The sequence below is a fragment of the Bombina bombina genome, chromosome 3, assembly GCF_027579735.1.
Source record: "Bombina bombina isolate aBomBom1 chromosome 3, aBomBom1.pri, whole genome shotgun sequence".
NCBI classification, from domain to species: domain Eukaryota; kingdom Metazoa; phylum Chordata; class Amphibia; order Anura; family Bombinatoridae; genus Bombina; species Bombina bombina.
The window spans coordinates 887213534-887285622 of record NC_069501.1 but is presented as its reverse complement, the minus strand read 5'-3'; the positions used below and the strand labels follow the sequence as shown (position 1 = coordinate 887285622).

The following is a 72089-nucleotide window of genomic DNA, read 5'->3' as shown; positions in this document are numbered from 1 at the left end:
TGGTGGAGTCAAGGGAGGAGCTATATAGACAGCTCTGCTGTGGTGCTCTTTGCCACTTCCTGTTAGCAGCTTTTTTCTGTTTAGCTAGCTGCTGCCAAATTCATCAGATTTCAGTCGGACAACATCTCGACTGTAGCCTATATCAATCATCAAGGAGGAACACAGAGTTCTCTAGCGATGATGGAGGTAACCAAAATTATCCGATGGGCAGAGGATCACTCTTGCCATCTCTCAGCAATCCATATCCCAGGGGTAGAGAACTGGGAGGCAGATTTCCTAAGTCGTCAGACTTTTCATCTGGGGGAGTGGGAGCTCCATCCGGAGGTATTTGCCCAGCTGACTCAGCTATGGGGCACACCAGAATTGGATCTGATGGCGTCCCGACAGAATGCCAAACTTTTGTGTTACGGGTCCAGGTCCCGGGATCCCCAGGCGGTACTGATAGATGCTCTAGCAGTGCCCTGGTCCTTCAATCTGGCTTACATATTTCCACCATTTCCTCTCCTCCCACGTCTGGTTGCCAGAATCAAGCAGGAGAGAGCTTTGGTGATTCTGATAGCGCCTGCGTGGCCACGCAGGACTTGGTATGCAGACCTGGTTGACATGTCATCTTTTCCACCGTGGACTCTGCCAATGAGACAGGACCTTCTAATCCAAGGTCCGTTCAAGCATCCAAATCTAATTTCTCTGCGTCTGACTGCTTGGAGATTGAACGCCTGATTCTATCAAAGCGTGGTTTCTCTGAGTCGGTCATTGATACCCTGATTCAGGCTAGAAAGCCTGTCACTAGGAAAATCTATCATAAGATTTGGCGCAAATATCTTTGTTGGTGTGAATCCAAGGGTTACTCATGGAGTAAGATTAGGATTTCTAGAATTTTGTCCTTTCTCCAAGAAGGATTGGAGAAGGGATTATCAGCTAGTTCCTTAAAGGGACAAATATCTGCTTTGTCTATTCTTTTACACAAACGTCTGGCAGATGTCCCAGACGTTCAAGCGTTTCATCAGGCCTTGGTCAGGATCAAGCCTGTATTTAAACCTGTTGCTCCGCCATGGAGCCTAAACTTGGTTCTTAAAGTTCTTCAAGGGGTTCCGTTTGAACCTATGCATTCCATAGATATTAAGCTTCTATCTTGGAAAGTTTTGTTTTTAGTAGCTATCTATTTGGCTCAAAGAGTTTCTGAGTTATCTGCTTTACAGTGTGACTCACCTTATCTTATTTTCCATGCAGATAAGGTGGTTTTACGTACCAAACCTGGATTCCTTCCTAAGGTTGTTTCTAATAGGAATATCAATCAGGAAATTGTTGTTCCTTCAAAGAAGGAATGTCTGTTGCACAATCTTGATGTGGTTCGGGCTTTAAAGTTCTACTTACAAGCAACCAAAGATTTCCGTCAAACATCTTCATTGTTTGTTGTCTATTCTGGTAAGCGGAGAGGTTAAAAGGCTACGGCTACCTCTCTTTTTGGCTGAAAAGCATCATCCTTATGGCTTATGAGACTGCTGGCCAGCAGCCTACTGAAAGAATTACTGCTCATTCTACTAGAGCAGTGGCTTCCACATGGGCTTTTAAAAATGAGGCTTCTGTTGAACAGATTTGTAAGGCGGCGACTTGGTCTTTGCTTCATACTTTTTCCAAATTTTACAAATTCGATTCTTTTGCTTCTTCAGAGGCTATTTTTGGGAGAAAGGTTCTACAAGCAGTGGTGCCTTCCGTTTAAGGAACCTGTCTTGTCCCTCCCTTCATCCGTGTCCTAAAGCTTTGGTATTGGTATCCCACAAGTATGGATGAATCCGTGGACTCGATACATCTTACAAGAGAACACAGAATTTATGCTTACCTGATAAATTTCTTTCTCTTGTGATGAATCGAGTCCACGGCCCGCCCTGTCTATTTAAGACAGGTAGTATATTTTTATTTAAAAAACTTCAATCACCACTGCACCCTATAGTTTCTCCTTTTTCTTCCTAGCCTTCGGTCGAATTACTGGGGGGTGGAGCTAAGGGAGGAGCTATATAGACAGCTCTGCTGTGGGTGCTCTCTCTGACACTTCCTGTAGGGAAGGAGAATATCCCACAAGTATGGATGAATCCGTGGACTCGATACATCACAAGAGAAAGAAATTTATCAGGTAAGCATAAATTCTGTTTTTTACCTTGACTTTAAAGTAAGTCATGGGTTAATTTGTATAACAGGTGCATGTAATTGATAATTAACTATACCTTTAAATAGAGGTTTCATACACAGCATTAGTTATGCCAGTGAACAAGGGCTTACACTAGGCCCGAAACATTTTTGGCTGCTGTTGTTCAATTCAGTTACAAGACTGTAGCTGATTTTTTCATGTTTTTACATGCAAAGGATTTTTAAACATATTTTTTCTATACAATAAAGTTGTGATAATTTTTTTATACATTGTTTCATTTTTTATTTTTGGTCCGGAGATGCGGATAAGCAGAGTGTATATATTATTCATTTTAGACAGAATTATATATTAGATAGCCTGAAAGGGATGATTGTGACAGATAGCAGATAAAGGGATACTCTAAAGCACATCAAATAGAAAAAAGTCATACATCAGAGGTTGAGTATGCACAATTTATGTGACTCAGCTTTACACTTGATTGTTATAACATAACACAAAAGAGGCTACATACACTTAGTAAGCTATTGCAAAGAAATAATTAGGAAAAAGTTAGTGTTAGGGGGAGGAATGCAGAACTATGTACCACTTTTAGATATTTGATTTACACTTTAGAAATTATTTTCTATAAGGGAGATTTACTTCATCTACCAACTGAAAGTGAAGAATACCAATGTGATCATGTGTGTGGCATTGTCTTTCAACTGTGCTGACTTCTACAACATTTAAGGACACCTTTACATTGTAAGTATACACAATGTATGGCCCAAGACTGAGGGGTGGGGGATTTTGGCCACTGATCCATCATATGGCACACAATTAGTTTACATGTATTAGTCAGTTTAGACAGAATTAGATATTAGACTGAAAGGGATAAATGGGACAGATAGCATATAAAGGGATACTCTGAAGCACATCAAATTGACAAAGTCATACATCAGAGGTTGAGTATGCACAATGTATGTGACTCAGCTTCACACTTGATTGTTATAACATAACACAAAAGAGGCTACATAACTTAGTAAGCTATTACTAAGAAACAATTAGGAAGTAGTTAGTGTTACGGGGAGGGATGCAGCACTATGTACCACTTTTAGATATTTGATTTACAATTTATTTTCTATGAGGGAGATTTACTTAATCTACAGATTGAAAGTGAAGAATACAAATGTGATCATGTGTGTGGCATTGTCTTTCAACTGTGCTGACTTCTACAACATATAAAGACACCTTCACATGGTAAGTGTACACAATGTCTGGAACAAGACTGGGGGATGCAGGATACATCCTGTGGGAAACACTTATGTTTCCTCTAATTTCTTTTAGATGGTATTTCACAATCTTCTATTTTGAAAGTGATGAGTGTGACACTGTGGGGCCTAGTTATCAAGCTGTCAACCTCAAATACGCTGGAATTCTGCAGCGTATTTGTGGCGAGGCTGATTCGCCGTAGTTATCAAAGGCTCGAGACCGGCAAAATTAGAATTTTGTGACGTAAACTTCGATCCGCCGGACTCAGTCCGACACAGATCGATTCTTACGTCACTCCAGATGTTCCGCACACAAGTGCGGCACATTCTCACTACTTTTGCTAGTTATCAAAAAACTAGCAGGTACGCTCGGCACTTTTACGCCCCAGCGTACCTGGTTTTCAAAGCGCCAGCCTGGAGGCGGCGGATACCATAGGAATCAATGGGAGTCTGACCATAGCGAAAGTACAAGTTCGCTGCTGACAGACATCCCATTGATTCCTATGGGAGCTGTCTACACCTAACACCCTAACATGTACCCCGAGTCTAAACACCGCTAATCTGACCCCCCTACACCGCCGCAACTAAATAAAGTTATTACCCCCTAAACCGCCGCTCCCGGAGCCCACCGCAACTATAATAAATGTATTAACCCCTAAACCGCCGCTCCCTGAACCCGCCGCAACCTATATTAAATGTATTAACCCCTATCCTGCCCCCCCTAGACCGTCGCCACCTATAATAAATTTATTAACCCCTATCCTGCCCCCCACTACGCCGCCGCCACTGTAATAAAATTATTAACCCCTAAACCTAAGTCTAACCCTAACGCCCCCCTAACTTAAATAATTAATTAAATAAATCTGAATAAATTAACTCTTATTAACTAAATGAATCCTATTTAAAACTAAATACTTACCTTTAAAATAAACCCTAATATAGCTACAATATAATTAATAATTATATTATAGCTATCTTAGGATTTATATTTATTTTACAGGTAACTTTGTATTTATTTTAGCTAGTTAGAATAGTTATTAAATAGTTATTAACTATTTAATAACTACCTAGCTAAAAGAAATACAAAATTACCTGTAAAATAAATCCTAACCTAAGTTACAATTAAACCTAATACTACACTATCATTAAATTAACTAAATAAACTACCTACAAATAACTACAATTAAATACAATTACATAAACTAACTAAAGTACAAAAAATAAAAAAAGCTAAGTTACAAAAAATAAAAAAATAAGTTACAAACACGTTAAAAATATTACAACAATTTTAAGCTACTTACACCTAATCTAAGCCCCCTAATAAAATAACAAACCCCCCAAAATAAGAAAAAAAATCCCTACCCTATTCTAAATTAAATAAATTTCAAAGCTCTTTTACCTTACCAGCCCTTAAAAGGGCCATTTGTGGGGGCATGCCCCAAAAAGTTCAGCTCTTTTGCCTGTAAAAGAAAAATACAACCCCCCCCAACATTACAACCCACCACCCACATACCCCTAATCTAACCCAAACCCCCCTTACAAAAACCTAACACTAATCCCCTGAAGATCATCCTACCTTGAGTCGTCTTCACTCAGCCGAGCCACCAATGGAACTGAAGAGGACATCCGGAGCGGAAGAAGTTAATCCTCCAAGCGGCGCTGAAGAAATCTTCCATCCGATGAAGTCATCATCCAGGCGGCGCTGAAGAAGTCTTTGATCCGGCCGATGTCATCTTCCAAGAGGCGCTGAAGATGTCTTCTATCCGGGTGAAGTCATCTTCCAAGCCGGGTCTTGAATCTTCCTTCCGCCGACGCGGAACCACCTTCTTCACCGACGGACTACGACGAATGACGGCTCCTTTAAGGGACGTCATCCAAGATGGCGTCCCCTCAATTCCGATTGGCTGATAGGATTCTATCAGCCAATCGGAATTAAGGTAGGAAAATCTGATTGGCTGATGGAATCAGCCAATCAGATTCAAGTTCAATCCGATTGGCTGATCCAATCAGCCAATCAGATTGAGCTCGCATTCTATTGGCTGATCGGAACAGCCAATAGAATGCGAGCTCAATCTGATTGGCTGATTCCATCAGCCAATCAGATTTTTCCTACCTTAATTCCGATTGGCTGATAGAATCCTATCAGCCAATCGGAATTGAGGGGATGCCATCTTGGATGACGTCCCTTAAAGGAGCCGTCATTCGTCGTAGTCCGTCGGTGAAGAAGGTGGTTCCGCGTCGGCGGAAGGAAGATTCAAGACCCGGCTTGGAAGATGACTTCGCCCGGATAGAAGACATCTTCAGCGCCTCTTGGAAGATGACATCGGCCGGATCAAAGACTTCTTCAGCGCCGCCTGGATGATGACTTCATCGGATGGAAGATTTCTTCAGCGCCGCTTGGAGGATTAACTTCTTCCGCTCCGGATGTCCTCTTCAGTTCCATCGGTGGCTCGGCTGAGTGAAGACGACTCACGGTAGGATGATCTTCAGGGGATTAGTGTTAGGTTTTTGTAAGGGGGGTTTGGGTTAGATTAGGGGTATGTGGGTGGTGGGTTTTAATGTTGGGGGGGGTTGTATTTTTCTTTTACAGGCAAAAGAGCTGAACTTTTTGGGGCATGCCCCCACAAATGGCCCTTTTAAGGGCTGGTAAGGTAAAAGAGCTTTGAAATTTATTTAATTTAGAATAGGGTAGGGATTTTTCTTATTTTGGGGGGTTTGTTATTTTATTAGGGGGCTTAGATTAGGTGTAAGTAGCTTAAAATTGTTGTAATATTTTTAACATGTTTGTAACTTAATTTTTTATTTTTTGTAACTTAGCTTTTTTTATTTTTTGTACTTTAGTTAGTTTATGTAATTGTATTTAATTGTAGTTATTTGTAGGTAGTTTATTTAGTTAATTTAATGATAGTGTAGTATTAGGTTTAATTGTAACTTAGGTTAGGATTTATTTTACAGGTAATTTTGTATTTCTTTTAGCTAGGTAGTTATTAAATAGTTAATAACTATTTAATAACTATTCTAACTAGCTAAAATAAATACAAAGTTACCTGTAAAATAAATATAAATCCTAAGATAGCTATAATATAATTATTAATTATATTGTAGCTATCTTAGGGTTTATTTTACAGGTAAGTATTTATTTTTAAATAGTAATAATTTATTAAAGTATAGTGTAGTGTTAGGTGTAATTGTAACTTAGGTTAGGATTTATTTCACAGGTACATTTCTCTTTATTTTAGCTAGGTAAGCTATTAAATAGTTAATAACTATTTAATAGTTATTGTACATGGTTAAAATAAATTGAAAGTTACCTGTCAAATAAATATAAATCCTAAGATAGCTAGAATATAATTCTTATTTATATTGTAGCTATATTAGGGTTTATTTTAAAGGTAAGTATTTAGTTTTAAATAGGATTCATTTAGTTAATAAGAGTTAATTTATTTAGATTTATTTAATTAATATTTAAGTTAGGGGGGCGTTAGGGTTAGACTTAGGTTTAGGGGTTAATAATTTTATTACAGTGGCGGCGGCGTAGTGGGGGGCAGGATAGGGGTTAATAAATTTATTATAGGTGGCGACGGTGTAGGGGGGGCAGGATAGGGGTTAATAGGTTTAATATAGGTTGCGGCGGGTTCATGGAGCGGCGGTTTAGGGGTTAAACTATTTATTTAGTTGCGGAGAGGTGCGGGATCAGCAGGATAGGGGTTAATAATTTTATAATAGAGGGCGACGGTGTAGGGGGGGCAGGATAGGGGTTACTAGGTATACTGTAGGTGGCAGCGGTGTCCGGGAGCGGCGGTTTAGGGGTTAATACATTTATAAGAGTTGCGGCAGGGTCTAGGAGCGGCGGTTTAGGGGTTAATACATTTATAAGAGTTGCGGCGGGGTCTAGGAGCGGCGGTTTAGGGGTTAGTAACTTTATTTAGTTGCGGGGGGCTCCGGGGGCGCCGGTATAGGGGGTAGAACAGTGCAGTTTAGTGTGAGTGCTTAGTGACAGGCTAGCAATAAAGCTGGGAAAAAGCCGAAGGGCAGCGAGATCGGATGAGTGATAACTGTCACAGTCCGCTGCTCATCGCCCCGCGGCTTTTTGACAGCTTTATTTGATAACTTAGGCGAACGTATTCAAGGTCCGCGGCGGCGAAGGTAGGCGAGCTTAGGCGGGCGTATTGGGCCGGCAAAGCCAGAAAAGTAGACGGCTTGATAACTACCCCCCTATATGCAGATAAATTAATATTTGGACTATAATCAACTTTTAAAGATCATACATTAGGTTAGTTTGCACAATGCATGCTATTGGTAAGAATCATAGGTGGAATAATGGGGCAATTATTTATTAATATATTGAATGTGTCTAACAATTAGTTTTCACAATGTCCTATTTTATTAAAATTTATTTCATATACGTTAAGCCTACTTTGTGCTAGAGATGACTCAGATTGTGACCGATCATCCAGATAAAGGGATACATTTCATCTGAAATAATTTCATCGGTGACATTTACGTATTTTAGTTTTTGAAGGGACAGGAAATATTACATTCAATTATGTCCCTCATACAATTGAATAATTAGGAATATTTGCCCAAAATAGGATATTAGACATTCATTTGTCTAAATTTAAATGTTAATATGTAAGTCAACTTTTGTTTAGATAATTTAATGTGATTAATTTCAAATTATGTATATATAAATATCCAGTCTGAACATGGCTTTAATATCAGAACAAACACTACTTTAGAGCATAGACAGAAGATGACTTTAGAATTATTATACTTACAGATACAAAATGTATTAAGACACTAACAAGCACATCCTTCTAATATTAGGACATGGAAAGAAAATAATATTCTCATGACTGGTTGTTAAATTACCTATTTTACAAGCACATGCCTGCTATTATATATAACACAGATACCTTTTTAAATTAACTTTAAAATATCAACACAGCTCCAGCAGATGAGTGTTTAAGTCTTGTATTTTAACATAATGAGGGTGGAGTTAGATACAAGGAAAAAGAAATCCGCCAAGGATAACAATGTATAAAACTTCACTTTTATTGCTGTCGATATCCAACATAAAAACAAATGGTTCAGGAACAACCGGGTGAACAATCACAGAGAGAGCAATGTAAGCAACCGGCTTACGCATTTCGGCAACACCTGGCTGTAATCATAGCCTGCTGGTTACCTGTCACCTGTGTTTCTTTAAAAAGGGTTTATAGTCTATGAGATGTGAAGTAGAGCGCTGATAAAAGAAGATACCACACAACTTACAATATGAAAAGATCCTCCGTTCTTTTCAGATTTAGTTTAACATAGAAGGGATTAAAGTAAGTGCGCTAAAGAGCTGAAGGTATCAAATATAGTCTAGATCCTTTTGGGTAATACTTATATTAAAATTTTCTAAAAAAAAATTTTTGGAAGTATATTGACCGTCTTAGAATATATATGCCTGTGCCTTATATTTTTATTTTTAAGCTGCACCGTGGGGGACAATACCTCTATCTAAAAAGGTGAGAAATAGTGTTAGTATGAGCCAATATAGAAATGATGAATATCAGTGATATTTGTTGTTATTAGTGTTAACAATTATTTTAATACTAATTAGAGTGATCTAAACCTAGGAAAAAATCCTATTAAGAGATATCATAGAGGTGTCTCTATCTGGAGTGAATAGACTATTGTGAAATAAAGACTGGTGAAAATTAAACTGAAAACTGGTGAAAAAAGGATAATAAAAATAATAATAAAAATAAAAAATAAAATTCTTAATGACTACTGAGTGTGACTACAATGCAAATAATGATACAATTAAAATTTTATGAATATTATGTGATAGTGTTGGCACCAGAGAGGGAATATCCTAAAAGAAGTGTCCTACGTGGTTTAACAAAAATTACAATGGTTGGCAAGGCCTAAAACCCACTAAAAAAATATAGACAAATGTGCATAATACAAAATCTATTTATTATCCACTAAAATATTTTTAAAATTAGTTAAAATATTACAAGGGGACGTCTCCCGAAAATGCAACAGTCATAAGAGATAAAAAATAAAATACTGAATGAAGCGGTCTCTGTGTGTAAGCAACAAGTCACCAGGGACTGTATAAAAGAAAAAGAAAAATGTGTTACTTGGTTAAAAGCTCTGAACATTCACTTTGTTCCTGAAACAGACTTGTAGACCAGAATAAAGTCTCTTACACAGATGCAATCCAAGCAATTGATACAATCTTAAAGTCTTTTGTACATATGCTATTCCAGCAATTGATACAATTTTAATGGCTGCGCAAAGTGCCGTAGATAGTGATTTTTTTCAGACAGTATTTATGCCTTAGAATAAAAGTGATTATAAACTTCCTCTTAGTTTGACACAGTCAGTTTACCTTATTTGCTTGTGTGTTTTAGTCGCTTTACCTTTTAGTCTTAGACGATCCTCCGGAGACAATGTTACAAGAGTTACCTCCAGGCTGAATCAGTACGCCGCATGTGTCTTGGCGTCTGACGTCATCGGTATACTTCACAGTTGTCAAAACAGACTTGTGGCTTCAACGGATGTAATATCAAAATGCGGTTAGAGGGCAAGTTATTACTTCTGAGACTGATGTAGTTCCTTGCACTTAGTGCTAATGCACGCAGGGATAGAATGAGCTCAGGCACAAATAAAATGTCCAAATTGCGGAATAACCCGGGTTACCTCAAAAATAGTTAGGATTACTTATAATTCAGATGTCATCATCTGTAGAAGTAGCACAGTCACTTAGATCGACGCATTTCACTCACCAGGGAGCTTTATCTTGATAAACAGATATAAATACTGATATATGTTCACAATTGATTACAAATCATGTTATTTCGATTTAGAAGTACAAAATTCATAAATATAAATTCAAATATACAATGTAATGAATACAATTTCTAAGCATAAATACATCAAAGAAATTGATATATATATATATGTGTGTACATATTTAATTAAAGAGTGAATAATAGTATATAACAAAAATAGGATTCCCTACAGATTGATCAAAATATCTACATCTTAATTTCATGAACACCTATTTATATACTGCGTGTATGTATATATATATATATATATATATATATGTATATTAGAGACATATGTAAAATAGAACAATTGATGTAAAAATAAATGACGATCAATACATAAATCTATAAATAAATAAATAACTCAAGTTGATGAAAGTATGTACAAAGGCGGAAAATATGTATTACACTTTATTCCCAATAGCCATGTATATACAGGAGAAAAGTATAAATTATGCTTTATTCCCAATAATTAATAAGGTCGTAGTCAGAATTGAGACCATGGGGAAAACCTGTATTTGACTTAAACACCCAAAACATCTCACGTTTATTGAGCAATTTAAGCCTTTTACCACTTCCCTTTGGGGTACACACCTTTTCTATGACACACCATTTGAAAGATGTTAAATCCTTGTGATGCTTATTAACAAAGTTCTGCACTATATGTGTATTGGATTTACCCACATTAATAGTAGAAAAATGTTCCCTAATCCTAGAGGAAACATCCCTAGTGGTCAAACCCACATACTGCACTGACATTGATCACAGGTGATCAGATAAATAACATACGTGCTGTTACAGTTGTGACAATCATACATTTTATAAATTTCACCTGTTGTCATAGAAACAAAATAATCAGACAAATGTGCAAAGTCACAAGGTTTGCATTTATGATATCCACATCTAAACATTCCATTATGAAGTAACCATAAACTACGATTGAGTTCAACTTTGGGTAGTTTAGTTGGAGACACGTAATTGCCTATAGTCCTACATTTTCTATAGGAACATCTTAGGTAGGCTTGATTGAACAATATTCTGGAGTCTCATCTGCTGACAAGATTGAGAAGTGCTTCTTTACAATTTTACATATGTCTTCATACTGAGCACTATATTCGGTTACAAAGCTGACTCCTTTATGGGAATCAACCCCCTTGTTCTTTTTCTTGTCTATCAGTAGAGAGTTCCTGTCTAACTGGTCTACCTCACGTCTGGCTTTAGTTATAACGTGCTTTATAACCTCTAGCTTCAAGTCTTTGGGTCAGACTATTTTCTTCCTGTAAGTAATCCTCATATGCTGAGCAGTTCCGTCTAAGCTTTATAAATTGACCCTTGGCCACTGCATATGGGACATGGTGGGGATGGCAGCTAGTGGCATGAAGAAGGGTATTACCAGTAATTGGTTTGTGGTACACCCTAGAGTGTATATGGCCCTCAGTAGTAGCTTATAGTGTGATATCAAGAAAATGAATAGACTTTCTCTAGAACTCATAGGTAAATCTCAAGCCAATAGAGTTGCTGTTAAAGGGCCACTGTAAGTAAATATTTTCTATGCCTGTTACTAACTAACTACCCCAAATACGCTTTTTATCAATAGCATTTCATTAACATATCTCTACTGTATATCAGAAATCTTGTCTGCAAATGTAATTGTTTTCCAAACCCACTCTGTGGGTATCCTTTGCTCTGTACCAATCCGTTTACAATACCTAGGTTTCAAAATGGCGCTTTAAACACAAAGTTATTTGTTTAAGTATTTTGAACACTCAGTGCTGAAAATAGTGGGCAGGATAACGTGACATCATCGGCGAATAAAGGATATAACTTTTAGAACGTTATGAAACTTCGTTTTGGAGAAAATATAGGTCAGTAGGTTTTAATTAATGTTGATTAACTTTAATATGTTAGTTGTTTAGCTTAACAATTATAACAGAAAGTAATCCTTTAAGGTAATCCACAAATGCCAAAACCTGATCAGATGTACCTATCCAGACCAACAAGAGGTCATCTATAAAATGCTTGTAAACTTGAATATTCCCTCTGTAGGAATTAGTATCTTCAAAGATGTGGGACTGCTCCCACCAACCTAAAAATAGGTTGGTGTAAGAGGGGGAATTTAGAAGTTAAACTAATATCTGTACATATTATTATATGTTGTCTACATAACAACTTTTTTTATGTCACTTTTAAGAAATGTGTAGGGTGAACTTGCTAGATTAAAGTGACAGTCTAGCTTAATTTTCTATTCCCATTCTAATATCTATCATTCACGTCTTTAAAAACTTTTAATATATTCTTAAACTAAATATAGCTTAGTTATTATGTTATTGTTAGTTGCAGGATAACATAGGTAGATCAAATGATCTTTAAATAAAACATGATAGCTATGCCATATTGATGAGTGTTCACTCTAGTGGAGTCATTTGAAGGGACACTTAAGTCATATTTTTTCAACTTCTATTTGTTAACAATTATCCACTTTACCTGCTGGAGTGTATAAAATTGTTTACAAGTATTTCCATTAAATTAAACAAAAATATTCCAGTATCCTTTATATATCCGTAGTCAGTCATGCAATAGTTCAGGTAAATACTCATTACTATGTAATAAGGTATAGTCTCATTAAATCTTCATAGGCTCAATGTGGACAGTCGGTAAAGGGTTACGTTAAGGGCTTACCTCCTCTGCTTCTTTTCTAACGCTGCTCGGTTGTCTTTACTGCCTCCAGACTCGGCTGGTGGGTGGCTCGGCAGGTGCACGTTCGCCTACACTGCTCCATGAGTACTCGCCCTTACAGTTCAACCCCTCAGTGCCACTTTTTCAGAGAGGCTTGGTCTCTGAAAACTTCTTGCTGCTCCTTAGAATCTGCCACTTTTACCGCTGCCAGTCTTCAGCCCTCTTACATGATGTCATCCTCCTCTGACCATATGGTTCTTGTAGGTGGTTCTTTTTTCACAGGTGTCCGGATTCTTTAGCTACCTTCGTCTTAGACGATGTGGCCTGAACACTTTTCTTTGTTTTACTGAGAATTGCTGTTTTTACGATGTTACAATAAAGGATTGAAGATTTTATATATGCACCTTTGTTTTGAGATCTTCCTTTTTGCTGTTTTTTAAGTACAGGTAGCCCTCAGTTTACGCCGGGGTTAGGTTCCAGAAAGAAGGGTTGTAAATCGAAACCATTGTAAATTGAAACCCAGTTTATAATGTAAGTCAATGGGAAGTGAGGGAGTTAGGTTCCAGGCCCCTCTCAAAATTGGCATAAGTAACACCTATTACATTATTTTTAAAGCTTTGAAATGAAGACTTTAAATGCTAAACATCATTATAAACCTAATAAAATAATCACACAACACAGACTTTACTTGCATTTTTCTGCAAACAGTTCATTCTATGCATTCCAATATGGACTGATTTATAGACAGGAAGATCTGGTTAAACTGATTAATTTCAGCTTGCTTGGCTTGCATATCTTTGCTGCAACACAAGTGGACAGCTCCACCTACTGGCTATTTTAATAAATGCACTGCTTCTCAATGCTTTTCAATAGCAGTCACATGACTGAAAAAAAGGTTGTTATTCTGAAACGGCGCAAATTGAACCGTTGTAAACGAGGGCCACCTGTATTTCCATTACCCTTATTTTTTTATTTTAAAATAGTTTATTTATCCTGTGGTATCCCTACCTATTCATAAGGTTTTTGGCCTTAAGGCCAAGCTGTGTAAACACAGACATCATAAGAAATTACACTCCCAGTGGGGTATACAAGAGATAAGGTAATAAAATGTTAATAGTCAAGTATTGGTGATTGTTTTATATACAGATATAAGATAAAGAAGCATGTATATGTACACAATGTGATAAAGTTAAGAGATCAGATTATATCTACAAGCTCTAACCATTTTATTTTGTTGTAACTTCAAAAGACAAAATAAGAATTCATATACACAAATAAACCGTAAAAATAGAATTTCATACATTTTATACTCTGCTGCTGATATAAAAAAAAAGGAATTGGAAACACATTAAGGGACCAAAATATTATCTTATACTGTCCCTTTAAGAGTCTGCACTGATTCATTAAAAAGCTCCCTCAAAGGACGGAAATAAGTGGCTAGTTTACATCGGTTTACATACAAGGTCCTCACACAGGTCAAATGTATATTCATGTAACAGGGTCGAGTAAGCCAAAATGTGGAATGGGTATTAAAGTAAATATCTATTTCTTGTAGACTGTCCCTTTAAATGTATATAACTTTTGACGGTGTCTAGACTCATTTATTTAAATTCATTATTATATTTAGACATGACTGCATCTAAAATTATTTTTTGCAAAACATTGCATATTTACTATTAGAATAGTGTGAATTACATGCATTCATCAATAAGAGCAATATTCTAAAAGTAAATGTTAACTATTTAGTTGTTGTTAATAGCTTGTGATGGCTATTTCATTTGTAGTGAAAGGGACATGCAGCCAAAAGTTAATCTTCCATGATTCCGACAGAGCTAATTTAATAAAAAAAAATATTTTCCTTCGATAATCGCACTTGGTTCAATCTCTTGTTATCCTAAGTTCAAAAACCAATCTTCATAGACTCATGAGCAGCAAAGCATTACTTGGAGCAATCTGCTTATTTGTGGGTGGCCAACAATTCATAGTTGCAATGGTTAGCCAGATGTCTTCAGATACTTCACAGTATTGCATAGCTGCTCCTTAAAATAAAATACACCATGGTCAATGACAACATTTATTTAAAAAAAATGTTACTTTAATTTATCAAAGTAACGTCTATTTTTAATACAAATAACACATTTCACCATTAGTGAAATATAGCGTGGTAAATTTATTTTTCAACACGAGATTAGCACTTCTAAAAAATGTAAAATATAATTTCACACACTGTCACATAGCATACAATCGATGTGCATTGTTGGTATTGTAAATTAATCAAATAAATAAGCACTATCATTACTTGACAATGAGTCACACTTTTTATTTAAGAAACAAGGAATACATACAATATTAACATTCTGGATTAATTATCAACATATTTTCTTTCCTAAGATATGGTGAAGTTTTGGTGTCTGAAGAAGATTTAATTTTTTTTACTTCAATCAAGATTTTATTAATTTGAAAGCCAGAGTAATTTTGCTCTGATCTTTCTTTTCAAGATGGGTTTAGCCGTACTCCACGTTAGTTTCTTCAGTAGGTGGTGGCTTTTAAGCAGTTAGGAACTTGTGGGGTGGGCCTCACTGCATTTTCCTAACAAATTGCTGCCCCTGTGTAGAAAGCCAGAGTAGGTTTACTCTGTCTTTTCTTTTTTCCACAGGTCTCTGTGAGGAGTGGCTTCCTCTCATGCCGGGTGAGCTGTCTTCCTGTCAGACAGCTAGAGGTGCCATAAAACATTCCTACATCCCTTCTTAAAAGATATTCTTGTAACCTGGAGGGAAACAATGAAAGTGAGGGGAGGGAACTATGCTATTTCAAAATGTTTACCACTTCAGGAGAATCCTAGATTACAACCAGGAATAAAAAATGGGTATATCAGGTGTGGGGAATTAAGGGTATCAGACTGCTTAAACATCTAATTGACCCCTTAAAACTGAAACCATATACATTTTGTGACTTACAAAGGATATATAAAATTTATAAAAAATATTGGTTGTATTTTAAACAAGTGAGTCATTTACAGCTAATGAAAAGGCTGGTACTGGATCTAAGCCTTAGGCATTTTTTATTGGATTGTCCTAAAAGTAAAAAGGGCTTTATAGCACGAATATATGCTAATCTTCAAAATATTAGGGAGGAAAATCTAATTAAAACTTATAAAGATAGATGGGATAAGATCTCTCAGCCATTTTTCCTAGAAACTAGGATCCAAAAGAGTTTTGGGGTTATACAGGGCCTTACAGGTTCGGCTAGTTTTAGGGAATCCCACTTTAGGTTAATACAATTTGCCTATATGATTCCAAGAAGAGCACAAAAATGGAACCCCCAGATTGAGAATATATGTAAGAAATGCAGAGAACCGCATCCCAATATTATTAATCTATTGATGGCATGTCCAAAAATGAGACAAATGTGGAGTAAGGTAGAATTTCTATGTTCCCTAATTTTGAGGACAAAAATTAAAATATCTATTGAAAATATATTATTTTTAAATTGGACATCCAATATCAAGAAAAACATTACAATAACATCCAATGGTCAAATACATGAGTATTAAATACAATGGACTTGTGAGAAATTACAACTGTAAAGACTGTTGAAGCATATTTGTTGGATACCTTTTTCCATATTCATAAATTTAACAATAAAACACATGAAAAACAAAACTGCTAGCTAGACATAGATATCTATTAAAGGACTGACAAACGCATCGCACAGAGCAGAACTCTCCCACCACTACTGATTCTGATATATCTCACCAGACCCTGAATATCACCTCTACCGTGGGTTGTATTAAAGTGATTGAGACTCAATTATCTGACCCTAGGGCTCAAATTTCTGTCTCACATACGCCTCCCACATTGATTGTATCTGTGCATACAGGTTTATGTATTTGACCTTCATATAGTGGTACTCCTCCAACTTTAGAATATCATTACATTTATGAACCTATGGTGCTATATCAGGTGTATCCATTTCTGTGCCAGTAATATTTTCATGCAATTACTCAAAATGTGCAGCATCTTTTTTTGTGCTGTGGAAAACCTTTTAGGGGTGCATAGAAAAAGCCACAGCCTAGGGTCTTGTGGAAGAGCCCTGCCTAATACCTTAGAGGCTTCTGCAGATATGCTTTACCAAACTGATGCTATATTAATGCAGGACTACCAAATATGCGACAAGTATGCATTATTTTGTGTGTTAAAAAGTTTATGTATCCTAACTGGAGTCATGTATCATCTGTGTAATATCTTTAGATTTAACTCTATTAGCTGATACAGAGGATTTTGAGATATTATAGAAGATATTTTTGGTTTCCCTGGAGCTAATATCAATGCACAATTCGCTATTCTATCTCTCCAAATAATAGGGCACGTGTCCCGGAGACTGTATTTGTAACATTCTATACAATAGTGATAAGGAATGGAAAATTGGTCTCACAGCAGTGCACATTACTTCGAACTACGTCATGGGCCTAATCAAGTTTTTCCTATCACCATGTCTAAAGATAAACAAGGTGCATTGATGGTGAAACAACCAATTTTTAAAGACCAAAAGTACTTACAGAATACGTGGCAGTACATTCATTTTAAAAATACTTATTCTTCCTAACCAAGAAGTATGTAAAGATCTCCATGATTATCCGTTGCTGTAGTGGGATATAATTAAACTGAAAAAGGTCATGTGGGTTATTCGTAAGATAGATTCCCAGGTGTTTTAAAGATTTGTCTTGCCACTTGAAGGGACATATCTGTTTTAACTGTGTAAGGTGTGTCTGAGAAAGAGAGACATTGAGTATATCTGATTTTGACTTGTTAATCAAAAATTTTGACGCAAGCTGAAATTCCTTCAAGTGTTGCATTATCAAGGGTACCGAGACAATTGGGTTTGTGAGAGAGAATAAAATGTCATCCACGTATAGCATAATTTTATAGTCAGTTTCTCTAATTCTAACTCCCTTAATTTTTTGTATAATTTCTCATTTTCACCACTAGGGCTTCTACCACGCAGGCAAACAGCAGAGGAGACAGGGGACACCCCTGTCTCGTGACGTTGCTTATTAGGCCAGCGTTACTTGACCAGCATTGACCAGCGTTACTTGCTTATGAAATAGTGTACCCACCAGTATGAGAAATCTGCCCTGTTTATCTTTTATAATTTTATGTGCCTGAAATGGAATGCCTCTTTTAAATAATATGCCTACTACGCATGGTCTCATGCATCCTTCCCAGCAACTGATTGGAACTCAGCATGGTTTGCTTAATCCTTGCTAGAGCCTCTAGCGTTAACCATGCTGAGTCACAACCTATGCAAAAATAAATAATACAAATTATTAATAATTACAGAACATAATAAAAAGAGATGTACTAATTAAAATACAAATCATTATTATAATAAAATATGCTATAGAGAAGAAGATTTACACATTAAATATGTTCTTCAGAGATAAACCATTAAGATATTAAGAAAAATCAAAACCCTAGCAATCTTGAAAAAAAACTTTCTTTGGTTTATGATACACTGTGAAAAGGGTGGTGATGCAAATCCAAAATATTGGCATATATACATAATAGATATCCAACATCTAGGCAATATCATTTAGATATTAGAAAATGTGGATGTTGATTTAAAAAAATGAAGATCGGAAACATTTACATTAATCAAATAAAGAAAAGGTTTATAAAAAACATTTTCAATTCAAAATCAATTTATGTATAATTAGATCAGTATAATGTCCCTTTAAGAATGTATGTTCTAAGGTTGATTTGTAATGATATTTACATCGGTGGCTGGGAAGGACAATGAAGGTGGGGATTAGGGGAAAGGTGTTGTTGCGGAGGGATGGGGTGAGGTGGAGGGATGTGCCGAGGTGGGGGATTAGGGTCCTGCTCCGGTGGAGCGTGCACAGCTGGAGAGTCAAGGGCTGGGGGATTTGGTGGCTGTGCAGGTGGGGTAGAAGCAGGACGGGCAAAACAGGGAGAGAAGCGGTGAAGGAGGGCAGGGATTTGTTTTTGGGAAGGGGCGGATAAGGGGTCAAGATGGGAAGGGCCGGGATAGGGGTCAGGACGGGAAGGGGCGGGAGAGGGGTCAGGACGGAAATGCCCGGGAGAGGGGTCAGGACGGGAAGGGCTGGGAGAGGGGTCAGGACAGGAAGGGGCAGGAAGCTGATGCACAGAAGTGGAAGGTCCATCTGAAATATAGAATACAATTTTATAAATACATATATTATATGAAAATATGTTATTATCTTGAGAGAAATCAATATTCACCATCATTTAAAATCTGTATTGTTGTTCTCATAAAATATTTATACAAAATCACAATAATGAGTATGTTAAAGGTATTGATTGATTTGAATCAAGTATAATTAATAATAATATTCAATTGATCCTTGAAACTCTGATTGTTCACTGGTATTTTTCATAGAACATTTGATCAATACATTAAAAAGCATATTTTTAAAAGTCAACATTATGTGCTAATCTTTATGATTTTATAATATGATATTTCTAATTTTGCTAATATATTAGTACGCATGTATGCATTTGAGATTGAAATGCCATAGAGTTCTTTTAGACACATGTCCGTGGATTGATTTTGGAGACTCCAACAATTGGATAATATGGGAGTGTGTAATATGATCAAATCTAAATGGCCACTACACATAGCCTTTGAAACAAGGTAATCATTGATTAACATATAGACTAAGATGATTGCCTTTGTAATTTTAAATAGAATTATTTTAAGCTTGATGGTTTAATCAATTACTATTTAGAATCTATACACGGTAGATACTACCGTTCATGTTAAAGATTAAGAATAGAATGGTATCTATCTGACATTACTTTTACAGAGTATGTTTTGTGAATATCTCTTTTACATTAGGATTAAATGTATGTTATAGCAATATTAATAGACACATTCAGAATTGCATTTTCTAGATTAGAGGAATATTAATGTTTGTTTGAGTGAAATGGACACTCTACACATAAATCATTAGCAAAATCCCTTTACATATCATACATCATTATATTACATCAATGAATTTCAACAAGATTATGTTTTATGTATACTTAGAAGTGGCTGAAAAGCTCAGAACAGTGATGACCTAATGAGATGGTCTGCATCTAGGCACTTAGAGGAATAGCAATGACTGTCTGTACAATCATAAAATGATTATTGGGGGTTTGGATGTAATATGCATGTGACACCGTGATGTCATTCAGACAATTCATACATAAATAGGAAAATAAATAAAAACATATGTTCATGCTGCATAATATAGAAAGAGGGGCAGTAGTGTATTTTAAAAATAATGGAATAATATATTTTAAAGCGACAAAGCTGTAGACTTTATTTTTCTTCAAGAGTATGATTTGTAAACAATAATACATGTTAGATACATTATATATATTTGACGTACCATCAGACTCCGAGGGAGCCACTTCCTCCTCCATCACACATCAATCTCTGTAAAACATAATATGTTGTGTTTACGTTAAAATCAAATATTATAACATGTGTTACTGGTGCTCAAGGACACACATCAATGTTGCATTAAAGAGATCCTGAACCAAAGTTAGGAATTTCATCATTTCGATGGAGCATGCAAATGAAATAAAATATATAATTATTGATGATTAAAAATTAAATGGTATTGTCTGTATTTTGAAAATCAGGAAAAAAGCATAGTACATGGAACATTTAATAGTTCTCATGTGTGTATCGCTTGATGATTGTTGTTTACATTTATACAAAATAGCAACATGTGCTAACCATGTTCTGAAGCACAAAGGTGTAGACTAAGAAGCTTTGAGATCTTAATATTAAAATAACAAAAAATAAAAATACATATAATTAGAGGAATACATTATAAGTTTTATTTAAATGGAATGCTTCATCATAATCATGATCAAAATATTTTGGAAAAAGACACCTTTAATGACATATGAATCAGCCAATCACATTGAGCTCACATTCTATTGGCTGATCGGAACAGCCAATAGAATGCAAGCTCAATCTGATTGGCTGATTGGATCAGCCAATCGGATTGAACTTCAATCTGATTGGCTGATTCAATCAGCCAATCAGATTTTTCCTACCTTAATTCCGATTGGCTGATAGAATCCTATCAGCCAATCAGAATTGAAGGGACGCCATCTTGGATGACGTCCCTTAAAGGAGCCTTCATTCGTCGGTAGTCTGTCGGGAAAGAAGGATGTTCCGCGTCAGCGGGATGAAGATGGATCCTGAAGAAAGAAGATTGAAGACCCCGCTTGGAAGATGACATCGCCCGGATGTAATTAATAATTACATTGTAGCTATCTTAGGATTTATATTTATTTTACAGGTAACTTTGTATTTATTTTAGCTAGTTAGAATAGTTATTAAATAGTTATTAACTATTTAATAACTACCTAGCTAAAAGAAATACAAAATTACCTGTAAAATAAATCCTAACCTACGTTACAATTAAACCTAACACTACACTATCATTAAATTAATTAAATAAATTAACTACAAATAACTACAATTAAATACAATTACATAAACTAACTAAAGTACAAAAAAAAAGCTAAGTTACAAAAAAAAACAAATATAGGTTACAAACATTTAAAAAATATTACAACAATTTTAAGCTACTTACACCTAATCTAAGCCCCCTAATAAAATAACAAACCCCCACCAAAATAAAAAAAATGCCCTACCCTATTCTAAATTTAAAAAGTTCAAAGCTCTTTTACCTTACCAGCCCTTAAAAGGGCCATTTGTGGGGCATGCCCCAAAGAATTCAGCTCTTTTGCTTGTAAAAGAAAAATACAACCCCCCAACATTAAAACCCACCACCCACATACCCCTAATCTAACCCAAACCCCCCTTAAAATAACCTAACACTAATCCCCTGAAGATCATCCTACCTTGAGTCGTCTTCACTCAGCCGAGCAGCGATGGAACTGAAGAGGAGACCCGGAGCGGCAGAAATTATCCTCCAAGTGGCGCTGAAGAAGTCTTCCATCCGGGCGATGTCATCTTCCAAGAGGCGCTGAAGAAGTCTTCTATCCGGGTGATGTCATCTTCCAAGCGGGGTCTTCAATCTTCATCCCGCCGACGCGGAACATCCTTCTTTCCCGACGGACTACCGACGAATGAAGGCTCCTTTAAGGGACATCATCCAAGATGGTGTCCCTTCAATTCCGATTGGCTGATAGGATTCTATCAGCCAATCAGATTGAGCTTGCATTCTATTGGCTGTTCCGATCAGCCAATAGAATGGAGCTCAATCTGATTGGCTGATTGGATCAGCCAATCGGATTGAACTTGAATCTGATTGGCTGATTCAATCAGCCAATCAGATTTTTCCTATTTTAATTCCGATTGGCTGATAGAATCCTATCAGCCAATCAGAATTGAAGGGACACCATCTTGGATGACGTCCCTTAAAGGAGCCTTCATTCATCGGTAGTCCGTCGGGAAAGAAGGATGTTCCGCGTCGGCGGGATGAAGATTGAAGACCCCGCTTGGAAGATGACATCGCCCGGATAGAAGACTTCTTCAGCGCCTCTTGGAAGATGACATCGCCCGGATGGAAGACTTCTTCAGCGTCGCTTGGAGGATCACTTCATCGGATGGAAGATTTCTTCAGCGCCGCTTGGAGGATAACTTCTGCCGCTCCGGGTCTCCTCTTCGGTTCCATCGCTGCTCGGCTGAGTGAAGACGACTCAAGGTAGGATGATCTTCAGGGGATTAGTGTTAGGTTTTTTAAGGGGGGTTTGGGTTAGATTAGGGGTATGGTGGTGGTGGGTTTCAATGTTGGGGGGGTTGTATTTTTCTTTTATAGGCAAAAGAGCTGAATTCTTTGGGGCATGCCCCACAAATGGCCCTTTTAAGGGCTGGTAAGGTAAAAGAGCTTTGAACTTTTTTAATTTAGAATAGGGTAGGGCATTTTTTTTATTTTTGGGGGGTTTGTTATTTTATTAGGGGGCTTAGATTAGGTGTAAATAGCTTAAAATTGTTGTAATATTTTTTAAATGTTTGTAACCTATTTTTTTATTTTTTGTAACTTAGCTTTTTTTTGTACTTTAGTTAGTTTATGTAATTGTATTTAATTGTAGTTATTTGTAGTTAATTTATTTAATTTATTTAATGATAGTGTAGTGTTAGGTTAAATGTAACTTAGGTTAGGATTTATTTTAGCTAGGTAGTTATTAAATAGTTAATAACTATTTAATAACTATTCTAACTAGCTAAAATAAATACAAAGTTACCTGTAAAATAAATATAATTCCTAAAATAGCTACAATGTAATTATTAATTACATTGTAGCTATCTTAGGGTTTATTTTACAGGTAAGTAGTTTTAAATAGGAATCATTTATTAAAGTATAGTGTAGTGTTAGGTGTAATTGTAACTTAGGTTACTTTTTATTTTACAGGTAAATTTCTCTTTATTTTAGCTAGGTAAGCTATTAAATAGTTAATAACTATTTAATATCTATTGTACCTAGTTAAAATAAATAAAGTTGCCTGTAAAATAAAAATAAATCCTAAGATAGCTACAATATAATTATTATTTATATTGTAGCTATATTAGGGTTTATTTTAAAGGTAAGTATTTAGTTTTAAATAGGATTAATTTAGTTCATAATAGAAATATTATTTAGATTTATTTAATTAATATTTAAGTTAGGGGGGTGTTAGGGTTAGTGTTAGACTTAGGTTTAGGGGTTAATAAATTTATTACAGTGGCGGCGGTGTAGTGGGGGGCAGGATAGGGGTTAATAAATGTATTATAGGTGGCGACGGTGTAGGGGGGGCAGATTAGGGGTTAATAAATTTAATATAGGTTGCGGCAGGGTCCGGGAGCGGCGGTTTAGGGGTTAATACATATAGTTGCGGTGGGCTCCGGGAGCGGCGGTTTAGGGGTTAATACATATATTATAGTTGTGGTGGGCTCCGGGAGCGGCGGTTTAGGGGTTAATACATATATTATAGTTGCGGTGGGCTCCGGGAGCGGCGGTTTAGGGGTTAATATGTATAGAGTAGCTTGCAGTGGGCTCCGGGAGCGGCGGTTTAGGGGGTAATAACTTTATTTAGTTGCGGCGGTGTAGGGGGGACAGATTAGTGGTGTTTAGACTTGGGGTACATGTTAGGGTGTTAGGTGCAGACATCTCCCATAGGAATCAATGGGATGTCTGGCAGCAGCGAACTTGTACTTTCGCTATGGTCAGACTCCCATTGATTCCTATGGGATCCGCCGCCTCCAGGGTGGGCCGGAAAAGTGCCGAGCGTACCTGCTAGTTTTTTGATAACTAGCAAAAGTAGCCAGATTGTGCCACACTTGTGTGCGGAACATCTGGAGTGACGTAAGAATCGATCTGTTTCGGACTGAGTCCGGCGGTTCGAAGTTTACGTCACAAAATTCTACTTTTGCCGGTCTCTAGCCTTTGATAACTAAGGCGAATCAGCCTCGCCACAAATACGCTGCGGAATTCCAGCGTATTTGAGGTTGACGGCTTGATAACTAGGCCCCACTATGTTGATGTAATGAATCGGAGAGAGAGCATGGAATTTTAATCAACTTTCTAATTTATTCCTATTATTAATTTGTCTTCGTTATATTGCTATCTGTTAGATATATCTCTAATTTATCTTTCTTTATTTAAAAAAGAAAAAACAAATATGCAATACCAGTTTTGTAGCTATGAAGAAACTTAACCCAGAATAAATAATGGTATAAATGGGTTAAATAACAGAGCGAGATTAATTAGAGGAAAAAATATGGATCAGCTACAACACTGAGCTAGAAATATACTTAAAGTAAGAAGCAAGAGTAACAGCTTTAGGTGTGACTTCAGTTAGGTATGTATAGAGTTAATCTTCCTGGATGCACAAGATCAAGACAGCTGAAAAGTAATTGAATGCAAGTAAAAGTATCCCACAGACAGCATTTGCATAGATGATAATTCTGCTACTAGATATCAGCTAAGTGAGAAAAGAGATACTTGCGCTCTGATGATTCCAGGTGTAGATCTGACCTTTAACTTGAGACAATGTAACAAGCACAAATGAAATCCCATGTGCATAGGCAAACTGTAGCTTCTTGGCAGACTGAGACACTGATAGTGGAGATCAGCAGTAAAGCAGGAATCCACTTCATTGAAATAACTGGAAGTAAGTAGCTAGAGGTGATCTGTAACAAAACTGGAACTTGCAGGTAGTGGATGACAGGATGTTGTGGCAAACAAAATACACATGTGAATAAGAACTCTGAGATTAAAGTAGCAAAAGTTTAAGCAGCTGAAAATATAAACAGCTATCCTTCCACAGCGAGGTAAATCTGAAGGGAAACCCCAGATGATTTATAGCAAGGGAAAGAGTAGGTGGAGGATAATTGGAAAGTTCTTAAAGGTGTATTACATATCCCCCTCCTCAAGGAATCACCTCTGGGGATTGCAGTCGAGGTCTAGTCGGGTATCTACAATGAAAGGCAGTTATGAGAGAAGGTGCATGAACATCAGAATGTGGATGCCATAAATTATCCTCAGGTCCATACCCCTTCTATTTCTCTTGTAAGGTGTATCCAGTCCACGGATCATCCATTACTTGTGGGATATTCTCCTTCCCAACAGGAAGCTGCAAGAGGATCACCCACAGCAGAGCTGTCTATATAGCTCCTCCCCTAACTGCCACTACCAGTCATTCTCTTGCAGCTCTCGACAACATAGGAAGTAGCTAGAGAGATGTGGTGAATTTATGTAGTTTATCTTCAATCAAAAGTTTATTATTTTCAAATGGTACCGGAGTTGTACTGTTTTAGCCTCAGGCAGAAAGTTGAAGAAGAGTCTGCCTGTGGTTTTTGATGATCTTAGCAGGTTGTAACTAAGATCCATTGCTGTTCTCACACATAACTGAAGAGATGAGGTAACTTCATCTGGGGTAATGGCGTGCAGGGTCTCCTGCTATGAGGTATGTGCAGTTTAAATTTTTCTAGAGAAATGAATATGCTAGAAAATGCTGTTAATACCAGATTTATTTAAGGTAAGCCTGGTTACAGTGATTTAATAACGACTAGTATCATGCTTGCTGTAAAAGGTAATATTCTTATTACTTTCTCACATTACTGAAAATAAGATAACGTTTGCTGGAAGTGTTTAAACGTTTTTTTCTTCATATTGGTGATAAAACTTTATTGGGGCCCAGTTTTTTCCACATGGCTGGCTAGATTTTGCCTAGGGATAGTTTTTTATGGCCCTCTCACTGTGAGTACAGGTTGGGAGGGGCCTAATTTCAGGCCTAAATCGTGCAGTAGTTTTTGCAGCTTGAGACTTCCAGCTTCCCTGAAGGAGTCCCCTGAACACTTAGGACCTCTACAAAGGGTTTTTGTGCCTTAAAAAGTCGTTGCATGGGCAGGTAAGGCCACAGCAGAGCTGTGGCAGTTTGTTGTGACTGTTAAAAAACGTTTATATCGTTTTTTTTATCCGGTTTTGAAACTAAGGGGTTAATCATCCAATTGCAAGTGGGTGCAATGCTCTGTTAGTCTATTATACACACTGTAAAAATTTCGTAAGATTTACTACTTTTTATCACTGTTTTTCAATTTCTGACAAAATTTGTTTCTCTTAAAGGCACAGTACCGTTTTTATTTTTTGCTTGTTTACATTTATCAAAGTGTTTTCCAAGCTTGCTGGTCTCATTGCTAGTCTGTTTAAACATGTCTGACATAGAGGAAACTCCTTGTTCATTATGTTTAGAAGCCATTGTGGAACCCCCTCTTAGAATGTGTACCAAATGTACTGATTTTACTTTAAGTTATAAAGATCATATTCTGTCTTTAAAAGATTTATCACCAGAGGAAATTGACAAGGGGGAAGTTATGCCGACTAACTCGCCCCACGTGTCAGAACCTTTGACTCCCGCTCAAGGGACTCCCGCTCAAGTGGCGCCAAGTACATCTAGCGCGCCCATGGCGTTTACTTTACAAGACATGGCAGCAGTTATGGATCATACCCTTACAGTGGTATTGTCCAAACTACCAGGGTTACAAGGAAAGCGAGACAGCTCTGGGACTAGAAAAAATACAGAGCTCTCTGACACTTTAGTAGCTATGTCTGATATCCCCTCACAATATGCAGAAGCTGAGGCAGGAGAGCTTCTTTCTGTGGATGATTTTTCTGACTCAGGGAAGATGCTTCAACCTGATTCTGATATGTCTACATTTAAATTTAAGCTTGAACACCTCCACATGTTGCTCAGGGAGGTTTTGGCTACTCTGGATGACTGTGACACCATTATAGTGCCAGAGAAATTGTGTAGATTGGATAAATACTATGCAGTGCCTGTTTACACTGATGTTTTTCCAATACCTAAAAGGTTTTCAGAAATTAATACTAAGGAATGGGATAGACCAGGTGTAACGTTCTCTCCCTCTCCAATTTTTAAGAAAATGTTTCCAATAGATGCCGCTACACGGGACTTATGGCAAACGGTCCCTAAGGTGGAGGGAGCAGTTTCTACCCTAGCTAAGCATACAACTATTCCCGTCGAGGACAGTTGTGCTTTCCTAGATCCAATGGATAAAAGTTAGAGGGTTACCTAAAGAAAATGTTTATTCAACAAGGTTTTATTCTCCAGCCTCTTGCATGCATTGCCCCGGTCACTGCTGCTGCGGCCTTCTGGTTTGAGTCTCTGGAAGAGGCCTTACAGGTAGAAACTCCATTGGATGATATACTTGACAAGCTTAAAGCGCTTAAGCTAGCCAATTCATTTGTTTCTGACGCCGTTGTTCATTTAACCAAACTAACGGCTAAGAACTCAGGTTTTGCTATACAGGCGCGTAGGGCGCTATGGCTTAAATCCTGGTCAGCTGACATTACTTCAAAGTCTAAGCTTCTCAACATTCCCTTCAAGGGGCAGACCCTATTCGGGCCTGGACTGAAGGAGATCATTTCTGATATTACTGGAGGAAAAGGTCATGCCCTTCCTCAGGATAGGTCTAATAAATTAAGGACCAAACAAACTTTTTCGTGCCTTTCGAAACTTTAAGACGAGCGCGGCATCAACTCCCTCTAATGCAAAACAAGAGGGAAATTTTGCCCAGTCCAAGCCGGTCTGGAGACCTAACCAGGCCTGGAACAAAGGTAAGCAGGCCAAGAAGCCTGCTGCTGCCTCTAAGACAGCATGAAAGATCAGCCCCCGATCCGGTAACGGATTTAGTAGGGGGCAGACTTTCTCTCTTCGCCCAGGCTTGGGCAAGGGATGTCCAGGATCCCTGGGCATTGGAAATTGTGTCCCAGGGATATCTTCTGGACTTCAAAGCTTCTCCCCAAAAGGAAGATTTCACCTCTCACAATTATCTGCAGACCAGATAAAGAGAGAGGCATTCTTACATTGTGTTCAAGACCTCCTAGTTATGGGAGTGATCCACCCAGTTCCAAAGGAGGAACAGGGGCAAGGCTTCTATTCAAATCTCTTTGTGGTTCCCAAGAAAGAGGGAACCTTCAGACCAATCTTAGATCTCAAGATCCTAAACAAATTTCTCAGGGTCCCATCTTTCAAGATGGAGACTATTCGAACCATCCTACCTATGATCCAGTAGGGTCAATACATGACTACCGTGGACTTAAAGGATGCTTATCTTCACATTCCGATACACAAAGATCATCATCGGTTTCTCAGGTTCACCTTCCTAGACAGGCATTACCAGTTTGTGGCTCTTCCCTTTGGGTTATCTACGGCACCAAGAATCTTTACGAAGGTCCTGGGGTCACTTCTGGCGGTCCTAAGGCCCGCGCGGCATAGCAGTAGCCCCTTACTTTGACGACATTCTGATACAGGCGTTGAATTTCCAAATTGCCAAGTCCCATACGGACATTGTTCTGGTATTCCTGAGGTCTCATGGGTGGAAAGTGAACTAAAAGAAGAGTTCTCTATCCCCTCTTACAAGAGTTTCCTTCCTGGGAACTCTGATAGATTCTGTAGAAATGAGGCTTTACCTGACAGAGGACAGGTTGTCAAAACTTCTAAATTCCTGCCGTGTTCTTTATTATACTTCTCGCCCTTCGGTGGCTCAGTGTATGGAAGTAATCGGCTTAATGGTAGCGGCAATTGACATAGTTCCGTTTGCCCGCCTACATCTCAGACCGCTGCAACTCTGCATGCTCAGTCAGTGGAATGGGGATTACACAGATTTGTCCCCTCTACTAAATCTGGATCAAGAGACCAGGGATTCTCTTCTCTGGTGGCTATCTCGGGTCCATCTGTCCAAAGGTATGACCTTCCGCAGGCCAGATTGGACAATAGTAACAACAGATGCCAGCCTTCTGGGCTGGGGTGCAGTCTGGAACTCTCTGAAGGCTAAGGGGTCATGGACTCAGGAGGAGGCACTCCTTCCAATAAACATTCTGGAACTAAGAGCGATATTCATTGCTCTTCAGGCTTGGCCTCAGCTAGCGGCAGTGAGGTTCATCAGATTTCAGTCGGACAACATCAAGACTGTAGCTTACATCAACCATCAAGGAGTTCCCTAGCGATGTTGGAGGTTTCAAAGATAATTCAATGGGCAGAGATTCACTCTTGCCATCTATCAGCTATCCATATCCCAGGAGTAGAGAACTGGGAGGCAGATTTTCTAAGTCGTCAGACTTTTCATCCGGGGGAGTGGGAGCTCCATCCGGAGGTGTTTACACAGTTGATTCAACATTGGGGCAAACCAGAACTGGATCTCATGGTGTCTCGCCAGAACGCCAAGCTTCCTTGTTACAGATCCAGATCCAGGGATCCCAAGGCAGCGCTGATAGATGCTGTAGCAGCGCCTTGGTCCTTCAACCTGGCTTATGTGTTTCCACCGTTTCCTCTGCTCCCTCGTCTGATTGCCAAGATCAAACAGGAGAGAGCATCGGTATTTTTGATAGCACCTGTGTGGCCACGCAGTACTTGGTATGCAGATCTGGTGGACATGTCATCCTTTCCACCATGGACTCTGCCTCTGAGGCAGGACCTTCTACTTCAGGGTCCTTTCAACCATCCAAATCTGATTTCTCTGCGGCTGACTGCATGGAGATTGAACGCTTGATTTTATCAAAGCGTGGTTTCTCCGAGTCGGTCATTGATACCTTAATACAGGCATGAAAGCCTGTCACCAGGAAAATCTATCATAAGATATGGTGTAAATATCTTCATTGGTGTGAATCCAAGGGTTACTCATGGAGTAAGGTCAGGATTCCTAGGATATTATCTTTTCTCCAAGAATCATTGGAGAAGGGTTTGTCAGCTAGTTCCTTAAAAGGACAGATTTCTGCTCTGTCTATTCTTTTGCACAAACGTCTGGCTGATGTTCCAGACGTGCAGGCGTTTTGTCAGGCTTTAGTCAGAATCAAGCCTGTGTTTAAACCTGTTGCTCCACCTTGGAGTTTAAATTTAGTTCTTAAGGTTCTTCAAGGGTACCAAACCTGTTTTTTTACCTAAGGTGGTATCTAATAAAAATATCAATCAGGAGATTGTTGTACCGTCACTGTGTCCTAATCCTTCTTCAAAGAAGGAACGTCTTTTACACAATCTTGACGTGGTTCGTACTTTAAAGTTTTATTTACAAGCTACTAAAGATTTTTGTCAAACATCTGCATTGTTTGTTGTCTACTCTGGACAGAGGAGAGGCCAAAAGGCTTCGGCAACCTCTCTTTTTGGCTAAGGAGTTTAATACGCTTAGCTTATGAGACTGCTGGCCAGCAGCCTCCTGAAAGGATTACAGCTCATTCTACTAGAGCGGTAGCTTCCACATGAGCTTTTAAAAATGAGGCTTCTGTTGAACAGATTTGTAAGGCGGCGACTTGGTCTTCGCTTCATACTTTTTCAAAGTTCTATATATTTGATACTTTTGCTTCTTCGGAGGCTATTTTTGGGAGAAAGGTCTTGCAGGCAGTGGTGCCTTCCGTTTAAGCGCCTGCCTTGTCCCTCCCTTCATCCGTGTCCTATAGCTTTGGTATTGGTATCCCACAAGTAATGGATGATCCGTGGACTGGATACACCTTACAAGAGAAAACATAATTTATGCTTACCTGATAAATTTATTTCTCTTGTGGTGTATCCAGTCCACGGCCCGCCCTGTCATTTTAAGGCAGGTGTTTTTTATTTTTAAACTACAGTCACCACTGCACCCTATAGTTTCTCCTTTCTCTTGCTTGTCTTTGGTCGAATGACTGGTAGTGGCAGTTAGGGGGGGAGCTATATAGACAGCTCTGCTGTGGGTGATCCTCTTGCAGCTTCCTGTTGGGAAGGAGAATATCCCACAAGTAATGGATGATCCGTGGACTGGATACACCACAAGAGAATTAAATTTATCAGGTAAGCATAAATTATGTTTTTATAAAGTATTCCAGTCGACAATGTCTGATACGGGAGTCAAGAATCCTCTCAACTTCAAATTCATCTTGACCATCGATAACAACAGGAGGCGGTGACTGATGAGGGAAATGTGAGTTGGGAATATGAGGTTTCAGCAAAGAGACATGAAATGAAAGATGGATTTTGTATGAAATAGGTAGATCTAGAACAACAGCATTAGGATTAATTATCTTTTTGATAGAAAATAGGCCGATAAATTCATTGGCCAATTTCTTACTAGATAGTTGGAGTTTGAGATGTTTTGTAGATAACAAGACTTGGTCTCCTATACTGTAGCTAGGGCTTGGTCTACGTCGTAAGTCGTAGTAATGTTTTTGGCGTGATTTTGTCTCCTCTAGATGAGACTTAAGAATCTTTAATCTATCTTTGAAAAGAACAAAAAATTCAGTGGCACTTGGAGAGTTTACTGCACTCTTGGATATAAGGAATGTAGAAGGATGATACCCGTAGGTAGCATAAAAAGAAGATATCTTTGAAGATGAAGACATGGAGTTGTTATATGAGAATTCCAACTTTGGCAGATATGAGGACCAATCATCTTGTAAATGTGAGACGTAACATCTTAAATATTGCTCCAGAGTTTGATTAAAATCTTTCTGTTAACCATTAGTCTGGGGATGATGAAGATGGAGTATCTAGTATCTATATTTAAGATTTTACAAAGTGATCTCCAGAAAGCAGAAGTAAACTGTGTTCCTCGATCTGTGATTATGGTCTTAGGATGTCCGTGTAGTCATACTATAGAGTCAAGAAAAACAGTTGCTGTTGTCTTAGCCGTTGGTAACTGTTTGAGATTAATAAAATGTGCTAATTTTGTTAAAGGGACAGTCAAGTCCAAAAAAACTTTCATGTTTTAAATAGGAAATGCAATTTTAAACAACTTCCCAATTTACTTTTATCACCAATTTTGCTTTGTTCTCTTTGTATTCTTAGTTGAAAGCTAAAACTAGGAGGTTCATATGCTAATTTCTTAGACCTTGAAGACTGCCTCTAATCTGAATACATTTTGATAACATTGATAACAATGATAACATTGAGCTCATGCACGTAAAGTGACCTAGGACTGAGCACTGATTGGCTAAACCGCATGTCTGTCAAAAGAACTGAAATAAGGGGGCAGTCAGCATAAGCTTAGATACAAGATAATTACAGAGGTAAAATGTGTATTATTATAACTGTTGGTTATGCAAAACTGGGGAATGGGTAATAAAGGGATTATCTTTCTTTTTAAACAACAAAAATTCTGGTGTTGACTATCCCTTTAAATGGTCAATGACTACCAGGATGGTGTTGTAATGTTGAGAGGTAGGAAGGTCAACAATAAAGTCCATAGAGATTGTAGACCAAGGTACATCAGGAATAGGGATAGGCAGTAAGCAACCAATAGGTTTTTTTATGGCCAAGTTTATTTCTTGCACATATATCACAAGATGTCACATAACTGTGTATGTGTTGTTTCATTTGAGGCCACCAAAAATATCTTCCAATGAGTTCATTGGTCTTTTGTACACCTTAATGGCCTGATAAGACGTTATCGTAATAATGACGTAATACTTGTTCTCTGAGGTTTTTAGGAACATATAATTTGTTTACATGAAAAAATAAACCAGAAGTTGGGTGTTTTACACACTCCTTAGGATGATTTTCTTCAGTAGATAAAGAAACTAATATGTATTTTTCAAAACCAGTTAAAGATCCCAAAAACTTCTCAGGTGGTATTAATGATTTCAAGAAATCATTCTCAGGGACATGGTCATGTGTTCTGGACAGGGCATCGGGCTTGGTGTTGCGTGAACCTGTTCGGTAGGTGATACAAAAATCAAATCTGTCCATGAACAGGGCCATCTAACTTGTCTAGAAGACAAAGTTGTGTTCCTTTTTAAATACTCCAGATTTTTATGATCAGTGTATATTAAAAATTGAACTTTTGTTCCCTCTAGTAAATGTCTTCAATTTTCTAGAGAACTTTTTTTTTTTTTTTTTAATTATATTTTTTATTGAGGTTATATCAATAAAACAACATATATGAAGTACCACAAAATACAAATGATATATAATATCACAAACAAATATAAACTGAATAAGGCAAAGGTAATGCATTAAATCTATGTGGAAGGTCATCTCAAACCTCATTTTATATTATTTGCTGTGATGAGCTCCTCACCTGATAAAGGAGGTTACTTTTGAACCTGATGGCGTTTATGAACAGTTAGAGAGGAGGTTGGCATTGAAAATGGTCACTTTTGGACCTAGTGTGTAAATAGATAGAAAGATGAGGAAAGTCAGCAGACCAAAGCTGCTTTAAAAAAGGAAGAAAGAAGAGCGAAGAAAAGATGAGAGAGGAAAAGAAAAGGGGTGGGGGAGGGAGATGTTGGGCTCCTGAGAGAAATGTGTGTTATCAAAGGATCCGGAAGTGTATAGGGAGATGACGAGTTAATATAACACATTTAAGTAGGAGGGATATGGTGGGTAATCTGTTAAGATGGTACAAGGGCTAAGGGCATCTATATTACCTCTGTGGGGACTATTTGAGCATGTTTAGAAAAGTAAAGAAAAGACGAAAATGTGATATGAACCAGCAGTTTGTTAAGCTAGGTAAAAGACTATGTCAGGAGGATAACAGGGCTGTTGGCTATAGTCTGTGCCCGTGGATTAGGTGAGAGGGAGTGAGAAGGAGAGTCTTAAGTTAGGTATGGGTACTTAAGAGGCCCAGGTATGTAAGGGACCCCTATCCGCGACATCTCCAAGTCTATGTGGGAAGTACTGGGTCTGGTTCTCTCTAGGCTGGCCCCTTACTGAAAACAGAGTACAAAAATTTAAGCATAATGCTACCAAGATCCCTTGAAGGGAGGGGTGAGACTGTACAATGAGAGGAGACCAACTGAAGTAGCCAGGGTGCAATCTCAGAATCATTTTAGATGAGTGATAGATGGGGCCTAAGTACCTATAAAACATATACAAACTTGTACTGTCTCCTTAATAGATGTCTTTCCAGGAAAGGGCTAATATCAGACTAGAAAAAAGATGTAAAAGGGAAGATGTAGCACTCAGTATCATGGAGAACTCATAAAGATAATAATCTAGCTCCTCCTGGTACAGTGAGTGCTTCTTATTATAGTGTAGACGGATTTTGTATGCCTTTTGACACAATCACATACTCAGCTAGGTAATTGTAGTAGCTGCATAGTGCATATAAATAGGGACTTCATGAATACATAGTAAGGGAATTTAAAAGTACTCTCTCCTCTGGTAAGTAGACAGTGGGGTATCAATAGGTATATCAAAGAATAAAAAAAAACAGAACAGAATAATAGCAAGATAAATGGTCAGTCTTTCCCTAGTCTAAGTTTAAATAAAGTAGTACATTGCTGTTATCTTAACATTCTTCTCATAAGCACATTCATTCTACTAAGCATGGGCTACATGTTAGATGGGGTTAGCACGAGCCACATAAGTAATATATAATAGCAGTTACCGTGGGTATATGAGGATTACATATAGTTGAAACCATGTTCCATAAGCTAAAGACACAAAAATATGGTTATATATATATACCTCCTAACTGATAAATAGCTGTCTACTGGAGTAAAATTGAATGCATAAGGCATATGTCAGGATGTGAGCATAGTGGACATGGACTCATTTACAGTATATGTTGCCAACTCTTAGCGACACTAAAAATATAAGGTAGTTAAACTAGAATATAAACTGGAGCCTGATTTTCAGAGTACATACATTAAAAGAAAACTGAAAGTATTAAATAACGTTCATAGAGTCTCAAATGTGGAGGCCTATGATTTCACCACTTAATATATTGACTGCTATCCGACTCCCGACCGGATTAAGTCTGTAAGGTCCCAAAGCTCCTCTAAGTTGAAACAGATGACCAGGTGATTGTCTCGTAGGAACTTAGGTATGGGGCATTCCTGAAAAAGGTATAGCCTGATCTCTGCCATGATGTAGAATTGTCCATGGACCATGCGGATTCCTAGTCGCTCCGGGTCCCCCACCCAGGGGCCGGCCGCATTCCCCAAACGGGCAACCCAGGGCAACAGGACGAGCACTGACTTCTCGGCTGATGTCCAAGTGGGGTCGGGTGGTCGGCCAGGGGTCTGGTATGTTAGAACAGGAGGTCGGACCGGATCAGGTATCAGCGTAGGGAGAATGCTCCTCGGAATAGCAGTATCAGGTGCAGTAGAGAGGATATTGCCTTTATGTGGCTGCATGGGTGAAGTAGCTTTCTGCTTTATTTGTGATTCTCCGTCACTTAATAGCCAGCCGCAAGTGTTCTCAGTTGTATAGATCAGGTACCGATCATCGGCGTGGGATTCCATGCGCTGCTTTGTGACCTCCCTCTCTGCCGCCATATTGGTGGTGTCAGTGTCTCCCTCCATACAAGGAGCTCTGAGTATAAGGCTAAGTTCAGTAAAGTAACCGTCCATCTTTAGCGCCAGTTCTCCCAGTAGTGTCTGGATCAGTGAGCCATATTCCTCCATTATGCAAAAGGGAAATCCTCTCCACACAGTGCTATCCGAGAACAAATCTTGATGTTTAGCATCTATTTTCCCCACTTTTACTCCTCTCCTCTGGGTAGCGCTTGAGCGTAGTAGTAAGTTGAAATGAGGAAGGGGATCCACCGCCCTGATCTTCGGGTATAGCAAAGATTATTCCTGTCGTGTCCCTCACAAGAACAAGGTTTACGGGCAGAAGTCTGCTTGTACGGATTGCTTAGTCAGTCGCTGTATGCTTATTTATGACTGGTATCGAGTCCCCACATCTGGGAGCCAGACAAAATAGCGGAGCAATGAGGGCTATGCGATAGTTCCCGGGATCAGGGCCGCATCATGTAGAGGTGCACTTTTTGTGGCTCCCGCTCAACCCAGCTGGGCAGTCTTGGTGTCTCCGAAATCAGGAGCTTTTGTAGATAAAGTTGTATGAGCTCGAGGTATCAGATTGCAGATATATTTGTAGTAAAGTTAAGGTTATTAGGTATGTAAGCAGGAGCTCAAAGAAACACGTCTGTTCTCTTCCAATGCTAACTCCGCCCCCCCTTTCTAGAGAACTTTTGATGGCGAGTAGTTCTTTGTCCCCAATACTATAATTACATCCGGCAAGGAGTAATGTCCTGGAATAAAAGGCTATTGGATGAAGCCTAGAAGTAGACTGGTTATGCTGAGACAGAACAGCTACTATTCCTGAATTCGAAGCATCTACTTCGAGAACGAATTGAAGCTCATGGTCTGGTATGGTTAATATAGAAGCTGTAGTAAAGTCTTGTTTAAGACGTATAAACGCATCTTGGGCTTCAGAGGTCCATGAGAATCTTTGGTTTTTCTTGGTAAGTTGGGTCAAAGCTCTTAATTTAGAAGAGAAATTACGAATACATTTTCTGTAAAAGTTTGAGAAACCAAGAAATCTCTGAAGAGATTTTGTTGAAGTAGGTTGAGGCCAAGTAGAGATTGCTGTAACTTTATCAGGATCCATCTGGATGTTATTGGGAGATATAATATACCCAAGGAATTTTATTTTGGTCACATGAAAAAGACATTTTTCTAATTTTGCAAATAATTTATGTTCACGTAAACGGGTGAGTACCCATCTGACATGTTTTTGATGCTCATGTATATTTTTCGAATAAATTAGTATGTCATTTAAATATATAATCACACACATGTCCATTAGGTCTCTGAAAATTTAATTAATAAAATGCTTAAAAGTGGCTGGGGCATTGCAAAGCCCGAAAGGCATAACATTATACTGAAACAGACCGTATCTGGTTCTAAAAGCGGTCTTTCACTCGTCGCCCTTTTTCATTCATATGAGGTTGTAAGCACCTTTCAAATCTAGTTTCGTATAAATGGTTGTGTTAGTGAGTCATTCAAGTAATTCAGGTATAAGTGGAAAGGGATACCGGTTTTTAACTGTAACTGCATTCAGAGCTCTGTAATCGATTATAGGTCACAAAGTTTTGTCTTTGTTTTTTTACAAAGAAAATACCTGCAGCTGCAGGAGAGGTGGGGTGAGTTATGAAACCCTTTATAAAGTTTTCATCTAAATACTCACGTAGATAGACAAGTTCCTGTTGTGACAATAGATAAATCTTTCCATAAGGTATTTGTGACCCAGGAATGATATGAATGGGGCAGTCAAAAACTCTGTGAGGTGGCAAACACTCTGCCTCTTATAAAAAATGTCTGTTAAGTCCTGATATACCTGTGGAACTACAACCTCAAGACTGGATATAGCAGTATGTGGAAAACAAGTTTTAAGACAGAAAGCTGACTGAAATGATACAATGTTCTGTGTCTAGTCTATTGTGGGGTTGTGGGTAAGTAACCATGGATGCACAAAAAGGATTTTGTGTATTGACATTGGAATAACGTCAAAAGAGATGTATTTAGTGTGACCTTTGTCAGTAGTTAGAAGTAAAGGAATAGTATGTCGGGTAATTGGTCTTTTCTGAATGAAAGATCCATCAATTAATTTGACAAAAATAGGTGTATGCTTACACACAGTAGGTATTTTATTGAGCTTAACAAAATCAGCATCTACAAAATTTCCACATGCCCCTGAGTCTATTATTGCCTCAGTCTGGATATGATGTTGATCCCACTGAAATGAGAAAAATACAGTGAGTTGGGTAGGAGGTCTGGTAGATGTAAGACTATATACACCTATTTCCTTACCCTTCTTTTGTTTTGTCAATGCTGGACAATTGTAAACGGTATGATCTTTGTTTCCACAGTATAGACAGAGGTTTTCCAACCTACGTCTAGCCTTTTCTTCTTGAGATAGAGGTCCATTTATAGTCCCAATCTCCATAGGTGTTGGATAACCAGATGATTTATCCTGACTGAGTGAGGATGAATGAATATGTTTAAACATGGGGTCATATGCTTGTCTTTCTGCTTTTCTCTCTCTGAGTCTACTATCAAGAGTGGTGCTTAGTTTAATCAAGCCTGTAAGAGTATCTGGCATGTCTAAGCGAGAGAGCTCGTCCTTTAGAGACTCAGAAAGTCCTAAGCGGAATTGGTTTTTTATACTTATTTGATTCCAGAGTGAATCTGAGGCCACATCTGGAAATCTGTAATATACTATTAAACAGTTCTTTTTCCTTGTTTTAGAGTGCGTAATTTAGTTTCAGCTTTGATTTGAGTATTTGTATCTTCATACAAACTGGCCATAGCCAAAAAGAAATCATTAAGTAAATCCAATATGGGGTCATTGTTTTCAAAATAGCGATTTGCCCAAGTTCTGGGTTCGCCTGAGAGAAAAGAAATAGTGCATACTTTTATTCTTTCAGTGTGGTAGGTACATGGTCTCATCATAAACAGTAGATTGCAGGCATTTCTAAAGTCTCTGAACTCATTATGTTTTCCAGAAAACAGCATTGGTAAATTGATATGTGATTCAGGTATGTCAGTTTGTTTAGAAGCCATGCTATCCTTTAACAAAGTTTTCAGAACCAAATTTTCGGCTTGCACCTCTGTTAAACCTCTTGCGAGGTAATCAATCTTTTGGTTGAGATTTGAAAATTCGTTAGATATTTCATTTGGGTCCATCTCACCCAAAAAATAATTGGCCTGAATATTATGTAAGATATATATCTAATTTATCTTTCTGTCTTTAAAAAAAAAAAAAAAAGAAATATGCAATACCAGTTTTGTAGTTCTGAAGAAACTTAACCTAGAAATAAATAATGGTGTAAATGGGTTAAATAGCAGAGCGAGATTAATTAGAGGAAAAAAATGGATCAGCTACAACACTGAGCTAGAAATATACTTAAAGGGACATTAAACCCAACATTTTTCTTTCATTATTCAGATAGACAATACAATTTTAAACAACATTCCATTTTGCTTCTATTATCTAATTTGCTTCATTCTTTAGATATCCTTTGTTTACGAAATAGCAATGCACATGGGTGAGCCAATCACACGAGGCATCTATGTGCAGCTACCAATCAGCAGCTTCTGAGTCTATCTAGATATGCTTTTCAGCAAAGGCTATCAAGAGAATGAAGCAAATTAGGTAATAGAAGTAAATTAGAAAGTTGTTTAAAATGACATGCTCTTTCTAAATCATGAAAGAAAAAATTGTGTTTAATGTCTCTTTAAAGCTCACTAAGAAGCAAGAGTAACAGCTTTAGGTGTGACTTCAATTAGGTATGTATAGCGTTAATCTTTTTGGATGCACAAGATCAAGACAGCTGAAAAGTAATTGAATGCAAGTAAAAGTATCCCACAGACAGCATTTGCATAGATGATAATTCTGCTACTAAATATCAGGTAAGTGAGAAAAGAGATACTTGCACTCTATTGATTCCAGGTGTAGATCTGACCTTTAACTTAAGACAATGGGGCATATGTAACAGGCTCCGTATGGAGCTTGATGCCCTGTGTTTCTGGTGAGCCTGCAGGCTCGCCAGAAACAGCAGTTATGAAGCAGCGGTCACAAAGACCGCTGCTCCATAACCTGTCCGCCTGCTCTGAGCAGGCGGACACACATAGCCACAATACAACCCGATCGAGTACGATTGGGTTGATTGACACCCCCCTGCTGGTCTGCGAGTCTGCAGGGGGCGGCGTTGCACCAGCAGCTCTTGTGAGCTGCTGGTGCAATGCTGAATACAGCGAGCGTGTTGCTCGCCGTATTCAGCGAAGTCTGGCGGACCTGATCCGCACTGTCGGATCAGGTCCACCAGACTTTGATAACTAGAGGCCATTGTAACAAGCACAAACAAAATCCCATGTGCATAGGAAAACTGCAGCTTTTTGGTAGACTGAGACACTGATAGTGGAGATCAGCAGTAAAGCAGGAATCTGCTTCATTGAAATAACTGGAAGTAAGAAGCTAGAGGTGATCCGTAACAAAACTGGAACTTGCAGGTAGTGGATGACAGGATCTTGTTTATCAATTGAGCTGTAAATGTGGAAAAATTTATATAGGTAGGACAAAAAGAAAAATCAAATACAGACTCAGAGAACATGTAAAAAACATAGAATCAGGATTTGATAATCACAGTGTCTCGTACCATTTTAAAATTTGTCACAATCAGAATCCTAAGGATCTTAGTATAAAAGTTATTGAATGGGTAGCACCAGATAAATGGGACACTAATAGGTTGTTAAAATTAAGACAAAGGGAAACCTATTGGATTAAAACTTTAGATTGTTTAGAACCTAAAGGGTTAAACATTGAATTAGATATACAAGCTTTTTTATGAAATAAATATTAGTTTTTATACATGTTTTAGCTTTAAACTATTCTTTTACAATTTGATTGACTGTAGATATGTTTTACTGACCCTAGATATCCTCTTAAGGACATATGACGGAATTTTTCCGTCAAAAAACAATTGAACAAACTGAAAGCTGTGTCCTTAAAGGGTTAACTATTGCATGTAATGACATATATCATTATTTTTATTTTTATCTTTCAGCGAGCTTTTAGAAATCATAATGAATTATACATTCATGAGAATTATTATAAATTTTGATTTAATGAGTGAATAACATAGGAACCATAGGTATGTATTGTTTTATTATCCACGGATTTTACATATGTTTTTAATTTGCACATAATATATGGGATCTATTAACATTTAAAATGCATAAATTAGCCTTCGTTAGGTGGCATTTACAATATGTATTTACATTTGTATTCTTATTTTTATCTTTCTTTGTTCTTTTTTTTTTATTGACATGTCGTTTTTTACTTTATCATATATCCATATTGATAGTAATGTGGCTTCTTAATAAGAGGATTGCAGTAATTAGCAAACTTTTATCCACTGCTTGGACTGATATTAATTTTGAACCGGACTATTACCAGTTAAACTTCCGGTATATAAAGGTCTAGGTTGAGAAGCTTCAGTATTCTTGATAAAGTCCCGTCGATCGGGACAAAACGCGTTGAAGATCAGTTTGCTACCTTTTTGTCCCACAAGGGATCCGTAGCGTATCATTCTACTCCTAACAGCCGAGATTCCACACTTAACCTTCTAATGACGTCACTCCCCGTGACTGCAGAGCTGTATTGAAAGGACGGACAATACAGCGTGAGACACTGATACCCTGATATTACACCCTACAACATCGGAGAGATCCTGAACTGATATCAGGGGGATATATACGGCAGTCGGCCTTGATATGAACTATACTTCTTTTTATCTTGTGAGTGTGTTTGAGTCATTGTTTTTGTATAAATAAACTGTTTTTCCCTACATTTGAGTCGGCGCTCCTCTCTCTTTTTCTTTTTTGCACAGTTACGTGGGAACTTTGGAAGTTTACCTAGAAGAGCTGCGGGACTGTATTTTTCTCTGTGAACTTTCAGAGCATCACATAATCCAATATTAATCTAACCACATTTTTGGACTTTGGCTTTGTAAGTACCTGTGTTTGGTTAAACATATATATCAGCCACCTGTGTACCCATATGTTATTAACCAACTATCTTATAAGAGTTTTATTGTATGTTCTGTAATTATTGCTTTATACACATTGGGGTATCCTTTTAGCGCTTTACTGTATATTTTTGTATATACACCTGTTTTTTCATTGTCCCTTTAATGATAAGAAGAAAATATCAAAGCATATGAGATGTATATCTATATATTCTGCACATGTGTAAAAGTGTGTTAGTATTGTCTAAATGTAGCCAACAACTGTCAAGCACTACCCAGGTACAGAATACAAAATGGGCAAGACCCTAATATTACATTCAAAGAAAGATAGCAAGAATCAGAGGAATATCTTTGAATACTAATAAATTGTGATTTGGATTACAATGGAATTAGATGTCTCAATCGTGATTCTTCTTTTTAAATACACTTGAAATCGAATTAGAAGATCCTTGTTAATATAGATCAATGTGAATGGATTAGGCAATGTTATGTCCAAATTTGTAAGCCAAAAGTAAAGTATAATGAGACATACCAGACTGGGACAAACCCGAGCTTGAGGTTCCAGCGCCAGCATCCATCTCTGTAAAATATTAAATCAGGATTGGATATCATTAATACAACTCAGAACTTTGACACGAACAATCATAAATTGTTTTTCAAATTGATAAAGTTAAACATTGTTAATGAAAAAGAAAGTGCAGGGATACATACAGTAAAGATTTAGGTTTTAGGTGAAGTTTCACTTTCATTATAGATACTATAAAAAGAAAAAGAATGAGAATATAAGGAAATTAGTAGAATCAATACAAATTGTGTACACAGTATAAAATAATATACATATACATAATCAAGATAAAGGTAACAAACCTAGGGATAATATCCTTTATATATGAATAAATAAGTCAGGAAAGGAGAAAGGAGCTACCTCTAATACAAGAATTAGAGAACATCTTATAACAAGACATAGACACATACATAGATTATACGAGGAAGTAAGTACAAATATAGATAAAGGGGAATCAGTTGATCTGATATACTTAGATTTTGCAAAGGCATTTGATACAGTGCCACATGAGAGATTAATGCACAAAATTAAGGGACTGGGAATAGCTGAAAATGTTAGCTCATGGATAAATAACTGGATAAAAGAAAGGGAGCAACGAGTAGTAGTAAATGGATCATACTCAGATTGGACAAAGGTAATCAGTGGCGTCCCCCAGGGATCAGTACTGGGCCCTGTTTTTTTTAATATTTTTATAAATGACTTGGAGCAAGGATTAAATAGTGACATCTCTATTTTTGCAGATGATACTAAGTTAAGTAAGGTCATTAGGTCAGAGCAGGACGAACTCTCTTTACAAAGGGATTTGCTAAAATTAGAACTATGGGCAAGTGAATGGAAAATGAGATTTAATACGGAAAAATGCAAGGTTCTACATTTTGGAAGTTAAAATAAGCAGGCTACGTATTTTTTAAATGGGACAAGACTTAGCCAAACACAGGAGGAAAGGGATTTGGGAATAGTAATAGATAACAGGCTAAAGATGGGTGCACAATGCAGGGCAGCGGCTTCAAAGGATACTAGCATGTATTCAAATAAGATACTAGCATGTATTAAAAGAGGCATTGATTCAAGGGAGGAAAGCATAATTCTGTCATTATATAAAGCCCTGGTAAGACCTCACCTTGAGTTTGGAGTGCAGTTCTGGGGACCGATTGCTAAAAAAGATATTGCAGAACTAGAAAAGTTCAGAGAAGGGCCACAAAGCTAATAAGGGGATTGGAGAAATTAACCTATGAGGAGAGGCTAGCCAAACTGTTTTCTTTAGAAAAAAGGCACTTGAGAGGTGACATGATTACTTTATATAAATATATTCAAGGCCCATATACAGAGATTGCAGAAGCTCTGTTTATTCCAAGAAAATTATTTCTGACAAGAGGTCATAATTTAAGGTTGGAGGAAAGGAGATTTAATTTCCTGCAACGGAAATGTGTTTTCACTGTAAGAGCAATAAAATTGTGGAACTCATTACCAAAGGAGGTAGTGAATGCCAATACCATAGATACATTTAAAAATAGTCTGGATACATTTCTGTATATAAACAAAATTAATGGATATGATTGCTAGTATTAAATGGGTCACATTTTAATGGGGTTATTTAAGCTTAACTGGAGCTTTTTGTAAGTATTTTAGATTTGTATAGGTTGAACTCAATGTACTTCAGTCTTTTTTCAACCTTATCTACTATGTTACTATGTTACATACACAGGGTATGTCTCTTTAAGGATTTGATTCCCCTACAAGTGGACATATACACGTATCCCCTGTACCTAAAATGACAAAGAACTATATATAGCAAGAAGGAACCAGCGTTAAGGTCAGGATGTATATATAATACAAAAAGATCCCCTTTCTCTTTAATTCAATATTAATGTTCGTAAAGTAAGGGCATTTGCCAGGCATTAAAAGGGAGGACACAGCCTTTGAGCTAATGAGCTCAAGCACGCTACTTAAATCGGATAGGAGGGGGTGGCCCCTACCTCTGATGAAGCAGCCAATGGTGTTGCAAAACGCGTCAGGCCCGCCCCCGCATTATACACTTCATGCAAATACTGTAGCAGGCTACTAGCCAGAGATCGCATACATTATAGTGTGATCAGGTTATAATTATTCCTGTACGGTTCACTGCATAACGTTTCTTTTATATTTTACACAGCAGCACTGTAACGGTTCTAGCACAAGGCATCAATTGAAAATTGTTAAATGCTTGAAAGACCCGTTAACTCTGCATAATGATTTCAGCCTCTATTGGAGGAATTTTAAAGCACCTCTGTTTGCACTGCACATTGGTTTTTAACATAGAATGTTTTAAAGATCAAATAAATTGTAATTTTATATACTGGTTTCATATGGCCTCCCTAACCTAGAGATACCTAAGGACACAGAGAGCTATAAATTTAAGCCTCTGTTACCATCTGGGACACTACTCCTAATATAGACAGGACAAAGAGGAAGAGGACCTAAGCGGAAACAACATAAGGAGACTAACAATAGATATCAGCTTTAATCAAGTGCTCTATCTATACCTCATACTGGATGAGGTTAAATCACGTGAGTGTGCATTTATACATCCTTTGTAGTGAATTACACTGTCAAAAAAGAACTTCACTAGGAGTGCCCTCTTGTGCGCTTGTCCGCTCTCTATCTTTATATATATATATATATATATATATATATATATACACACACACACAAACATATATATATACTGTATCTCACAAAAGTGAGTACACCCCTCACATTTTTGTAAATATTTTATTATATCTTTTCATGTGACCACACTGAAGAAATTACACTTTGCTACAATGTAAAGTAGTGAGTGTGCAGCCTGTAGTGTAAATTTGCTGTCCCCTCAAAATAACTCTACACACAGCCATTAATGTCTAAACCGTTGGCAACAAAAGTGATTTCGGAGACAAAGTATCCCCTTCCTCGTTACATTAAAACTTTTTGGTGTTTGAAAAAGTCCAGCGAGTGCAAGTTTTTGCTACTATTATCTACTACTCACTAGCACCCTGGCTGCTGAATTTTGAAGTGAGAGTGCTCATCTTGGTACTATATATAGGGTGAGCATATTGCCACTTTAAAAAGGGACACATATGAAAAATACATATGTCAGGGCTATTTTTAGGTCTGTTTAAAGAAATGTGTTGTATAAGAACCTTGACATATGTATTTTTCATATGTGTCCCTTTTTAAAGCGGCAATATGGTCAGCCTAACTATATATATATATATATATATATATATATATATATATATATATATATATAAATAAACCATGCAAGATGTGAATCCGCCCTCCTGGGGTCAACCACCTGGTCCCTCTGTGTACATACAGCAAGCTTCAACAAAGTCAGAGGCAAACCAGGTTTTCTTCAAAGCAATTAGTCAAATTTATTGACATTTCGGGGAACAAAACTCCCCTTCTTCAGAACACAAATAACACACACAAACCATGCTTAAATAGCTTCCTGTCAAAAAAGGCACCAAACTGACATCATTTCCGGTTTAGGTTAACGTGACCCTGGAAATTTACAACATGCACTTTCGGGTTATAATAATCTTTATACGTACAACAATTGTGAACAAAAAGAGGATCACTAGTGTCTCCAGTGGCCCCTTGTATTAAAACAACTCACCATTAATAAACCTAGTTCTACATTGTATGTTAAAGCACAATTTACAATGTACCTCTTTCCATATATTTCTTATATGACACATAGTGTGTACAGTGCTACACTATACATGCTTACTTATACTTATGCCGGAAGTTGCGTCACTTCCGGTTGCACCGGAACTCTACCATCGGGACGTCACTTCCGTGACAAATGTTTACAATATCACAGGTGCAATGCGTTGTCAGTGTTTACATAACAAGTAAGCCTAAACCATAGGATCGGCAGCAGGGTTACATCTCTTAATCCACGTTTATAATTCTTACAAGAGGGGGTTTAGTGCATGTCTATATATATATAAATCATTCTTTGTTACGGATAGTAATCAATATGTCACATTAACACCCATCATTATAGCAATTTTATTGGCAACGGTGCATACCTTGTAATACCATTTCACTGTCATGTGTTAGAGTCACCTATAAGGGTGGGGAACTCAATACTGGTCTAGGGGTACCGTGGCGATAGCACACATTATCTCTAATCCGCGCCATCACCCATACCTCAGACAATGACTGGTGTCAAAGGCGAGAGGAACACCCCCAGTCAGTCCCCATCCACAACCATCCAGTACCCTATCCTAAGAGTGAAACATTACAAGGATATATTATGTTAATGCACCAAAATCAGGCACAGAGTTCAGTCCCTTAGGATTTATGGTATCCAGCCTCAACATCCATTCCACCTCCCTTTTGAGAAGCAGCTTATTTCTGTCTCCACTTCGTGATAGTTTAGGGATATGATCAATGAGAATCACTTTGATTGAAGATACAGGATGTTTGGCCACCAACCAGTGGCGTGCCACCGGTTGGTCGGATTCTCCTTTCTTTATGGCCTGCCTTATAGCCATTCGATGGTTGGCCATTCTTTCTCTGATCGTCCCCTGAGTCTTCCCAACGTAGTGCAAACCACATGGCATATCAACATATAGACAACGTGGGTAGTGGTGCACGTTATGGAGTGATTGATGGTCTACTTCCACATATACACATATATACATATATATATATATATATATATATATATATACACACACACATATATATATATATACATATATATATATATATACACACATATAAATATATATACAGTATATATATATATATATATGTATATATATATATATATATATATATATCAGTAAGGCAGAAGGAGCTAAGGTCTGTTAATTCATGGTTAAAAACATGGTGTAAAAATGAGGGGTTTGACTTTTTAGAGCACTGGGCTGACTTTTCACTTGGGTATAATTTGTACAGTAAGGATGGATTGCATCTAAATGACATGGGTGCAGGTGTGTTGGGGGAAAGGATGGTAGCAAGTTTAGAGAATCTTTTAAACTAGGCAAAGGAGAGGAGGGTCAGTTAGAACACAATAGAAGGAAGAGATGACTTAAAGGGTCATGAAACCCACATTTTTTCCTTTATGATTCAGAAAGAGAATGCATTTTTAAACATCTTTCTAATTTACTTCTATTATCTAATTTGTTTTATTCTCTTGATATTTTTAGCTGAAAAGCATATCTAGATATGCTCAGCAGCTGCTGATTGGTTGCTGCACATGGAAGCCTCATGTGATTGGCTCACCCATGTGCATTTCTTTTTCTTCAAATAATGATATCTAAAAAATAAAGCAAAATAAATAATAGAAGTAAATTGTAATGTTGTTTAAATGTGTATGTTCTATCTGAATCATGAAAGAAAGATTTTGGGTTTAGTGGCCCTTTAAGAAATGTCACATTAGAAAGTATGGAGGAAAGCACACCAAGTATCAGCAGAAAGCACATGAAAATTAAATGTATGACAACAAATGCAAGAAGCATGACGGGTAAAATGGGGGAGCTGGCGCTCTTAGTTGCAGAAGAGGACTATGATGTTATCAGTATAACTGAAACTTGGTGGGATGATTCACATGACTGGGCAGTTAACTTAGAGGGGTATACTTTATTTAGAAGGGACAGAAATAATAAAAGGGGTGGAGGAATCTGCATGTATATTAAACCTAACCTTAACCTACAATAAGGGATGATATTTCTGATACAGGCGACAATGTAGAGACCCTGTGGGTGGAAATAAAGAGTGGGGGGAAAAATCCTAAAAAAATATTACTAGGAACATGCTACAAGCCCCCCAACATTAGTGACCTGGATGAAACTCAACTACTAATACAAATAGGTAAGGCTGCTAATAGCAGTGCTGTAATTATGGGAGATTTTAACTACCCTGATATAAACTGGGCCAATGAAACTAGTAATTCAGCTAAGGGGGATAGATTTATTAATGTTCTCAGGGATAACTTCTTGTCACAATTAATAGAGGAGACAACTAGGAGTAACGCTATATTGGATTTAGTGCTAACAAATAATACAGATATAATATCAAACATAGAAGTCAAAGAACATTTGGGTAACAGTGATCATAACATGGTCACATTTGAAATTTCCTTTCATAAGCAGTGTCTTAAAGGTTTAACCAAGACTTTTAATTTTAAGAAAGCAAAATTCAATGATTTAAGTAAATCAATAAATAACATAAATTGGGACAAAGTATTCTCTAATAAAAATACAGAGGATAAATGGATAACATTTAAAACTTTGTTAAATAAATATACATATCAACAAATACCATATGGTTGTAAAAATAAAAATAAAAAATCCAAGCCAATGTGGCTGAATATAAATGTGTTAATAGAAATTAGGAAAAAACGTAGGGCATTTAAATTATTCGAAGAAAATAGTACAGACTCAAAATTCCATATTTATAAGGAATGTAACAAAGCATGCAAAAAAGCAATCAAATTAGCCAAAATTGAAAATGAAAAATTAATTGCAAAGGATTCTAAATCTCACCCTAAAAGATTCTTTAAGTACATAAATAGCAAAAAATCTAAGAAAGACAATATAGGTACATTAAAATGCGGGGAGGGTAGCATGATTAACAGTGACAGGGAGAAGGCTGAGATACTAACCCAGTTTTTTTCTTCAGTATACACAAGAGAGGAACCATTGGATTATACTTTGGAACAAAATAGAACATGCCAGCCCATACCATTAATTGGGTTATGTATAGAGGATATCAGGAACAAATTGGATAATATTAAGGTAAATAAAACTCCAGGTCCAGATGGAATACACCTAGGGGTGTTGAGGGAACTTAGCACTGTTATAGACAAACCTCTACTCTTAATTTTTCAAGACTCATTATCCTCAGGCATGGTACCCAAGGATTGGCGTAAAGCTGATGTGGTGCCACTCTTCAAAAAGGGAAGTAGATATGATCCAGGAAGCTATAGACCAGTTAGTCTGACATCAATAGTGGGGAAGATATTTGAAGGGATTATAAGGGATTATATTGATGAGCATATTCGTGTAAACAAGATTATGAGTTCTAATCAGCATGGTTTTATGAGAAATAGATCATGTCAAACTAATCTAATTAGATTCTATGAGGAAGTAAGTAAAATATAGATAAAGGGGAATTAGTTGATGTGATATACTTAGATTTTGCAAAGGCGTTTGATACAGTGCCACATGAGAGATTAATGCACAAAATTAAGGGACTGGGAATAGCTGAAAATGTTAGTTTGTGGATAAATAACTGGATTAAAGAAAGGGAGCAACGAGTAGTAGTAAATGCATCATACTCAGATTGGACAAAGGTAATCAGTGGAGTACCCCAGGGATCAGTGCTGGGCCCTATTCTTTTTAATATTTTTATAAATGACTTGGAGCTAGGATTAAATAGCGACATCTCTATTTTTGCAGTTGATACTAAGTTAAGTAAGGTCATTAGGTCAGAGCAGGACAGTGACATGCACTCATAGGAGGCAGGTGAGGCAGTGCCTCCCCTGGCCAATGTGGGTATTACAGCATTTTTTTATTAAAAAAATAAAAATAAATCTTTTTTTTTTCCCCATTTTTTTTCCCATCTCAAAAGGTTACCCCCCACCCCTCCACCAAATTCATAATTTTATTGAAATTTATTTTATTTATTGTTTAAAAAAACGTTATATTAAGTAATTACAATTACATTCATATTGCACAAGGAAGTAGAGGCTAGCTATACTTCCATTGTGCAATATGAATGTAATTGTAATACTGTATTGTATGGGCCGCAAGAGACTTCCACCCAGTGTGGAATAAGAGCCAATGCTGCAGTCTCTCTTGCGCCCATACTGTTCCCACCGGAGGCTTGTATCTTCAAGCCTCCGGGAGCCCTCAGCCCTGCCTGCCCGCCCCTCAGCCAATCAGAGTCTCTGAGTATGTCTGAGTGACTGAGTCTCTCAGTCTCTGGGCTGGCTGAGTTGCTGGGCGCGAAATTGAGGCGGCAGGTGCGTCAGGCGCAGCGCACTGGTCAGGCTCAGGTGTTGTGTCACTTGCGCCGTCAGTGAGTGTTCGTCGGCATCAAGAAGAACAGTCATCAGGAGGATCATTCAGGAGGTGTCTGCAAGTTTGTCGTGTCCTAGAGTGAAGTGAGTTGACGGCGTGAGCCTGATGTGACCCCGTGTGTTACTAACTGTCAGAGTGTCTGTCTACTACTGAGTCTACTGATAACAAGGTAGGTGGTGGTGCCTGGTGGACTTCACTGGACTGATGACGATGGTCGGTCAGAGACTGAGAGTGTTGTGACGCACAGTGACAGACAGTATGATGATCGCATCACACACAGACCAGAGTGACACAACATAATTTGAGACTGACTGACTCTGTCTGAGACTAACTGTATGTACTCCTGTATATTAATGTATTTATTTATATTTATTACGGTACTGGCCCTGCCGCCCTGCCCCTGGCCCTGTATGTCCCACAGTCCCAGTGTGAGACTGTGAGTGTCACAGTCTGTCAGTGATATTAGAAGATCATGGATGTTTGTGACTAGTGTGCTGCTTTCCTCAACCACCATAACATAACAACAATAATACTGTCTCTCCCCCCTCCCCTGTGTCTCCCCCCCCCCTGTGTCTCCCCCTGTGTCTCTCCCCTCCTCCCCTGTTTCTCTCCCCCATTCCCCTGTGTCTCCCCCCTCCCTGTGTCTCTCCCACCCTCCCCTGTGTCTCCCCCCTCCCCTGTGTCTCCCCCCTCCCTTGTCTCTCTCTCCCCCCATCCCTTGTCTCTCTCTCCCCGTCCCTTGTCTCTCTCTCTCCCCCTCCCTTATCTCTCTCTCCCCCCTCTGTCTCTCTCTCCCCTCTGTCTCTCTCTCCCCCCTCTGTCTCTCTCTCCTCTGTCTCTCTCTCCTCTGTCTCTCTCTCCCCTCTGTCTCTCTCTCCTGTGTCTCTCTCTCTCCCTCCCCCTGTGTCTCTCCCTCTCTCCCTCCCCCTCTGTCTCTTCCTCTCTCCCTCCCCCTGTGTTTCTCTCTGGCTCTCTCTCCCCTCTCACTCCCTCTCTCCTCTCTCTCCCTCTCTCTCCCCTCTGTCTCCCTCTCTCTCCCCTCTGTCTCTCTCTCTCCCCTCTATCTCTCCCTCTCCCCTCTGTCTCCCACTCTCTCCCCTCTGTCTCCCTCTCTCTCCCCTCTGTCTCCCTCTCTCTCCCCTCTGTCTCTCTCTCCCCTCTGTCTGTCTCTCTCTCTCTATCCCTCCCCCTCTGTCTCCTATCCCTCCCCCTCTGTCTCCTATCCCTCCCCCTCTGTCTCCTATCCCTCCCCCTCTGTCTCTGTATCCCTCTCCCTCTCTTTATCCCCTCTGTCTCTCTCTATCCCCTCTGTCTCTCTCTCTCTCTCCCCCCTCTGTCTCTCCCCCCCTCTGTCTCTCTCTCTCCTCTTTCTCTCCCTTTCTCCCTCTCCCTCTGTCTCTCTCTCTCCCCCTGTCTCTCTCTCTCTCTATCCCTCCCCTTCTGTCTCCTATCCCTCCCCCTCTGTCTCTTTATCCCTATCCTTCTGTCTCTCCCCCCTCCCTGTGTCTCTCCCTCCTCCCCTGTGTCTCCCCCCTCCCTTGTCTCTCTCTCTCCCCCTCCCTTGTCTCTCCCTCCCCCTCCCTTGTCTCTCTCTCTCCCTCCCTTGTCTCTCTCTCCCCCTCTGTCTCTCTCTCTCCACTCTGTCTCTCTCTCATATGTCTCTTTCTCCTCTGTCTCTCTCTCCCCTCTGTCTCTCTCTCCTGTGTGTCTCTCTCTCTCCCTCCCCCCCCCTCTGTCTCTCCCTCTCTCTCTCCCCCTGTGTGTCTCTCTGTCTCTCTCTCTGTCTCTCCCCTCTATCTCCCTCTCTCTCCCCTCTGTCTCACTCTCTCTCCCCTCTGTCTCTCTCTCTCCCCTCTATCTCTCCCTCTCCCCTCTGTCTCACTCTCTCTCCCCTCTGTCTCCCTCTCTCTCCCCTCTGTCTCTCTCTCTCCCTCTCTCTCCCCTCTGTCTCTCTTTCCCCTCTGTCTGTCTCTCTCTCTCTCTATCCCCCCCTCTGTCTCCTATCCCTCCCCCTCTGTCTCCTATCCCTCCCCCTCTGTCTCCTATCCCTCCCCCTCTGTCTCTTTATCCCTCTCCCTCTCTTTATCCCCTCTGTCTCTCTCTATCCCCTCTGTCTCTCTCTTTCCCCCCCTCTGTCTCTCCCTCTCTCTCCCCTCTGTCTCTCCCTTTCTCCCTCTCCCTCTGTCTCTCTCTCTCCCCTCTGTCTCTCTCTCTCTCTCTCTCTCTCTCTCTATCCCTCCCCCTCTGTCTCTTTATCCCTATCCTTCTGTCTCTCTATATCTCTCCCTCTGTCTCTCTATCCCTCTCCCTCTGTCTCTCTCTATCCCCTCTGTCTCTCTCTATCCCCTCTGTCTCTCTCTCTCTATCCCCTTTGTCTCTCTCTCTCCTCTGTCGCTCTCTCTCCCTCCCTCCCTCCCTCCCTCTCTGTCTCTCCCCCCCCCCTCTGTCTCTCTCTCCCCCTCTCTCCCCCTCTGTCTCTCTCTCTCTCCCCTCTGTCTCTCTCTCTTCCCTCTGTCTCTCTCCCCTCTGTCTCTCTCTCTTCCCTCTGTCTCTCTATCTCCCCTCTGTCTCTCTCCCCTCTGTCTCTCTCTCCCCTCTATCTCTCTCTCTCCCCCCCTCTGTCTCTCTCTTTCTCCCCTCTGTCTCTCTCTCTCTCCCCTCTGTCTCTCTCTCTCTCTATCCCTCCCCCTCTGTCTCCTATCTCTTCCCCTCTATCTCTCTATCCATCTCCCTCTGTCTCTCTATCCCTCTCCCTCTGTCTCTCTCTATCTCCTCTGTCTCTCTCTATCCCCTCTGTCTGTCTCTCTCTCTCTCTCTCTATCCCCTCTCTCTCTTCCTCTGTCTCTCTCTCCCCTCTGTCTCTCTTTCCCCTCTGTCTGTCTCTCTCTCTCTATACCTCCCCCTCTGTCTCCTATCCCTCCCCCTCTGTCTCCTATCCCTCCCCCTCTGTCTCTTTATCCCTCTCCCTCTCTTTATCCCCTCTGTCTCTCTCTATCCCCTCTGTCTCTCTCTCTCTTTCCCCCCTCTGTCTCTCCCCCCTCTGTCTCTCCCTCTCTCTCCCCTCTGTCTCTCCCTTTCTCCCTCTCCCTCTGTCTCTCTCACCCCTCTGTCTCTCTCTCTCTCTATATATCCCTCCCCCTCTGTCTCCTATCCCTCCCCCTCTGTCTCTTTATCCCTATCCTTCTGTATCTCTATCTCTCTCCCTCTGTCTCTCTATCTCTCTTCCTCTGTCTCTATCCCCTCTGTCTCTCTCTATCCCCTCTGCCTCTCTCTCTATCCCCTCTGTCTCTATCTCTCTCCTCTGTCCCTCTCTCTCTCCCTCCCTCCCCCTCTGTCTCTCTCCCCCCTCTGTCTCTCTCTCCCCTCTGTGTCTCTCTCTCTCCCCCCTCTGTCTCTCTCTCTTCCCTCTGTCTCTCTCCCCTCTGTCTCTCTCTCTCTCCCCTCTGTCTCTCTATCTCCCCTCTGTCTCTCTATCTCCCCTCTGTCTCTCTCTCTCCCCTCTGTCTCTCTCTCTCCCCCTCTGTCTCTCTCCCCTCTGTCTCTCTCTCCCCTCTGTCTCTCTCTCCCCTCTGTCTCTCTCTCCCTCCCCTCTGTCTCTCCCTTTCTCCCTCTCCCTCTGTCTCTCTCCCCTCTGTCTCTCTCTCTCTCTATCCCTCCCCCTCTGTCTCCTATCCCTCCCCCTCTGTCTCTTTATCCCTATCCTTCTGTCTCTCTATCCCTCTCCCTCTGTCTCTCTATCCCTCTCCCTCTGTCTCTCTATCCCTCTCCCTCTGTCTCTCTCTATCCCCTCTGTCTCTCTCTATCCCCTCTGTCTCTGTCTCTATCCCCCCTCTCTCTCTCTCTCTCTCTCTCTCTCCCCCCTATGTCGCTCTCTCCCTCCCTCCCCCTCTGTCTCTCTCCCCCTGGTCTCTCTCTCCCCCTCTCTCCCCTCTGTCTCTCTCTCTCCCATCTGTCTCTCTCTCTCCCCTCTGTCTCTCTCTCTCTCCCTTCTGTCTCTCTCTCTACCCTCTGTCTCTCTCTCTCTCTCCCTTCTGCCTCTCTCTCTCTCCCCTCTGTCTCTCTCTCTCTGCCCTCTGTTTCTCTCCCCTCTGTCTCTCGCTCTCCCCCCTCTGTCTCTCTCTCTCTCCCCTTCTGTCTCTCTCTCTCTCCCTTCTGTCTCTCTCTCTCTCCCCTCTGTCTCTCTCTCCCCTCTGTCTCTCTCCCCTCTGTCTCTCTCTCTCTCCCCTCTGTCTCTCTCTCTCCCCTCTGTCTCTTTCTCTCCCCTCTGTCTCTCTATATCCCCTCTGCCTCTCTCTCTCCCCTCTGTCTCTCTCCCCTCTGTCTCTCTCTCTCTCTCTCTCTCTCTCTCTCTCCCCTCTGTCTCTCTCTCTCCCCTCTGTCTCTCTCTCCCCCCTCTGTCTCTCTCTCCCCTCTGTCTCTCTCTCTCTATCCCCTCTGTCTCTCTCTCTATCCCCTCTGTCTCTCTCTCTCTATCCCCTCTGTCTCTCTCTATCCCTCTCCCTCTTTCTCTCTATCCCTCTCCCTCTGTCTCTCTCTATCCCCTCTGTCTCTCTCTATCCCCTTTGTTTCTCTCTCTATCCCCTCTGTCTGTCTCTCTCTCTCTCTGCCCTCTGTCTCTCTCTCTCCCCTCTGTCTCTCTCTCTCCCTTCTGTCTCTCTCTCTCTCCCTTCTGTCTCTCTCTCTCCCCTCTGTCCCTCTCTCCCCTCTGTCTCTATCTCTCCCCTCTGTCTCTATCTCTCTCTCCCTTCTGTCTCTCTCTCTCTCCCCTCTGTCTCTCTCTATCCCCACTGTCTCTCTCTATCCCCTCTGTCTCTCTCTCTATCCCCTCTGTCTCTCTCTATCCCCTCTGTCTCTCTCTCTCTCTCTATCCCCTCTGTCTCTCTATCCCCTCTGTCTCTCTCTCTATCCCCTCTGTCTCTCTCTCTCTCTCTCTCTCTCTCTCTCTGCCCTCTGTCTCTCTCTCTCCCCTCTGTCTCTCTCTCTCTATCCCCTCTATCTCTCTCTCTCCCCCCTCTCTCTCTCTCTATACCTCTCCCTCTGTCTCACTATCCCTCTCCCTCTCTCTATCCCTCTCCCTCTCTCTCTCCCCTCTGTCTCTCTCTCTATCCCCTCTGTCTCTCTCTCTCTCTCTCTCTGCCCTCTGTCTCTCTCTCTCCCCTCTGTCTCTCTCTCTCTCTCTCCCTTCTGTCTCTCTCTCTCCCTTCTGTCTCTCTCTCTCCCCTCTGTCTCTCTCTCTCTCTCTCCCCTCTGTCTCTCTCTCTCCCCTCTGTCTCTCTCCCTCTCTTCTCTGTCTCTCTCTCTCTTCTCTGTCTCTCTCTCTCTCTCCCCTCTGTCGCTCTCTCTCCCCTCTGTCTCTCTCTCTCCCCTCTGTCTCTCTCCCCTCTGCCTCTCTCTCTCTCCCCTCTGTCTCTCTCTCTCTCCCCTCTGTCTCTCTCTCTCTCCCCTCTGTCTCTCTATCCCCTCTGTCTCTCTATCTCTCTCTCCCCTCTGTCTCTCTCTCCCCCTCTCTCCCCTCTGTCTCTCTCTCCCCTCTCTCTCTCTCTCTCTCTCTCTCTCTCTCTTTCTCTCTCTCCCCTCTGTCTCTCTCTCTCCCTTCTGTCTCTCTCTCCCTTCTGTCTCTCTCTCCCCTCTGTCTCTCTCTCTCTCTCTCTCTCCCATCTGTCTTTCTCCCTCTCTCCCCTTTGTCTCTCTCTCTCTCCCCTCTGTCTCTCTCTCCCCTCTGTCTCTCTCTCTCCCTTCTGTCTCTCTTTCTCTCTCCCTTCTGTCTCTCTCCCCTCTGTCTCTGTCTCTCTCCCCTCTGTCTCTCTCCCCTCTGTCTCTCTATCTCCCATCTGTCTCTCTCTCTCCCCTCTGTCTCTCTCCCCTCTGTCTCTCTCCCCTCTGTCTCTCTCTCTCTCTCCCCCCCTCTGTCTCTCTCTCTCTCCCCTCTGTCTCTCTCTCTCCCCTCTGTCTCTCTCTCTCTATCCCCTCTGTCTTTCTCTCTCTATCCCCTCTGTCTCTCTCTCTATCCCCTCTGTCTCTCTCTCTCTATCCACTCTGTCTCTCTCTATCCCTCTCCCTCTGTCTCTCTCTATCCCTCTCCCTCTGTCTCTCTCTATCCCTCTCCCTCTGTCTCTCTCTCCCCTCTGTCTCTCACTTCTGTCTCTCTTTCTCTCTCTCTCCCTTCTGTCTCTCTCCCCTCTGTCTCTCTCCCCCTCTGTCTCTCTCTCTCCCTTCTGTCTCTCTTTCTCTCTCTCTCCCTTCTGTCTCTCTCCCCTCTGTCTCTGTCTCTCTCCCCTCTGTCTCTCTCTCTCTCTCTCTCTCCCCTCTGTCTCTCTCTCCCCTCTGTCTCTCTCTCTCCTTTCTGTCTATCTTTCTCTCTCTCTCCCTTCTGTCTCTCTCCCCTCTGTCTCTGTCTCTCTCCCCTCTGTCTCTTTCTCTCCCCTCTGTCTCTCTCTCTCCCCTCTGTCTCTCTCTCTCCCCTCTCTCTCTCTCTCTCCCCTCTGTCTCTCTCTCTATCCCCTCTGTCTCTCTCTCTCTCTCCCCTCTGTCTCTCTCTCTATCCCCTCTGTCTCTCTCTCTATCCCCTCTGTCTCTCTCTCTATCCCCTCTGTCTCTCTCTCTCTCTATCCCCTCTGTCTCTCTCTATCCCTCTCCCTCTGTCTCTCTATCCCTCTCTCTCTGTCTCTCTCTATCCCTTCTGTCTCTCTCTATCCCCTCTGTTTCTCTCTCTATCCCCTATGTCTCTCTCTCTCTCTCTCTCTCTCTCTCTCTCTCTGCCCTCTGTCTCTCTCTCTCCCCTCTGTCTCTCTCTCTCCCTTCTGTCTCTCTCTCTCCCTTCTGTCTCTCTCCCCTCTGTCTCTCTTTCTCTCCCCTCTGTCTCTCTCTCTCCCCTCTGTCTCTTTCTCTCTCTCCCTTCTGTCTCTCTCTCCCCTCTGTCTCTCTCTCTCTCCCCTCTGTCTCTCTCTATCCCCTCTGTCTCTCTCTCCCCTCTGTCTCTCTCTCTATCCCCTCTGTCTCTCTCTCTATCCCCTCTGTCTCTCTCTCTATCCCCTCTATATATATCTCTCCCCCTCTCTCTCTCTATCCCTCTCCCTCTGTATCTCTATCCCTCTCCCTCTGTCTCTCTCTATCCCCTCTGTCTCTCTCTATCCCCTCTGTCTCTCTCTCTCTCCCCTCTGTCTCTCTCTCTCCCTTCTGTCTCTCTCTCTCTCCCTTCTGTCTCTCTCTCTCTCCCCTCTGTCTCTCTCTCTCTCTCCCCTGTCTCTCTCTCTCTCTCTCTCTCTCCCCTCTGTCTCTCTCTCTCTCTCCCCTCTGTCTCTCTCTCTCCCCTCTGTCTCTCTCTCTCCCCTATGTCTCTCTCTATCCCCTGTCTCTCTCCCCCCTCTGTCTCTCTCTCTCCCCTCTGTCTCTCTCTCTCTCCCTTCTGTCTCTCTCTCCCCCCCTCTGTCTCTCTCTATCCCCTCTGTCTCTCTCTCTATACCCTCTGTCTCTCTCTCTCTCTATCCCCTCTGTCTCTCTCTCTCTCCCTCTGTCTCTCTATCCCTCTCTCTCTGTCTCTCTCTATCCCTTCTGTCTCTCTCTATCCCCTCCCTCTGTATCTCTATCCCTCTCCCTCTGTCTCTCTCTATCCCCTCTGTCTCTCTCTATCCCCTCTGTCTCTCTCTCTCTCCCCTCTGTCTCTCTCTCTCCCTTCTGTCTCTCTCTCTCTCCCTTCTGTCTCTCTCTCTCTCCCCTCTGTCTCTCTCTCTCTCTCCCCTCTGTCTCTCTCTCTCCCTTCTGTCTCTCTCTCCCCCCTCTGTCTCTCTCTCTCCCCTCTGTCTCTCTCTCCCCTCTGTCTCTCTCTCTCCCCTCTTTCTCTTTATTTTTTGTAACAGATTTTTTTATTTTGTGTAAGTACATTTTTTTAGGGGGATAATAGTTAGCACTTGCGGTGGGTTAAAGGCGGCATATGGGTTAACAGTTATTGTTAGTGTGCAATCATGGGGTACTTCAGTTTAGAGGTATTAGGAGTAGCGATTAGGCAGACGGCAGTAATATTCCAGTAATCATTTACTATACATCGCCAATATGGTCGGCGATATTGGGTGTTGCTTAAGCCAGTATCACGACCAATGGTGTTTATTGTAAATGCCTTTCAGCAATGTGGCTATGTCGAGAGCTTGGAATATTCTGATAAGCTCGCTCAACATAACGGTGGATCACTTGGAATATTGTGCCGCATTAGAGGGAACAATTGGAAATATAAATTTGATTACTTATCTCGCCTACAATCTAACTTACCTCTCACTGGGAGGGTAATTTCTTCTGCTGGCTATGTTTAAACAGCTTTTAGAAATTTTCAATATAGGTAGGGATACGACAGGCAAACTCAGCAAATGCTGATATAAAGTTAAAGGAGCTATTTGTAAAAAAATTAATACACTCCAGCAGATAAAATTGATTATTGAGAACAAATTTAAGGGGAGAAAAATTTAGGGTAAACTGTCCCTTTAATCATGCATAAAAACATAAACCATGCAAGGCTGGTTAGACTAAATAGTTGATAAATATAGAAATATATTAGTTAGTGTTTGCCCTGAAACGTGATACACAATATGATGGAGATGGTTCCAAGATTGAATGTGTTCAAAAGGTCACAAGGAAGTTCAAATGTTATCTGAATCTACTTGATGTAATTTGATTTAACACTTTTTTTGGAACTTGTGGGGAGACCGCAAGAGGAAAACACTGCCTGCTAAAGGGATCACTTCTAGTACCAGAACTCTCACATTTGAAGGTCAGTCCTAAAAATACACACTAACAGGCCCATTTATCAAGCTCCGTATGGAGCTTGAAGGGCCGTGTTTCTGGCGAGTCTTCAGACTCGCCAGAAACACAACTTATGAAGCAGCGGTCAAAAGACCGCTGCTCCATAACCCTGTCCGCCTGCTCTGAACAGGCGGACAGGAATCGCCAGACATCAACCCGATCGAATACGATCGGGTTGATTGACAGCTCCCTGCTGGCGGCCGATTGGCCGCGAGTCAGCAGGGGGCGGCGTTGCACCAGCAGCTCTTGTGAGCTGCTGGTGCAATGTTAAATGCGGAGAGCGTATTGCTCTCCGCATTTAGCGAGGTCTTGCGGACCTGATCCGCAGTGTCGGATCAGGTCCGCAAGACCTTTGATAAATGGGCCTGTAAGTCTCTAGAGGTAAACAAACCGATGGCTATAGCGGCTAATAGATATAAAAGCAATGCATTTTACTATAAAATTAAAGGGACACTCAATCAAAATTAAACTTTCATGATTCAGATAGAGCATGCCATTTTAAACAACTTTCCGATTTACTTCCATTAACAAAATGTGCACAGTCTTTTTATGTTTAAACATTTTGAGTCACCAGCTCCTACTGAGCATGTGCAAGAATAAGTGTGTATGCATTTGTGAATGACTGATGGCTGTCGCATGGTACGTGTATGCATTTGTGATTGGCTGATGGCTGTCACATGGTAGAGTGGGAGTGGAAAAAGACATAACTTTTAAAATTGTCAGAAAAAAAAATCTACTGCTCATTTTAAGTTCAGACTAAGTGCCATTGCATTGTCTTGTTATCTTGCATTTGTTGATTATGGAAATCTACTGTGTTGACTGGTCCTTTAAATAAATGATATATTGATATACAATTGATATATTAGATTTAAAGGAAAATTAAACCAATTTATTTTCATTCATGATTCAGAAAAAACATGTAATTTTAAACAACTTTCCAATGTACTCCTATTATCTAATTTGCTTAATTCCCTTTAAATCCTTTTTTGGAAAGCAAATTTAAATATGTTCATTAGCTGCTGATTGGTGGCTGCACATAGATGCCTTGTGTTATTGGCTCACCCATGTGCATTGATATTTTTTCAACAAAGGATACCTAAAGAATGAAGCAGATTTGATGTTGTTTAAAATTGTATTTTATGAAAGAAAAATGTTGGGTTTCATTTCTATTTTCATTTCTATTTTATTTGCTTTGACAGGGATTTTATATCTGCACCAGATGCAACCGTGCTAATTTTATTCTTCAAGGTGAAATTCTGCATTCCAGAGAGCTGTATTACCTTCTACTGGAAGCAGCTCACAAGAGCTTTCAGATTCTACCCCTTTCCTTATAGAGTTCCATGAGCCCCACAAACAGACCAGTACAGTTTACAAGGATAGAAACCATGGCTTGGTACTTAAAGCAATACAAAGTAAAAGTTGTCATTTTAAAATGTTTTCTTTTTTCAATATATATTCCTGTACTGAAGAAAAATAATCTACTTTTATTATTATTATATTAGACTTCAGGAAGCTTATTGCTCTAAAGCAGTAGCTGTGCTGTGGGAGCTGCCCTATCAGCCCTATCAGCCCATGAGCAATAACAAGTGAGGCATGCAAAATGCATTTCATAACACTTTTAGCAGGGATACTAAATCCATTTTTTTTTCATGATTCAGATAGAGTATGCAATTTTAAGCAACTTTCTAATTTACTCCTGTTATCAATTTGTCTTTGTTCTATTGTTATCTTTATTTGAAAAGCAAGAATGTAAGCTTAGGAACCGGCCCATTTTTTGGTGCAGCACCTAGGTTGCTCTTGCTGATTGGTGGCTAAATGTAGCCACCAGTGTGTTTGCACATGTTCAACAACTCACCTTGAGTTACCTTCAGTATAACCTAGGTTCCATAAAGGCAGCACAGATTAACAGGCCCATTTATCAAGCTTCCGTACAGAGCTTGAAGGGCCGTGTTGCTGGCGAGTCTTCAGACTCGCCAGAAACACAACTTATGAAGCAGCGGTCACAAAGACCGCTGCTCCATAACCCTGTCCGCCTGCTCTGAGCAGGCGGACAGGAATCGCCGGAAATCAACCCGATCGAATACGATCGGGTTGATTGACACCTCCCTGCTGGCGGCCGATTGGCCGCGAGTCAGCAGGGGGCGGCGTTGCACCAGCAGCTCTTGTGAGCTGCTGGTGCAATGTTAAATGCGGAGAGCGTATTGCTCTCCGCATTTAGCGAGGTCTTACGGAACCTGATCCGCAGTGTCGGATCAGGTCCGCAAGCCCTTTGATAAATGGGCCTGTATGTGTTAATTATCCCTTTAACAATTACATTTTCTTCAGTTCTATGAATCTGGCTTGGGTCATCATGTATGCTTAATAGGAGGGTAGATTAAGTCATAATTCTGTCATAGGAAGAGAACACTTAGATACAGTAAAATGTTTTTTTGTTATTTTTTTAACATAATACCACTTCAGCTCAACACACTTCTGCAAACAATATTACAGAATTGTAAGGCCTTAAAAAAAAGCCTGTCCAGCCACAAGCATTTTGTCATCACTTGAAATATGTGTTCCTCCTTAGTGAGTTGTCAAAGATGGAACCGTTAATACTGGGGTCAAGGGCTGGGGGCAGAACCAGCAAATCGAATCCAGCCTCAGCAATAGCAGGCAAAAAATAACTTGTATGTGGGAGCATTGTCTTGGGTGCAACAGCACTTTCTGATTTAATCTTGCCATGTATTCTCTCTAATTATTTTGTGCAATTACCAATCATGTTAGTGTAGTAGTTACTGGTTATGGTTTCTCTAACCTGCAGGTAGTCAATCATCAAAATTCCCTCTGCATCCCAAAACAGATGACATAGCCTTGGCAGCACTTGCTTAGACACAACATATGTGGAAGGAGTCCCAACAGGATATTTTGCTTCTACTGCTTGGATTGTGCTTTTATTTCAGAATTCAAGTGATGCATCCATTACTCATGCGTAGTGATAAATTGCCTATAGAAATCAGGATACCTCTGAATTCTTGTCAGATATTTGTGTGAACTAACCATCTGCTGTCTCTTCTGGTCTGCAGTCAATAGTCAGGGTACCCACTGTTCTTACAATTTTCTCAAGTCCGAAATACTCAAAAAAAAATGACTTACTGTTGCTTATGACAGCACTGTGAGCTCTATTTTGCATAATTTAAATCTTCAGCCAGCCATCACCATATCATGAATTTTATTCTTGGTTTCTTAAGTAGCAAATGATGTGAAGATGCCGGCCGTTCTGATCACTCAACAAGACTCTCTTCCCAGCTTAAACTCCTCCTTACACAACATTTATATTGCAGTAATATCTCCTAAAGTAAACCCATATTTTTATGGATTTCATTTAAGTTTTTTCATCAAGTATTTTAGGCCTGCATGATAATAACTTTGCTTGATTTTCTACAGATTTCTCAACAGCTCACATATTGTCCCATAATTTTATTTATTCATTTATAAAATATTTTACCAGGAAGGATACATTGAGATTTCTTTCGTTTTCAAGTATGTCCTGGGTTTTCAAGAATGTCCTGGTTAACAGTAAACACATGAAATTTTGCATCTGCATAACAAAAAAAAACAATACAAAAAAATGTACTTTTACTGCAGTAATTAGGGTTTACTGATTTACCATTGTACATTACACACCATCTCTCTAAAAAAGTCAGACAAAAAGTATGACTGTACTGAAGAACAATAATATTAGTGATACAAAGTTATAAAATGTGTATAAGTACAAGACGTCTATGGATAATTACTGTGATTCCTTAAAAGAGACACTGTGTCCTTGGCAGAGTATGAATGTCTTTAAAACCGGATCATGTTTCCTTGGCAAGTTTACTCAATACATTTGCAGTAGTGATTCCCATACCACAGTTGAATCTAATAGTCCTTGTTGCTTGTCCCATTTTACAGGTTTTTTTGCCAACATATTGAAGCAGTCATGATTATATTGCTTTCCAAAATTCTTCATTCCTATGTTTTGATTTTTTTGCATATAAGGATTGAATAGGTAGACTACTGTTCCTCATTCTTCTATTACCAAACAGTTATACTATCTGCCTTACTAAGCAACATGTGGCACATTAGTTGTGCATTATTAATAATAATTATTGAGAAAGTACCAACATTTTACGCAGCTCTAGTCAGGGATTAATTATATATGGCAGAGTGACAACGCATGCAACAAACATTAGTGAATCCACTCTAAAACAACATGCAATACTGGTAGGGCTTACTGTCGAAAGGATGTAATTTGAAAAAATAAGTGAGATAAGCAGTCAAAGGTTAGGAACAGTGTCCCTCTAAGGTCAGTTTTGCATCTCCTCAGTAATCCAGCAATGCTAATAATATCACCAACCTGGAAACCAGGAAGTGCTTCATAGATCTTATGGGAGCTGGATGGGGTGTAAGTATTCAAATCCCTCAATCTCATCTCCCTTAAGCCCTAGAAACCCCCGAGACCCACCTTTTTAAAGGCATGGAAGTATATAGTGTACACACTTTTTTTAAAAATAAAAAAACACTTTTTAATAAGAGGGTTTCTAAGCACATATAAAAGCCCATCAACAAGTCCTAGAGACCCTCGGGACCCCTTGTTTTAAAGACAGAAAGCCCCTCTTTAAAATAAAGCCCCTATATAGGTTTTAATAGCCAAGTGATCACTGTAGTAATAGTGATCACCTGGCGTGAATAAATGTGCATTTGAGTAGAGGCTCATGAGAGCCTCTACATGCAAATCAGTTATATAACTATACCCAAAGTCCCCTATTTGTAAGAGGTTAACCCCTTCTATTTTTCCAAGAGTTTAAAAACTCACGCACTAATGTTTACAACCTTGTTTATTAAAAACGTAATAAATATATGCCCTTTTCTCCAGTTTTTGTTGTACAGTTCTCACATCATGAAATATACATAAAATATTAGTATAGTTTGAATCTGCTGGAAAAAAAATAATATATATATTGGTTTCTCACTGAAAATTGCCTACAGTAAGGGTTAAATGTGTGCAGCTTCTAAAAACTCCAAAACAGCTCAGCACAGGGGTGGAAATGGATCAGCATTTAAATGGTTATCGAAGAGTGTGGCGTACGTTAGAAAAAAAAAGGATGCAATTCTCTTTCTCAAAATGTATATCTAAAGGGGCTTGCTTTGAGTGGGTATAGAAATATGTTTACATGCAGTAATAGAAGAACAAATATTGAAAATGAATACTTCAGCATTTTAATAATTAGAATTATGTGATGTGGAAATAAAATCTGTAGGGATTATGATGAGAAGGGATGTGCAAAGGTAGAGAGGAGTAATTTAACAGTAAAATAGGGTAAGAGTGAATGTGGAAGGAAAATAAACATAAATCTCATATACTAAAAGTAAGACATATGAAATATATAAAAAGTATCATAGAATTTCTCTAAATTTCTTCACATGTAGAATATGGTTAATTCTTCTTTACTTTGGCTCTTGTGCAGATGAGCTGAGCGTATATAATTGTGCAATGGAATTGGGATTTTCTTCTTAGCTGATGAGAGTCCTTAGCTTCATAACATGTGGGATATATTACAGCCCATTAGGAGGAGGTCAATAACCTTCACAGAGCTTTTTCCCCTCCCGCCTCCTCTCCCTCCCCAGTTTGTTATTGGCCTCTGAGGAGAGAGGTTATAGATTTCAGAGGTTCTCTACTATCAAGAGTTTATTTTTTATTTTCATATGATGGGCTCAGACCTGACTTGGGACCCAGTACCCCTAGACAACTTCACTCCAAGAAGATTTAAGAAGACTCTAAGGGAAACAGGGATGAGGATTACCTCTGTTATGTGCTTTCTAGAACCCTAGTGGGTAATCTAACTGCCATAACTGCCCTTAGGTGTCACAGGGACTGATCCCTAGCATCCCCCTAAGGGGTTACAGGTATATCCGCAGTATACTCTACTCTACAGTATAGTTGCTTGCATTGACTAGGCTCTCTACTGGATCAGCAATCTGTAAGGGAGAAAGGCCTCAACATTCTGGTAAGACACAGTGGAGGAGTGCTTCAGTCCAGGTAATTGATCCATGCACTACACAGCCCAGGAGATATCCAATAGTACTCACCTTTCAGGCACTATAATAGCTGGGGGTCACAGCCTTACACCTGATGTTTAAGGGAATGAGGCAGAAGATAGTTCTTATCTAGCATCCTTATGACTCCTTAGCTGCTCAATTTACCATTTTTTACCTCAAAAACCTTATTTATGCATTTTTCTACAAATGAGTACTATCACTTTAATAGAGCCAGTAACTGCCTTGTGCAGTTATCAGTTAAATCTCTCACATTGTGGCCTGGCAGAAATATTGCCATCTTATGGGACTAGAATACCAGGTATCACATTATTTACCTATTACGGGCATCCCGGATTTTACACCGGGGTTATACAATAAGGTATTCAGAGATTGGCGACAAAAGGGGTTAGTAAACTTAGCACAGCTTAAACAAGAGGGTACAAATGTAATCCAAACGTATGAAGAGTTGGCAGAGAAATTTACACTCCCGGCTAAAAAATGTTATGTATACTTACAGGTACAAAGTTTTTTGGGGAAATTAGTACAGGTATTTGGATTTGACTGGAGCCAACAAGGAATAGATATAGGACTCAAATTATATAAAGCGGGGATAAGATCAATCTCATACTCGAATAAAAATCTGACTACATTGATGGGACAAAATCATATTAATAGTATAAAGGATAAATTAATGAAATACTTCACAACAATCCAATCCGAAGGAATTATAGGAAGTATAAAGCGAGCAGAAATAACCACTGATTTAATTAGCTGGAGAGAGACGCAATTAAAACTGATTAATAATTACTATCTTACTCCAGAGAGGATTAGTAAATGGAATTAGGAAGGATGCCAAGGAAACTGTTTTAAGTGTAATAGAGAGAGATCAGATATGATGCATTGCCTATGGGAATGTCCCAAAATTAGGCAATATTGGGGGAAAATTCAGTTTTGGTTAAATAAATATGTACAGAGAGGGATCTTGGTTGAATCCCATCTTATCTTTTTTATGTAGTGAGAGAGAATATTTAGGGAATTTGCATGTAATCAATATGGCCATATTGGCCGCACGTAACTTCATTTTCAAAGAGTGGAAATCGACTACTGCTTCAAGTTTAGCAGAATTTGATAATATAATTAAACTGCAAATGACTATTGAGCGGCAAGAACTAAATGCAAAATCTGAGAATATTTTTAGAATATTCTTCCAGAAGTGGAAGAGAGTTATTGAATCATGGCCCCTCCCAGTACAGATGCAATTTATACTTCCGTTGAAAAATGCAATACCTTTCATTACTCTGGGGTTGGAGGAGTCCCTCCCACAGACCTAGTTATTGAGTTGAATGACCTGAAAGACCACAGTTGGTAGTTAGAGACATGGATACAGGCAGTTGTGGAGAGAAAGGGGGTGGTGTGGTGTGAGAGGTATATTTTTTTCTCCTTTCTTCTTCCATATTTGGTTGATTTGAGAGGCTCACTCTTACTATTAGAGGGAGTTAACCCTCATTTCTCCTTTTTGTGGTAATGATTGATATTATACATGAGTTATGTCAGGAAAAGTGTACAATAAAACCAAAATTAATTTTAGTAATTTTTGTGTAATATATAGGAGTTGTGTCTCCAACGAAATGTAAGAATTTATTTTTTCTGAATAAACATGTTATAAGAAAGGGAAGGAAAGGGGAAGAAAGTGAAAATATATCACAATAAGCATCTCCTATATGGTATTGTTAATACCCTTTCTAAGTGTAGATTTGTATTGTTTTATTTGTATGAGGTTTATATCTTTAACATCTTTTTTCTTTCTTTTTTTTCCTTCTTTCTGGTTATTCATAAAAAGTATCAAAAATAGGTTCAGATGTAATGAGGCTATATACTTGAATTATTCTGATTGTGTTATAACATTGCTGTTCTATTATTGATAGCCTTGGAACCTCAATATTGTTAGGCCAAAGAAAAACTCAAGAGCTTTTACTGGTTAGGTTAGAGTTAGAGTTCTGTTTGGTTACATTTTTTTGTTGTTTTTTTTTTGTTAGTTTTGTGTTGTTTTTTTGTCATGTTTTAAATAGGTGGGTACATAGGATGTATATAATGATGTATCATCTGTTCGGCGTACTGGAATACATATGTTATGTTAACTTTGTATATTTAAATTATATGGTAATAATGCTATATCATAATAATTATTTACTGGCGCCCAGTATGGCATAATGATATGCACCTGGTATCTGAGATACATATATGGATATAGTACTTGTTTGAAATGTCTTGAAATGTTGTATTAGAATGTCAAATTTATGTTAACATTGTATGTTCATAATACATTGTAATACTGTGTTGCTGCAGAACTTCTGCATCCTTGCCCTGCGTGGTAAAAGACATGTACACTATTTTGGTACCCATTGTTGGTTATAAATAAAAACTTTAAAAAAAAGAAAAGAAAAAAAATCTCTCACATTGCAGTTGAGCAGGAGGACACAGGGGCCTTAGGAGAGGTGTTTCCCACCCCTCCCCACAATTTAAAATTTTGACAGTTTATTTCAAAATACTGCACAAGCCTTGGGCCTACATATTGTTATGGTGATAAGCCCCACCCCCTTTCCTTGGCAACCTTTCCCTTCAGCTTCAGCTACTGTGAATTTAATTTAGTGGATACTAAGGCATTTGGGTGTTTTATTTTGGCAAATGTAATCCCTTCTGTGCCCTGTAGGTACGAGCTGCTAGGGGTGCTGGATGTAGAAGATTTACTGTGCTACTTAATTTTCATTCTATTAGCTCTTTTATATTCTGAGGTGTCCTGTGGGCTAGTACTGGTGTGAATAATTTGAATCCCATTTTTTTTACAACAATTTATTTTTTAATTGTGTAACCCCCATCTGTCCACAGTTTTGTGTGTTGATCAGCAAATATAACCCCCCTTTTAACCCACTAATGTGCACTTTGACTCCATTTAATGCAGTGCTGCCATTCAAACTGCCTTAGTTTGTATAATGAGATTATATATTATCTGCTGTAAATTAACAATTTGCATATCCATTAATCATATTGGATTTTTTTTTATATATATCTCAACTGCTTAAATTTGCATACAAAATGTATACATATAATATTACATGTGTGTCCTTGCTGCTAGAGTATAATCAATTATGCCAGAGAGTTTCTTTAGTGTTCCAAGGAATACATATTTAAAATGGCATACTCTCCTTACAGTACATTAATACTATATATAGGTAAAAAAATTGTACAACAGACTTAAATTATCTCTGCAGAGATTGTTGTGTTTGTATTACAGAGTGTACAAGATCTCTCTCTGCAGTGGCTCAACTTTGAATATTCATTCCTTCAAGGATGAATATTCACTAAGTTATGGTTGCATAACTTTTCACAGGGTGATGTAAAAATCTGTCACATGCTTGTTTCTGAAAATCATATGTATGGCAGGGGTTTTGTCAAGTTCATGCCATATTTCAACTCCTGCATATCTAATTCTAAATATATAAAGAGAAAGGAGGGAGACCAAACACTCCGCTCAGTTGTAGCAAATGTAATTGTTTGCAGTCCCGTAAAGAAGTGTAAATCCTGGGTTACAGTTCTTCCCTTGAGTATAATAGTCAATGCTGTAAGTCAAAAAGTCTGGATCCCAGACTGGCAATATTGCCCATGTGAACACCTGTGTCACCTCCCCGGTCACGTCTCTCCCAATGGTATGTGATCACTCATCACTAGTCAGCGTTTAGTACCAACTGGTACTAAAGATGCCAGGTATGAAGGCCGCAGTCCTCTGTACCAGCCGCTGAGTAGACTTGGAAACGCCAAGAAACCTGCGTTGTGGGGGTGCGTCCTCCAATACAGCTCAGGATTGGCTCCAAGTACGTATGTGGATATGTCAGGAGGTGAGGATATGCAAGCTGTCACTGGGGATATCCAATTCAAGGCTGCAAAAAGTTGTAGGTGGGAGCAGTAACAACGGCACTCTTCAGCCGTTAAGTGAATCAAAAGACTTAACAGAAAATACTTCTGCCAGACAACGTAAGTGCTGAAGGAAGTCTAATTTTATTCAACCACAGTCTAAAAGGTACCACAAACTGGAACACCTGACATGTTTCGCACAGACGCAGCTGCGCTTCTTTAGAGGTGATTGATTCTGGGTAATTTTTAACAATTTATAGGCTGCATTGACCAATCGTATTGATGAGTTATGTCCCTCTTTTCCTCTGTTAACCCTTCTAGTAGGCATTAAAAGTGTCTATGCTCTCTATAAGTAAATGGGTATATATTCAGAGGAAAATAATGGGGTTAATTCATCATCAATATAGATCCATACATAAAACAGAAAAGTATTATATAATATAGCTTAAGAATAAAAAAAATAAAAAATATTAATATATATATATATAAATGACAAAGCTAATATAGTATGATCGCAAAATATGAAACCTTCATATATAAAGATAGTGATGATACAACCTGTGACATATGTCAAATATATGTAGATGTCAACATCAGACATGTAAACACAAAATGATCAAATCTTCAATAAACTATGGTAAACATTTCTACATTTCTGCTATATATATTTAGCAATATAAATATATATATATATATACTGTATATATATATATATATATATATATATATATATATATATATATATATATATATATATATATACAGTATCTCACAAAAGTGAGTACACCCCTCAAATAAATTATATTTTATTATATCTTTTCATGTGACAACACTGAAGAAATGACACTTTGCTGCAATGTAAAGTAGTGAATGTACAGCCTGTATAACATTGTAAATTTGCTGTCCCCTCAAAATAACTCAACACACAGCCATTAATATCTAAACCGTTGGCAACAAAAGTGAGTACACCCTTAAGCGGAAATGTCCAAATTGGGCCAAAGTGTCCATATTTTGTGTGGCCACCATTAATTTGCAGCACTGCCTTAACCCTCTTGGGCATGGAGTTCACTAGAGCTTCACAGGTTGCCAATGGACGACATCATGGAGCACTTCCCCACCTTCCGTTTGAGGATGCCCCACAGATGCTCAATAAGGTTTTTGGTCTGGATACATGCTTGACCAGTCCATCACCTTTACCCTCAGCTTCTTTAGCAAGGCAGTGGTCGTCTTGGAGGTGTGTTTGGGGTTGTTACCATGTTGGAATACTGCTCTGGGGCCCAGTCTCCGAAGGAAGGGGATCATGCTCTGCTTCAGTATGTCACAGTACATGTTGGCATTAATGGTTTCCTCAATGAACTGTAGCTCCCCAGTGCTGGCAGCACTCATGCAGGCCCAGACCATGACACTCCTACCACCATGCTTGACTGTAGGCAAGACACACTTGTCTTTGTACTCCTCACCTGGTTGCCGCCACACACACAACACCATCTGAACCAAATAAGTTTATCTTAGTCTCATCAGACCACAGGACATGGTTCCAGTAATCCATGTCCTTAGTCTGCTTGTTTTCAGCAAACTGTTTGCGGGCTTTCTTGTGCATCAGCTTTAGAAGAGGCTTCCTTCTGGGACAACAGCCATGCAGACCAATTTGATGCAGTGTGCGGCGTATAGTCTGAGCGCTGACAGGCTGACCCCCCACTGTCCAAACCGTCTATTTCCCAAAGACAACCTCCGGATATGACGCTGAGCATGTGCACTCAACTTCTTTGGTCAACCATGGCGAGGCATGTTCTGAGTGGAACCTTTCCTGTGAAACCGCTGTATGGTCTTGCCCACCATGCTGCAGCTCAGTTTCAGGGTCTTGGCAATCTTCTTATAACCTAGGCCATCTTTATGTAGAGCAACAATTCTTTTTTCAGATCCTCAGAGTCTTGCCATGAGATGCCATGTTGAACTTCCAGTGACCAGTATGAGAGAGTGTGAGAGTGATAACACCAAATTTAACACAGCTGCTCCCCATTAACACCTGAGACCTTGTAACACTAACGAGTCATATGACACCTGGGATGGAAAATGGCTAATTGGGTCCAATTTGGACATTTCCACTTAGGGGTGTACTCACTTTTGTTGCCAATGGTTTAGACATTAATGGCTGTGTGTTGAGTTATTTTGAGGGGACAGCAAATTTACACTGTTATACAGGCTGTACACTCACTACTTTACATGTACTTTTTCATGTATGCTTTGTGGTCCAGTTATTACTGACCTCATTAATATGTACTTTGACTAATCTCATTATTGTGAGTAGTATAGAGTCTGAATTTGACAGACCATGTTAATTCCATTTTTCTCAGATACTAAATTGTACATTCAGCTACATGCAAACATGTCTATGAAAATATTTTAGTACTTGCATCAACACACATTGCTAGTCTCAATACACACTATCTATGTCAAGCTTAGTGTTAACATACCTAGTTCACAAATAAGGAAACTAGGGTTTAATTAGACCTGTGGGTCCTGTTTTTTTCTACAGTTATCTATTATATGTGTGTTTTAACATATTTTTTATTATGCAGAAGGTGTGTGATTCAAGTTTTTCCTCAACCCTCCTGTGCTTCAAGGACAAAGTAGAGGCAGCAAACCAGAAATCACAGACTCTCAGGTGCAGGTGTGACAAGGTGCTATGCTCCATATTTCACTTAGATTTCATGTGTCTACCTAGCAAATGTGGAAGGTAAGCACTAATGTTCAAGCAACTTTTACAGCGTCATACCAGGTTCCTATTTTCCTTATGGCTATCTCAAAGGCACTTGGTTTCTGTGCTATATAGCTTAAAGTATAAACAATTGACAGATTAGGCTTGTGTGTATCTCAATTTGCTGTAGCCTGACATATGCAAAACATGTATTAAAAAGTATTGTGACTGTGATGAGAAAGATAAACAACTCCATGAATACTTAATCAATATCACAGTATTAATATATCACTTATATAAGGTAGAAACCAACACTA

General features: G+C 39.5%; 1 long non-coding RNA gene across 1 annotated transcript; it reads right to left on the bottom strand.

Moving 5' to 3' along the window:
• Positions 1-18958: 18958 nt before the first annotated feature.
• Positions 18959-62024, bottom strand: LOC128651969 (uncharacterized). Its single transcript, XR_008401233.1, has 4 exons — positions 61903-62024; positions 42226-42273; positions 20314-20360; positions 18959-19080 (listed from the first exon to the last, which is right to left on the bottom strand). It is a non-coding gene; the product is annotated as an uncharacterized LOC128651969 (long non-coding RNA).
• Between the last annotated feature and the right edge of the window lie 10065 nt (positions 62025-72089).